The sequence below is a fragment of the Mesoplodon densirostris genome, chromosome 8 (assembly GCF_025265405.1).
Source record: "Mesoplodon densirostris isolate mMesDen1 chromosome 8, mMesDen1 primary haplotype, whole genome shotgun sequence".
NCBI lineage: Eukaryota > Metazoa > Chordata > Mammalia > Artiodactyla > Ziphiidae > Mesoplodon > Mesoplodon densirostris.
The window spans coordinates 49,857,047-49,929,135 of record NC_082668.1 but is presented as its reverse complement, the minus strand read 5'-3'; the positions used below and the strand labels follow the sequence as shown (position 1 = coordinate 49,929,135).

Genomic DNA, 72,089 nt, shown 5'->3' with positions numbered 1-72,089 from the left:
TGTATTTTGAAATGGACCTTGAATAATGGGCAAAGAAAAAAAGTTAAAGGAGTATTTTATGTAAAAAGAATGAAGAAAGCATGAAGAACAAAATATGATTGAAGAATTACAAAAAGTTTAGCAAGATAGATGTCATAAAGTTTAAAGAGAAAAGTCAGAGTTAGTTTGGAACATATTATAGAAGGCCTTGGAAGAGGATGTACTTAATTTGGTAGACAATGAAGGATTACAGAAAAAGATAATAACTTAGTAATTTGTCTGATTTGAGCTACGCTTTAACAAATGCTATCCAAAGTCATGTAGTTCTGTCTCCATTCTTAGTATATCATTGTGGCTACGAGCTGCCAAGTTAAGCATGGAGTCTTTCATTACAATCATCTTGGAATCCATGTATCCTTTTTACTTCATAATAACTGAAAACTAATTATGATACTGGACAGTACGTTTCCACATACTATCCCCTCTCCTGTATTGTTCCAATATAATGCTTATTCAGTCTGAAAGCACACCTGCCTACCTTATGTGAAGAGCTTTTCCTCCTCTTGCTATTCAGCTGCCCGTCTGGAACTCTGGTATTATTTTTCTGCTTGTATGAGAATCCTTGTACAGCTGCTTTAAAAAAATACCTATACCTAATGGAGAGACCATATTCTCAAACTTGATTATCAAAGATATTACCACCAAATTTGACTTGAAATACAGGATGCAGGTGTCCACAAATGTAACTTTCCAAGTTATAATAAAAGTTTTGCTTTTATCTTATGGCTGCCTCTCTATGAGAAATTCATTTATGCAATTTTTATACAGTTGATCCTCACAATAATTTGGTGAAATAGGCAGGCCAATATATGTATTAGGGATAAGGTACAGCCCTTCTCAAGTACTATAATTTTGGATGTAAAGTCTGGGATATATATCCATGTGAAACTGTACAAAGCACTCTGTACTTAGTCTTCTTAGCATCTATCATAGTTTGAAATTCAGTACTTATTTTGTTGTTGCTCCCAGGCACATCTACCCATGATGATACAACTACATGAAAATCTTCAACCAGAAGCATTACTGAGTATTGAGAGTAATACTACTGATACACAGCAAAATTTGTAAAAAGAAATCTGTGTGTCGTGACTACCCCCCTAAAAATTCGCTCAACAATGTAACTGCTCTAATGGCTTTTCTCATTCTTCCCTGCCTAGAACAGTCTGAATTCTACCTCCAACTAATCAGCTATCCTTCTCCTATCTTACCTTGATTATCCTGCAACCTCTTTATTACATATAGAAATCTAGTCTTCTGGCAGCACAAATAAAACATCTTCTGGGCTCCCCTGGTGGCACAGTGGTTGAGAGTCCGCCTGCTGATGCAGGGGACACGGGTTCATGCCCCGGTCCGGGAAGATCCCACATGCCGCGGAGTGGCTGGGCCCGTGAGCCATGGCCACTGAGCCTGCGCATCCGGAGCCTGTGCTCCACAACAGGAGAGGCCACAACAGTGAGAAGCCCGTGTACCACAAAAAAAAAAAAAAAAAAAAAAAAAAAAAAAAATCTTCTAAGAAGGATAGGCCCTAGGAAAGTGGGAAAACTTATAAACTCTGCGATAATTTTTAGCTTATAGCCTTTCCTACTTACTCAGCCCCCATCTTGCTTAGATCTTCTTTACATAAGTGAAGGAATGAATGAATGTTTGACAAAGGAAACTGGCAATGACTTTTTGGTTCAGTGAGAATATGCCAAGAAAGAAGAATGAGAATAATTAGAATGAAATATTTGTGCTACTTCATCATTTTCAAATTCTGTCCTTTCTTTTAGAGGTCTAAGGAATTATAAGTCCAGCATCTTCATTTAATTTTCCTTTAGTAGAGAGCTAAGAAGAGCATAACTGTGACATGTTATTTAATTACTTTCTGATTTGATGTGTCATTTTAATTAATTTGGGGTTAAGTTCTTTTACTGTAAGATAAAATGGTAAGGGTTCATGCTATCCCTTTAGTTTTCCCATTACTCTGGGGAGGAGATGGGAGAGTACTAAAGCTTTTAATATCAAATTTACAAGCTGATGAAAATTTAAGTTTAGCACAGACTTTGTGCTATTCATGTGAGACACACTAGCTGAAGAATATTTAGGCATCAAATATATTCATAGACTTTCTCAGAGATTTTTTTATCTTGACAAAATAATACTGTTTCTTGGGAAGCCACTGCAAGACTACCTTTGAGTCAGTTTCATGGTTATTTTTAAAAAGCCATCAGTACTTATCCTTTACTGAAATACTCTCTATTTAAATGAGCAGATGCTCTCTGACTCAATCTCAAAATGAGTACTGCTTATGCCAAGATTATCAGGTGGCTAAACTTTTCTATTTACCCACTACCACTTGTTAACACTTTCTTCTCCTCCAGCCAGGTGCCCAGTCACTGTTTCAGATTACTTCATACACCAAGCCTCAGAACTTAGCCCTGCAAACCCTCACCAACTGGGTTTTCTTAGCCCTTTCTCCTCTCTGGATCACTCGAGAACAACTCCCCGTTTATAAAAAGAGCTGCTACCCAATTGTTTAGGTTTTCAGCTCTTTATGCATAAATCCCCAGTAAGATACTCATAGATTTTTCTCTCCAAAATAATTTCTTATGAATTCCAAGCTCCAAGAGATAATGAAGAATTCTGGCTCATATTCACCCTCATTTTATAAGATACATTTATTTTTGCCATGAATCCATAAACTTGGGTAACTAATTATTCTAAACTAGAGGTTAGCAATTTTTTTCTAAAAGAGCTAATAAATATTTTTGGCATTATAAGCCATATGGTCTCTGTCATAATTACTCAACTCTACCACTACTTAACTCTGCCACTGTAGTAAAAGCAGCCATAGACAATCCATAAGTGAATGATTGTGGCTGTATAACAATAACTCTTTTTAAAAACTGGTGGTGTACAAGCTTTGACCCATGGAACATAGCTTGCTAACCCCTGTTATAAACTAACTAATAACACACAAGAATGTAGACTGGCATAGGGGAAGGAGTGTGGTTACTGAAATCAAACCAACATGTATTCAAATCCTGGCTCTGGCAATATATACAATTTGGGGTCAGTCATAATACTCCTTTGAGTCTGTTTTATCATATATTAAAAGGAGATTATACTTCCCACCTTGTGATGTTCTGTGAATATTAAATGAGATAAAGAATGTATGTAAAAAGTCTAAAGAGAAAAGTTTATAACAATAAAAATTATAAAAATGACATTTCTAATTTTGTGGATTATAACAATTATTATTTCCACTTCTATTAAACTTGCCTCAGACTCAGTTCCATGCCTGACCTAGGATGGTCTGTACTTATATAAACCCGATACTTTTAAGCTATGCTACTGGGCAAAACACAATAAAAAGGAGATTTAACTGTCTGAGCAGTGATCATCAATCAAAAAAGTTTCATTGAGTAACCTATCAAAGCCTTTATTCAGCAGACTTGTGGGTTATTAACCCAGACTTGTGGGTTATTACAGTTTTCATCTTGAAAACCCATCTTAATTAGTAAGATAGATGATATCTAATATAATTTTGCTACATTTCTATGATATAATTATTCATTGAGATGATCTCCATAGTGAAAATATTTAAATTATTTGTAAGTTATGTTTGATTTACATATACTTATAGTAATTTTTAAGTCTGTATTTGGTCATTCTGACTAAATATGAATATCATAGTCTTATCATATTGTCATTTCCAAATTTCCACTAGAAAGAAATAGAAGCTACTGTTAATGAAGTCTATCCTGTATATTAGCACCTAAGCCAAATAGGATGATTTTAAAAAGTTGCTTACATAAAGTTTTATGCAAACATATAATTTACATCACTTTCAAGGCATGCTTTTTTTCAGATAAAGTATAACAATTCCATATTAAAGAAACTGTATACATGTATAGAAGATAAGACATAAGAATACGGGGAAATATTTATAAGGGTTATGTAAGCCAAAAATTTTTTACTGTCTATTATGTTCAGGATGTTGAGAGATAATTCATGGCATTTCTACATTTCTAGTATCAGCTTTTGCTCCAGACTATGTTTTCAAGGACGTTTGTATAGCAAACAGCCTTGGAAGATAGAGATAGTGTCTCCCTCCAGGGAAGAGGGCAGATTTATTTCTTGACCATTATAATAACGACGATGTCTCCCTCTGGGATAGAGATTGAGCAGGTTTGCTAACAGTGCCTTATAAAATTGGGAGTTTCCTAAGCCCTGGGTGTTCCTCAGCTCTGACACAAACCCACTGTGTGTACAGCATCTACTTGGATCCACTTCTGCAATTCCTACTGCAATTCCCAATTCCTGTGGGACTTGGCAGGGTCAAGGAAAATAATGTGAACTTAAAGCTCATTGCAGCCTGCTGTGGCATGAGCAATAAAGTTTGTTCTCTCTGATCCAGGAGTATTGTGTCTTCTACTAACATCTATGAAACTGGAGCAAGCTAACTTGTTAGTTTGAAATCAGGGCAAAATCCGAGATCCTTTAATGTTTTTCATATTGGGCACATCACAATCTTTCCTTTTTGCATTGTCATTTTTTATCAAATCCTCTATATTGTGAGTATTATATTGTTCGGTGCTATGTTTTGATATTCCTTTAAAAGCTTTGTATTTGTTAGTTATCCAGTTAAGTCAGTTGAAATCTGTTGTATCTGGCTATCTTTTAAGTATTTTTATATTGGTTCTAGTGCAGCTTTAGCCTAGTACTAATTTACACCCCCCCCAACCCCACCCTGACCACCATCACAAAGGTAATACCCTTCAGAAGACTCTACCCAATATACATTACAAGATCTTCTTTTCTGGCTGGTAGAAACTTTACTTCCAGTCCTGTGTGAACTCTGGCAATTGTTCAAACTACTGCTTACCACTGGTTTTTTAGCTGGTCTCCGTGGTTTCCTCTAAAGCATGTGCAGATTATACTAATAGTAAACAGAAAAAGACTAAGGAGGATCCTTCCACATACCTCTAGAACCTCTCTGGTCAGATAACATCTTTCCTGTCCTCTGCCCATAAATTCTAACCACTTTCACATCCCCAAATTCCATTCTGTCTCTTCAATTCAAGGAGACCATCAGGCTGTTTTTGTTTCCTGCTCTATGACCTGGAAACTGCTTGCAGGTAATATGAAATTGGGACAATTGTAAGGCTCATTTCAACAAGAAAATTTCTTATTTTCTTTCTGTCAGGGACCATGGTCCTGGGCTGTTTGTTGTCCAATTTTTAAAAATCATTTTTTTTATAAATTTCTGTTCAGTTTTCTAGTTGCTTATTTGCAGTGGGAGAGTATATTGAGCCCCTGTTACACTATTATTGCTTACAGTGGAAGTACATTTGCATTTCTAATGTTTGCAAAATGGAAATAGCTTTAGAGATTAAAAAATTGAATTATATGTAAAAATGATAAATACCTGAAGACATTCTAAGGAAAAAGAGACCAATCTATGATTTTTTCCTACATATTAAGTGTCATTAAAATGGTACACGCTTTGTGGATGAATAGAGTTAATTATAGTATCAATAATATAAATAATAGTAACAAAGCCACATTATTTTATTACTAATTTTCTTATCATTATCATTATCTCCTAATAATTGTTGAGTAACTATTATGAGCAATACTTTTATTATGCATAGTGTCGCATTCAAAGGTGTGTCTCAGTTCATTACATTCCAAGTTCTACAAACTAGAACTTCAAATTTAGTCATGGAAACAAGAAAACTAAGACAACTTCTATCTGCTATTCATTATCTGTGTGTGTTTATGAAAATCACTTAACTTATCCAAGGTCAAATTCCTTCATCTATAAATGAAAAGCTTAACTAGATCATATTTAAAGTCATTCTTATCTCAGAAGAGTTATGGTTCACTTAGAAACTATTTAAAAAGCTTTATCTGTGTGCTCACTTCTATGTCAGGGAGAATTAGAAAAAAAAGTCTCAAATACATACCCTAAAAAGGTCCCCAAAATAACAGCATTTTTATGTAAACGAGAGTGTCAACCACAAAACTGTGAAGTATTAAAATATGCACTACTAATAATCAGTGTAACAATATTAATTGGTATGAGTTGGGATTCCTATTATTATGGCTGCCCAGATAACCAGAAGATAGAGCTAAGAGAATATAACTTGCTTATTATACTCTAGGCTTAATTTGGGAGTGACAAAAGAGAAATTCCTCTCTCTGAGCATAGTCTCAATAAGTAACACACTTTGTAACATTTTTAAGTGCAATAGTTTGAGATTAGTATTCTAAACACAATACTTTGAGATTAAAAAACTGTTAGAAGGGCAAATTCCAGTCAAGACGGCAGGGATTTCATGCTTTAAAGCATTTACTTCTCTACTATAAAAACAAAACAATGATAGGTAAAATATAAAAAGAGAAAAACTGTCCTGACTGGGCTCAAATACAAGACATATGGTTTTTTTTTGTTTTTTTTTTTTTATGCGGTATGCGGGCCTCTCACTGCTGTGGCCTCTCCCGTTGCGGAGCACAGGCTCCGGACGCGCAGGCTCAGCGGCCATAGCCCACGGGCCCAGCCGCTCCGCGGCATATGGGATCCTCCCGGACCGGGGCACGAACCCGTATCCCCTGCATCGGCAGGCAGACTCTCAACCACTGCGCCACCAGGGAGGCCCAAGACATATGTTTTTGAGAGCCAGAAACAAAACAATGCTTAACTGGCTAATGGGACCAAAGCAGCAGGTGTGCTACCCTGTGGATCCAGAGATAGGAAATGTCTAAAGTTTGGCTCTGATGTGCTAAAGAACATCAATATTTACTCCAAGAGGGACATGGATTGGAGTCAGGCTCATGACCTGATGCCAGGAGGTGGGTAGGTTTAGAATTGGGCCAGCATACTCTATAAAGAAGGCTAATCCAAACTGCTTCCAATCTGCTGAATGTAACTATGACAGACAGGAAACTATAGGCAAAAAAGACAAAACTAAACCACATGACTAGGAACAGACGTAAAAACACTCCCTGACCCAGATCATAAGATCAGGCTCTGAACCAGTTGCCAGAGTGTTGGATTAAGGCAACCACAAAACTAATTCCAGAAAAAAAAAAAAAAAAGGAAAAACTCATGCTAAGGAAGGAAGCAAACATCAATATCAAAATAGGTGTGCACTCCAGAAGAAATTTAACTTATTAGAACAATTTGGCAAACTTTAACATAAAGATTTTAAATACTCAGAGATAAATGGAAGCTTATAAACTATGAAAGGAAACAAGAAATTATGAAATAAAACAGGAAGAAATTAAACAAGAACTATGGAAAAAGAGAAGTGTTACAGTTGAAAAGTATAATCACTGAAATGAAAATCCCAATTTAAAAATAAAAAGAGACAGGACAAACAAAGAAACAATCTTCGAAGTGAAAACAGAATTGAAGAAATCACTCAAAATACAGCATAAAAGACATAAATGTCATAAAAGTAATTAAGAAATAAATGGATATCTAATAGGTGTTACAGAAAAAAATGTTACAAAAGGAGTGATGGGTAATAGTTGAGAATTTTGCACAAAGGTGAATGTGATTAACAGATAAAAAATATATTCTCAGTATTAAGCAGAATAAATAAATAAATACAAATCCATAGCTGGTCACATTATAGTGAAACTGCAGGTCATTAAGAATATACAATAAATCGTATAAAATGCCACAGGGAAAAGACAGATTATTTTTTAAAAACTTAGCAATCAGTATAACAGATGCTAAGTTTTAAAAACTTAGCATCTGTTATGGGGATGTCACTATTCAAAACAAACAAACAAACTTAGCATCTGTTATATTAGCAAGCAATATAAACAGATGACTTCATCTGTTATAAGAAGCCATAAATCTGTAAAATAATATCTTCAACTTGCCAAGAGAAAAACCTGTTAGTGTGAAATTTTATACCCAGATAATATATCATTTAAAAGCAGGAATAAAATAATGACAGCAATAGACTTTCAGGAAAAGAATGATTAAACATTAGATCCTGCTGTTCAGACAAGGGACCTCAGAAAATGTACTGGAATAAAGTTTTTATATCAATAGTAACAAAACCTTCTTAAAGTCTTTGCTTAGTGTCACCTACTCAAAGTGGCCTAACTTGATAAATACCAAATTGAAACTAGGGGACATGATGGGAAAAGGTATTGGAAAATGTTTATTGGGGGTTTTAACCATGTTTGTAATTTCTATTTCTTTTTAAAAAGTTTAAAAGAACCAAAACCAAAAAAAAAAAAAACGTTTTAACCAAACAAGAAGTCAGTGAAATGAAAACATTATTAGGTTCTGATAGAGATGGGTGTAAATACGTGATGGTTTATTATTCTTTTTTCTTTCTTGTATGCTTTTCAAAATATCTTACTCTGCAAAAAAATGAAAGTAGGAAAAGTATAAAATCAAGAGTTTGTATCTTCCAACACATCATTGAAATATTAGTGGTCAGTATTTGTACAGTGATCTGTAAAGAAGGTTTTCAGGGTGGTAAATGTTTTATGTTCTAATTTCTGCATCAAACAATAGCACATACCAAACCGAACCCTCCACCAAGGCCAATCCTTATTTCACTCTGTGTAATATTAGTCTCTGTCCGTCTGTCTAGGAAACAGATATGGCTTCTCAAACCTTGAGTTTTTGTAGTGATTTCCAAAGAGTGTTGACAAATTAAGGCTGCCATCCACCAGCCATCAGAGAATTAAGAATGATGCAGTGAGCAAGCAACGAGTGTGAATACCTCTATGCCCTTACATGGCTCCAGGTAACAATCCTTTAGTCTTTGGCACAGGTGAGAGACTAGAGTATAGTCACAGAAAAATGATAAGCTAAACAGTGACTTTAGGATGGAGGATTATTTGGGAACACTGTGAAGAAAACAGCTAAGCAGTAAGGCAGGTTCATTTGATGAAAAGCCTTGAATTTCATCTTGAGGATTTTAGACTTGTAAATTTTATTTGAGTAAATTAAGCTTACTATATGCATGCATAATATTGTTAAACAGCAAAGCTGAGGTAAATACAGCCATGATAGGATATTTAATGGCAACTCTAGAAGTATACCATAGGTCTGTGAAAAAAATGAGAAAAATAAAATAGTAGTTAACCAGTGAAATGAGTAAATGTTTTACATTAAGTGAGTTTTCTAATTAAAAATCTTATTTCTTGATTGAAGATAGATGGGGAGAAATAAAAGGATACAAATAATTTCATTTTTAAATCCATCCCCAGTACAATGAGATCCCTGTGTGTTTCCTAGCTATGCAGGGAATTTATTGGATAAGGGAGGAATGAGAGGGGAGAGATGACTAGCTTAAAAATTTCCTAGTTACTCTGCCTCTAAGTCATCCTTCTTGTGAATTTCTTTAGAGGACAGATCAAGGACTAGTTTTATTCCAAATAAGGCAAATGTTCTATTTCAAAATAAATGATGATATTGTAACAAAGTTTAAAAATTGCATATTAGGCAAAAGAGTTGACCCATTTAAACCAATGGTGCACTCTTACAATATTTTTAAAAATGCTAAAAACTAATGCCATCTAATAAGAATTTTACAATAATGTATCTCCCAAGAATATGCTCAGCTAGTTCCATAGTAAATATAACTAGGAAATAGGTACTTACTCAGGTGTTTCTCTGTGAAGCAAGATAACTAATCTTCAGTATTTAGCATTTAGATTAGCGATGCCCAACAGAACTTTCTGTGATGATGGAGATGTTCATTCTGAACCGTCCAATATTGTATCCACTAGTGACTATTGTGCATGTAAAATATGGCTAGCGTGACCGAGGAACTGAATGTTTCATTTTATTTCATTTAAATAATTAAAATGTAAATAGTTACATGTTGCTAGGGGCTAGTGTATTGGACAGCATAGACCTAGACAATTAGTATCCAATTCAACTTTGATTACAGTCAGAGATGAATGAAGACAAATGAAAAACATAAAAAGTAGCTGGTAGAAGTTAATTCCTAGTTATTCTAAAGACATGGAGAACTACACTGTCCATACCTTCTCAGGTCTTCTCATATGCTGACCTAATGACCATTCACTATATTTATATGGACTATCCCCATTAGTAGTCAAAACTGTACCTGTGAAACCTATACAATCAATTAACTGAAAATCTTTTCTTCCATCACACCCCTTGCAAGAGTTAAAAAGTGAATCTAGTCCCAGTAATGTGAAGAACCCAATGAAGACTCATAAAGCCATGTGTTTTACTGTGGTAATTCCCACATGTTACCATGAAAGGGCAATGACTCAGAAAACCAAGTCCTCTGGTGGAGTGTGGCCTTGCACTTACAGGAGGGCTATTCGGGCCAGAATTAAAATTCATATGGTAATGACAGCTCAAACGCTCACTTCTCCCATTCCCATTACATGTTCTCCTCATTTCTAAAACATTTTCTTCACAACTTTCTTTTCCCCTGGAAATAATTTCTTTGCTGGAGCCAAATTTCTAATTTCTCTGCATGTTTAACACATTACTCCATTTCAAAGTACTTTGAGAGAGTGAGAAGTTAAAGGCTAGAAATCAAGAGCAAAGTAGAAAATCCAAATTAAACAATCTGTTTAAGCCCAGTAGGTTTATATATCTTTCTTTCAAAGCTTTGTGGACTATTTCCTTTGAATAAAAAAGCTCTTCAAATACCCACAAACCTTGCCCAGACACTACTGCAATATCTGGATAGAAATAACTCTCATAACAAATCTGTGGACAAATTACTGCAATAAGTAGATTAAATATCAAATTAAATATTATGGTTTTACATGAGTTTTAATTGCTTATTGTTATCTCCATGAATCACATGAATTTTAAGTTAGAAGGTAAATATTTGCTCTTTGGTGTATTATTCTAACTGGAAAAAGAAAAAAAAGCCCTCATATTTATTTTTTTAGTTTTATAAACAGGCACACCTCAAGCATTGCCTAATATTATTAGAGGTCATGGGAAAATAATAACAATGACAAACAAAAAAAAAACAGTGTAAGTGACTTTTACATAAGATTTAGTTTCAACCCAAATGTTTGCCCCTTTAATTCAACCTGTGCTCTCAATTCTTTTATGCAAATAGTTTTCATTTGACTCCCTACAGCAAATCCAGAATTTGAAAATAATCGGATAGAATACTGTGCAACTTAAGGTCCTGACAACAAGTACAGAAATGTTGTTTTGTGCTTCAGGGAACTGTGCACAGACCATCTGCGTGTTGGTGAATCCCATGAAGCCTGTCAAAGCAGGCATGCATGAAGAAATAGACAGGGAAGGGGGGAGACGTTCTCCCAGCCACTGGAACAGGGATCTAGGAAACCACAACATCCACGCTGGCCATTATTCAGATTAATAATTAGGCCCATGTGTTATATTTTAGGTCCACCTATTAAACCCAAACCCTAGAGAAGAATGCCATTGGGAGTTTTTATTATGAAGTCACTGTGCACGTCATGCAGTTTGAATTAAGAGGATAATTGAACAGAATCTCAGGTTGCATTTGCATTTCATTGTGTGACACAGTGGATATAACATGGAAAAGGCAACTTATGCTCTTTTACCAAAGAGTCTGCAATGTGATGGGTCCATGCTACTTAGGAACTTATTCCCAAAGCAGCACAGGATTTCTCCTTGCCTGCTTACTCATAGAATAAAACTACTTATGCTTAGTAATGCCCCAAACACCCAGATTTTGACATTTAAGTAAAAAGCAAAACAGTGAGTAAGACAGATTCACATAGCGTATACATATAAAATTGGAGAAGCCCTAACTCGCCCCTCCCCCCCCAAATAGTAAACATTCTGAATTTCCAATCACATCTGTCCCCAAGGGTATCAAATAAGAGACTCTGGACTTGTACTAACTATGCAGGCTTTATAGTGAATTATTCCTGGAACTGGATATAAATAAAGGGAATAAATTATGCACAAGTTACCTAAGTGAGGAATCTGCTGCTAAAGGATGGCTTTTAAATGTGAGAGTCACACTTTCATTCCAGAGGGCAATCAATTTATTTTTGAGAGAATTATATTTCACATGTCCTGAAATTATGTATTTGAAAGTTATTCACCAGAGCCTATAACTAGAAATAATTCTTCTAAGGAAAATGGACCCCTACCCGTAACATACTAGGATAGACCTGTTAGAGTTAGCGCACCATCATAAGAGCATGTCATCCTTAAAGCTGCATATTTGGTTTGTACACATTAACTTATCTTTAAATAATAACCCAGGATATTGATCCTTATAGTATTCATCCTTGGATTCAACCATGAATTGAACACAACTGAGTGTTTGCAACAGCCTATTGGAGAACCTGATATTTAAGAGGGAGAGCCCGATTTAATAAATAGTTTGGCAGTAGGGCTGGAAAAACTCAATAAATTATGTTTTACAAGTAGACAGAATACACACAGATATTGTAACTACTGTAAATCACTGTACTTCAAGTCAAGGTACTGAACATATTTATACAAATGCACTGAATGTTTAATGAATACTGATTCGTGACACAATTTGGGAGGTGAAGTTAGGGAAGAATATTATTGTGGGGAGATTACAGCAAATTCAATGATAGGAGTTTATCACATTGCAATCTCTTCCTAGGCACATAGAAAAACCATATTTCCCCACTTCTCACCCCTGGAAGGTTGAGCCAGAGACAGTTCTAGCCAGTGGGATGTGATGGTGGATGTAAAGTAAGCCACTTCAAGACCTGGTGATGAAAAACCTCCTGAACAATCTTACAACTCCTCTTATCCTGCTATGTTGACTTTGGAGGTCATGTGTTCCAGATGGCCTGGCTGCAAGATAGAGAAGGGCCAACCAAACTTTATTAGACTTCACAGGAGTGAGATACAAATCTGTGTTTTACAAAGGCATCAGGGTTTGATCTTTTTTTTTTTTTTTTCCTGCAGCATAAGCAAACTTATTCTACGTAATTCAGAGAATTTCTCAAAATGCCTTAGAATATTTTTAACACCGTTGCAAGCCTCTACTGCAACAGTGATACTCTGGCTTCAGTTATGAGCAACTTACGAATTTCCAGGCTTTCTCATGTATACATAATGGCTCCCCATTTAATTCCTTGGGTACAAGGTAGTTATGTAAAGAATCTTATCATGGCCTTTGAGAGTTTACCTAATACCTTTTAAACAAATGACCAGGTTGAAATAATAATTCCTACCAGTTGACCAAAAGTGCTTTAAGAAGGAATTTTGGAGAACTAGCCAAGGAATTTTCCAGTTGTTCAAATTGCCCCTCCAGAGAAAAACAACATAAGTAATAGCTGCTAAGTGGATTTGCATGCCAATGCCCACCTAAACCACTTTATTTATACTTTATTGAGGACATAAAAGTCACAGATATAACTAGACTTATCACGATGATCATTTTGTAGTGTATAGAAATACTGAATCACTACTTGTGATTCAGGAACAAAAATAGGGTTGTAGGTCAATTAGACTTCAAACACAAACAGATAAACTCATAGAAAAAAAGATCAGGTTTGTGGTTACCAGAATTGGGGTTAGGAGAGTGGGGAATTGGATGAAGGTAGTCAAAAGGTACAAACTTCCAGTTACAAGTAAATAAGTACTAGGGATGTAGTATGCAACATGACAAATACAATGAACACTGCTGGATGTTACATATGAAAGTTGTTAAAAGAGAAAATCCTAAGAGCTCTCATCACAAGAAAAAAGTTTTTTCTTTTAGTTTGTATCTTAATGAGATGATGAATGTCCACTAAACTTATTGTGTACTTATTTCATGATGTATATAAGTCAAATCATTATGCTATGCACCTTAAACTTATAACAGTGCTGTATGTCAATTATATCTCAATAAAACTGGAAGGAAAAAACTCTTATCAAAAAGTCATACAGTTTTATTCATAACAAAAATAAGTTAAATATGAACATTTTCACGCTGTTTGTAAATATCGTTTGCTCATTTTTATCACAAAGCTGATCATGTCCAAGAATCACGAGATAATCTCAAATTAGTTGTTTTTTACTTCTACCATAATTATGTCATAGGGCCTTCACCATATAGAATCCATAGTGCATATGGACCAGTGCCATTGCCATGTAAATCATTTTCAAAGGCATTTCTAAAAGTATGATTTAAAACTATGAAATTATTAGAAGCAAGTTCTCAAGAAGTATCTAACATATATACATAGTTCTTTTCAGCTACAACCGAAAGATGAAAAGGGGTCACGCACTACTTAAATAACTACTATAGTAACTCTGCGGCAGCCTCAGATAAGCTTCTCTGCTCATTAAAGGGTTACATTAGCTAAGGGAGGTGATATGTTATGTATGCTAGATGGTTTTGTTGTATATAATAATGGGTTTTGTTTCTTTTAGTTCCTGTAGTTGACTATCAGAAGTACCTAGGATAGGATAAGCTCAGAGTTGTTCACCTTTTAACTTGCTTCTCATCTGCTTATTATTACCTGACTCAATTCATTCATGAGAAAGGCTCTAAGAAAGAATTTTAAAATTATGTTAATAGAGTAGTGTCCTTGCATGCAACAATCTCTGTCCATAATTCACTGTGCAAATTTAGAAAAGTCACCTATTCTACCTATTCAGTTACCTTGGGGATAAAATGGTTTATTTCAAACCTAAAATTTCTAACTATAGATTTTTGAGTAACTATGTTCTATTTTGTTAGGAGTAAAAAGGAAAGGGTTTCATCTCCAGCATGAAACAATTACGATTAAATTTACTGGAACACAGTGATTGGAATTGAGAAGCAGATTGTAAATGAAACTGAAATCTCACTTCTTGGATGATTTTTAAAGAAGCAGGAAACTCCTGTCTCTAGAATTGTTTAGGTGTGACCTTGCTAAAGTGAGAAGAATATTCAAGGTATCTTTCCATTCTGATTTTATAATTCCAACAAGCAATTTGATCTTTTTTCCTTTTCATGAACTGAATTTTAAAATCAACTGAGCCCCATTAGTACTAAACTGGAAGCTTTGGGTTTAGCCTTGGATTTTTACACCAATTGCCCTGTAACATGACCAAGACATTCCCCAAAGCCATTCCCCTCTCCCTTTGGTTCTCATTATCTTTATCTTATCTTTACCTTTAAAGTTAAGGAAGTTGACCAAGATGGCCTCAAATTTTCCCTCAGCTTGACTAAACTTTAGACAGCCTTCCTCCTGACTCTAAACTCCCTGGCCTGCCTCCAACCCCTGCCCTTATGTGCCCAGATGACCTAACCACAGGAGTCCCCTCTTCCTTCTTCTTAGAGCACTTATTATAGGAAACATGCAATTGTAAATTCTTTCTCAGTCCTTTGAGAAGTAAATCTTTAAAAACCCTCTTGCCAGTTTACAACCCAGAAATGTCTTTCTCAAGGACCTGGAAGACATCTCTTTGAAAAGGAATCATCAAGGAAGACAGTGTCTCTATTTCCCAGTCTCTGGGGAAGGGGAGGATCCTAATTCCAGGGGTGACTAATTCAAGATGTGAAACTACCTCTTATCATGAAGATATGAAAGTTTACTTTTCCTTTGGGTAAAGCCAATTAGAAAACATTAAAATTCTCCAACCCTTTGTTTCAGTGGATTTGAATTTAGACTACATTCTGGTCCCTCTCCTCTACTAAAACAGCCTTGAATAAACTCATCCTTGCCTGTTTAATAACATCCAATGCAGTTTTTGCTTTAACAGGTTTACTAGACAGTTTCCAGGGCCCTTTTGCCAATTTTGAAATTTTATATTTCTATGTAAAAGACCTTTTTGTTTGAGTTGAAATCAAAGCAAGTAGTACATATTTTACAGAATATAAAAAAGATGTGACAGGGCTTCAAATTTAGCAAAATTATAGGTTATCTGCCTACCTATATTCACAAGCACTCACCAGCAGACTACACAATCTCCCCCACTGATCTAATATTCTTCTAAATCCACTCCCAACATTTTGTAACACTACTACATCCCTATGAGATGAAAGCCAAAGTTTTGCTATCATCACTGGAACTATTATTTTCTTCTGTTATACTAATTTCAGAATCATTAATAGAGTTTGAATTCACAAATGTGAGCAATTTAAATTTATATAAAAATATAGCTCACAACCTAAGAATATAGCGAGGTAAGTAAATCAGCTGCTTTCCTATACTAATGGAAGAACAATTTTTCTTTAGTTAAGAAGAAATACAGTTGACTGCCATATCATTCATTGTATTTCCTTCCTTCAAAATTCACTGCTATGAGCCTGGCAGAGAGTAGTATTGGTTGACACTGAACTCTCATAGTATTACTCACAAAGTATTCATTAAATATTAGAGACCTCTCCTTCCCTTTATACACAGACAAATAGTGTGCACAGTAGCCGGATCAAAAGGTATGTTTGTCAATCTTCCAAACATAATTTAAATAGATATATTTTTGCCCTCTTGTTAAATAAAACTGTCAATTTTACCTAGAAGGATTATAAACAATGAAAGATGGTTTTAATAAAAATTAAAATCTTTCTGTCCCCATAAGTCCCTAATTTTACCTCCACAATTATGTAATACAAAATAAATACATGGGGCCTCCCTGGTGGCGCAGTGGTTAAGAGTCCGCCTGCTGATGCAGGGGATACGGGTTCGTGCCCCGGTCTGGGAGGATCCCATATGCCGCGGAGCGGCTGGGCCCGTGAGCCATGGCCGCTGGGCCTGCGCATCCGGAGCCTGTGCTCCGCAACGGGAGAGGCCACAACAGTGAGAGGCCCGCATACTGCAAAAAGAAAACAAAAACAACAACAAAAAAATACATGGTGTTATGGGCTGAATTACACCCCCCCATCCCCATCACATTTATTTGTTGAAGTCCCAACCCCTAGTATGTCAGAATGTAACCATATTTAGAAATAGGTATTTAAAGAGGTGATTAAGCTAAAATGAGTCCATTAGGGTGAGGCCCTAATCCATATGACTGTTGTCCTTATAAGAAGAGATATACCAGGAATGTATAAACAGAGAAAGAGTCTTATGAGGACACAGTAAGAAGGCAATCATCTGTGAGCCAAAGAGAGAGGTTTACAGAGAAACCAAACCTGCCAACACCTTCGTCTTGGACTTCCAGCTTCCAGAAATGTGAGAAAATAAATTTCTGTTGTTTAAGCAAAAAAAAAAAAAAAAAAAAATTCACTGCTATGACCCTATCAAGACTGTCTCAATTTTTAACATTACCACCATCATATACTGTAAATATTTACTGAACTAATATATGAGTGAATAGATGAATAAATGGAAAATTTTGTGGTCATTTTCTATTATGATATATCTTTCTGTGGTAATATATGCCAATATATTCTTAGTAAGTACACATTTTGCATTTTGTTTAGATTGTTATAGAGATGGTAGTTCATTATTTTTCATACTGCTGTGATCTAACATTTTGATGATATACCTTTCTTAAGTTTCATAGTCATCATATAATCTTATACATTTTTACATTAAAATATTCAAATCTAGAATATTAAACCTATAATCCTTAAAAATAAACAAACAAAAAGAAATCCTACATGAAAACATCAAATAGCAAATCTTCCCCATCATTAATCACTTCATACTTTCAATACTATTTAACAACATGTTTTACCTCACAAGGAGTGATATCCCTGAACAAGAAATCATTTTTGTGATTCCTAACAAGGAACCCTGCAGTTTTGTTCAGTGGTTATTCAGAGATTCGGAACTGCACTACATAACTTTGTGACACTGTAATATATGATTCACGACGGAAAACACAATACAGAGAGCTTTCAAGAAACATAATTGACTAGAACTGCAGGTGACTTACTCCAGTGTTTATCACAGTCCCCCAAAAGGCAGAGTCTTCTGCTGCCTGAATATTCACACTGCAGTGATGTAACTGTTATAAGGTGGGTTTTGGGTGCCAAATAATCGGAAGCTCTGCTTGTAGAGTACCTAGGCAAACATCAAGATGCTCCTAAGCCTGCCTTGGCTCCCTCATCTGTCTGGAACAGTTAGCACAGCAACCAAGGCAGGAAGGATAAGAGGGAGTGTGTCACGGGGAACAGAAGGCACTTGGTGCTCTCAGAGTTTACTCCTTCCAGCAAGCAGAAAAAGAAAGGAGCAGGCATTCTGTTGACTAGGAGGAAAGGAATCCTCATGTACGTAAAAGAGCTCCAAAGCAACTTACCAAGGAATTTTAAATATTCAAATTATATCAAAATGGCAACTGCTTTTTCCCCCCCAAAGTTTGTTTGTTCACCTAAATCACAATCTGAAAGCAAAACAAGGAATAAAGATCTGATCCTGGCAACAAACAGAAATGGGAATTCAAGAAAATGAATACATGAGATGAAAAGTGGAAAAGTTATACTAAGTTGTTTACACCCTCATCTACAGACTTTTGTTACTGGATTATTTCATTATTTTAATGGAAAATGATTTAATGAATGTGCAAAGACTCTGAATCTGTGGCCTCACAAACTGAAGTACTTTCCTATTACTATGAATTAACAGAAAGAAAAACTTTTCCTCAACCATTTGGAATCCTAAAGCAAGCCTCAGTTTATTTGCTGCTACAAGTCACTTAGAAAGTTTGCTGGCACAATTGAGCATGAACTGCTTCATAAAGTTTACTGCATGTGTGATCATATCTTTTTTACCTCACCAGATTAAGGTGAAAGCAGTTTGATTCCTCATATGCCAGATGAGCAAAAATTTGAGTAGCCTCTGTTTAAATGTTTTAACTCGCTATAAATTACCTTAGATTGAGTGGCTTGAGGAAGGGGTTTCCTATGACTTCGACCTTACTGTCTGCTGTTTCTTATTGCCAGAGGGGCTGTGATGTCTCTCCCACCATCCTAGGCTCCTGTATTAGGGATATAACCTAATCCCTAAGGCACTTTGCCAGGGCTCTATATTTCTCAAAACATCCTTGATACTCAAGGAAAATACTGAAAAGGCAACTTGAGGATATCAAACTCTGAAATACTACACTTAATTGCCAATACACAACATGGTGGACTAATCTCCATTTCTCACCCTGCTCTTGTGCCATAACTTGAAACTAAGATTCCACTGGAACATTAGAAATATCATGGGGATAACACCAGGTGGCCATGGAGGTAAGACATAGAATGAGTAGTGTCAGTGGGGAAGACCCTGGGCAAAAAAGCTATTTCATTCATTTACTTTATGCACTAAACTTTTGAATACTAATTTTAAATATGGTTTTCTACATTTTAAAAAATAGTTTGAAACATGTTCTGGGGTACATAGGAAAAAACATTAAATGAATTACTGACACCAGCCTTATTGACAATTTTGCTATAAACTGTACTTTATCCAAATGTCATCACAATATCCACTTAATTGCAACCCTGAATAACTTATCAGGAGCTCTAGCAAATCTTAAAAACTAGAGTTCAGGGCTTCCCTGGTGGCGCAGTGGTTGAGAGTCCGCCTGCCGATGCAGGGGACTACGGGTTTGTGTCCCGGTCCGGGAAGATCCCACATCCCGCGGAGCGGCTGGGCCCGTGTGCCATGGCCACTGAGCCTGCGCGTCCGGAGCCTGTGCTCCGCAACGGGAGAAGCCACATCAATGAGAGGCCCGCGTACCGCAAAAAAAAAAAAAAAAAAAACAACTAGAGTTCATATTAACAACGAGAATTCCATAATTACAAGAGATTGTTTCTCATGTTAAGTTTTAAATAAGCTAAGGACATGCTGCTGCAAGTATTTTTATACATAAATGAAAGAATACTTATTGATGTTATTAATGAAATATTTCTCTTGGAATAAAAACAATGGTACAGTAAAGCAAACAACCATTAAATAAAAGCTAAAAAAAAGAAAGTCTCAAGTATTCAGAGAAATATTTCATTAAGAAATACGCTATGCTGTAGATAAGAACAGGTGGCAAAAATTGGATTTCCCATCTGCAGATTGTAAAATCATCTACAGGTTGGCTTTCAAAAGTATTACAGCCAATATGTGGAAACCTGTCCATTTGCAAATTACGCCAGATGGACCCTGACCAAATTCAGAGAGCCATGTAGGACCAGTATTCTTTCCGATGTTTTTTAAAGTTTAAAGCAGATGACCATTCCATTTGCACAGCAAAATAGGAACTGTGAACAGTATGTGAGCAGAATTTATTTAGGGAGTCGAGAAAAGTCAGTTAACGACATCAGACCTCCTTTAAAGTCCAGATCCTAACAATCAAAATCCTCTGCAGATGTGGCCCATTCAGAGGTGATGATAAGATTGGCAATTACCTAGTTTTTAACTGAAGAGTCCAGTATTTCAACTTCTTCCCAGGAAATGGATTAAGAAATTTCCAGAGATGTATAATGAAGCATTATTACTATCACATTGTGACTTGGGTTTTTAGTTTTATCACTCTCTGTGTAGAACTGTGCCCTGTGCTAGTCTAGTAATTTTTATTTTGTTTGTGAGTTTTTATGCTTTAAAGCTGCTTCAAAGCAAAAGCTTTCTGCTCATCAGGAAAAGCATATCAACATTGTGTAGCTGCAGCATTTGTAATAGTGTGGTATACTGGCATCATTGTAGCGCAGCTGAGTATTTTCTTTTTATAATAACAAAACATGCAGTATTGCAGTCTTTGCCTAGCTTCCTTTTTCTCATACACTGAAGACAAGAAATAAAATAAGGAAAAGAAAGCAAAGAAACAGAAGGGAAGGGAAGGGAGGGGAGGGAATGGGAAGGAAGAGGAGGGAGGGAGGAAGACAGGAAGGAAGGAAGGAAGGAAGGAAGGGGGGGAGAGGAAACAGGCAGCTCATAAAAGAGATATAAATGTAATTTGCTCTAAAATCCCTTAAAAGAGGGTCATACAGTTTTGTTCATGAGGAAAGATACAGTAACACTGAAGAAGATGCAGGTTATGTACAAAATAAATGTATCTATAAGAAAATAAAACTGAATTAAAATGCCTTCAAATATCAGAATTAGTTTCCTTTAGAAAATTCTTCTTTCTGTTCCCAGAGCTTTGAGATTCCCTAATTGTGAGGAACCTTCTTCTGATGAATTAAAACTAGATGCTATCTCTGGGGAGAAAATAAATATAGAAGGTGGCAGAGCTCCTTCCAAATTCCTCTTTAGGAAAAAGCAATAATCTAGTTGCTCATTTATTTTAAGAGAATATTTTTTGATAAACTAGAAGCTTTATTCATCAAATAATCTAAATTTATTGAAAATATTCTAATTCCTATGTCATGTGACAGTATGGAAATAATCATTAAATTACACATAGTTTACACATAGTTTATGGATGAATGAAACAAATTAAATATTACACATAGCTTATGGATGAATGAAACAACAAATTAAATACTGAATCAATATGTGAATTTTGTGGAATTCTTTGTATCTTTCACTTGATTAGAATCAAAGTTAAGCTTAAATTTTTAAAAGTTCAATATAAAAAAATGAAATCTTATAATAATAAATTCCTTATGGGGAATCATTCATATTTTACAGCTGTATTAAGGTATAATGGAAGTATAATATAATAAACTAGATAGATATTCAATTTGAAAAGTTTTGATTTATCATTATACCTATGAAACCATCACTGCAAGTCAAGGTAATGAACATATCAATTGTCCCAAAAGTTTAAACCATCTCCACTCCCTTCCCCAGGCAACCACTCATCTGCTTTCTGTCACTACAGATTAATTTGTATATCCCAGAATTTTAAATAACTGTACATATATTTATGTTCCCTTTTTTCCTCTGGCTTGTTGTAAACAGCATAATTATTTTGAGATTCATCCTTGTTGCCTGAATCAATATTTTTTTAAATTATTGAGTAGTATTTCATTATATGGATATACTACAATTTGCTTATCCATTCATCTGTTAATAGATGTTTGGGTTGCTTACAGTTTGGGGTTACTAACAAATAAAGCATCACAAAAAACTGTGCACCAGTCTTTGTGTGGACATACATTTTATATCTCTTCCATATACAACAGGCAGGGGATGATTAGGTTATACAAAAATCGTATGTTTAAATGTTCAAGAAACTGTAAACCATTTTTCCAAAGTCATTATAATAGTTTACATTCCTTTTGGCAGTGTATGAGAGTTCAAGTTGCTCTGCGTGCTTACCAACACTTGGTATGGTCCAAACTTGATTTTTGGCAATTCTCCTAGTGATACAGTGGTGTCTCGCTGTGGTTTAATATGCATTTCTCTAATGACCAATGATCTTAAGCATCTTTTTATGTGCTTATTTACATCCATACATATTCTTTGCTGAAGTGTCTGTTCAAAACTTTTGTCCATTATTAATTGGGTTGTAGGTATTATTTTTATTGAGTTGTAAGTTTGCTGTACAATATATTTTAGAAAGAAGTCCTTTGTCAGATAAATGTTTGCAAATATCTTCTTCCAGTCAGTAACTTGTCTTTTCTTTTTTGTAACAGTGATTATTGAAGAGCATTTTTTAAATTTTTGATGAAATCCAATTTGGCAATTTTTCTTTTTGTACTTTGTGTCTTTTTGTACAGATATTTGTCAAATCCAGGCTCACTAAAATTTTCTCCTCTTTCTTTTAAAGGGTTTATCTATCACAATTAGATCTATTATTCATTTTGAGTTAATTTTTGAATATAGCGTGAAGTAAGGGTTGGGCTTTTATCTGTTTTTCTATGGCTATCTAACATCATTTGTTGTAAGTTTATCTTTTTTTTCCCACTCAGTTGCCTTGATACCTTTGTCAAAAAACAATTGATCATATATGTGTGGTCTATATGTCCATTTTTATATCAATACAAAGCTATCATGACTAATGCAGATTTTTCATGTGTTGAAATCAGATAGTGTGATGAGTAACTTTGGTATTTTTTCAAAATCATTTTAGCTACTGTATATTTGCATTTCTATGCAAGTTTTAGAATCCGCTTGTCAATTTCTGTAGTGAAGACTGCTGGAATCTTAAATAGGATTGCTGAAAACTTTAGAAAAATTCAGGAAGAATTGGTATCTTACAAGATTGAATTTTCCAATACATTAATATGATACATTCCTCTACTTAGGTCTTCTCTAATACCTCTCAGCAATGTTTTGTAGTTCTCAGTGTTTCATATGTTTTTCATATTTATCTCTATTTGATGCTTTTACAAATAGTATTTATTTTAATTTCAGTTTCCAATTTTTCAATGCTAGTATATAGAAACACATAGATTTTTTAGTTTTTTTTACAGGTTTATTGAAGTATAATTGATATTTTAAAACTGCACATATTTAATGTATATAATTTGATGACTTCAGAAATATGCATGCATACAACTGTGATATCATCACCACAAGGTAATAAACATCCATCACCTCCAAAAGTTTCCTTGTGTCCCTTTGGTGCGGGGGGTGCTTTTTGGTTTTTTGTGGTAAGAGCACTTAACATTAGATCTACTGTCTTAAATTTTTAAGTGCACCATATCGATTGTTAACTACAGGTACTATGTTGCACAGCAGATTTCTAGAGCTTATTCATCTTGTATAACTATAAATTAATATCTATTGAACAACAACTCCCCATTTCCCCCCTCCTCCCTTCCCTTGGCAACCACCATTCTATTTTCTGCTTCTATAATTTGACTATTTTAGATATCTCACATAAATGGTACCATGCAATATTTGTTCATCTTTGACTGACTTATTCAACGTAGCATAATGTCTTCCAGATCCATCTATACTGTTTCAAGTGACAGGATCTCCTTTTTTCTGACTGAATAATATTCCATTGTATGTGTATATCACATTTTCTTGTCCCATCATGGACACTGGGTTGTTGCCACATCTTGGTTATTGTGAATAATTCTGCAATGAACATTCTCATTCCTTTTCATAAATTTACATATCTTGGAGAGATTTTCATACATTTACATATCTTGGAACCTCACTACACTCATAAATTAGTTCTAGTAGGTTTTTCATAGCTTTCTTTGTATTTTCTACATAATTAGATATTCCACAAATAAAAAAGTTTTACCTCTTTCTTTCCAATCTGTATGTCTTATATTTCTTTTCCTTACTTTACTACAATAGTTAGGAATTCCAGCAAAAGAGTAAAAAGAAGTGAGGAGAAAGGATATCTTTGCCATTGTCTCCATGTTAGAGGTAAACAACCAGTTTTTACCCATTAAATATGGTGTTAGCTATTGCTTTTCTTAAAGCTCTTCATCATATTGGGGAACGTATATTCTATACCTAAATGACTTAGACTTTTATTCACAAATATAGGTTGGTTTATCTAACCTATATTTTTTTCTAACCTGTTAATATGATTATACTGATTGCTTTTTAGTATAAAACCAACCTTGCATTCTTTGCATAAAGTCCACTTGATCATGATGTGCTATCTTTTTTATATATTGTTGGATTCAACTGGGTAAAATTTTATTAAGAATTTTTGTGTATATGTTGATAACAGCTAATGATCTATATTTTTGTGTCTTGTAGAATTTATGCTGGCCTCAAAAAATGAGTTGGGACATGTCCCCTCCACTTCTATTGTCTGTATGTATAGTATTGGAGTTATTAATTCCTTAAATCTTTAGTAGAACTTACCATTTAAGGCACCTAGACCTAGAGTTTCTTTTGCATAAAGCTTTTTAACTACTTATTCATTTTCTCTAATTTATTTGGGGCTTTTCAGGCTGTTTCTTCCTGAGTGAGATTTGATAGTTTCTATCCTTCAAAACCTTTGTTCATTTCATACAAATTTTCAAATTTATTTATATAAAATAGTTCATAATTTCCCCCTTATTTTCCTTTTAAAAACTGAAGAATCCATAGTGATGCCCTCTCTCTTATGGTATGGGTAATTCTGTCTTATTTAGCTTTTTTTTTCATCAGTTGTAGCAAATGTTTATACATTCAATGATCTTTCCAAAGAAATGGATTTTTGTTTCTTCAGTTTTTTCTGTTGTTTTTGTTTTCTGTTTCATTGATATCCACTCTGATCTTTATTGTTTCCTGTCCTATGATTACTTTCCAGCCTAATGCATTTTTCTTTCTCTAATTTCTTAAAATCAAGTTTATATTATTGTCTTGAGATTTATATTTTAATCTAAATATTTAGTGGTATAAATTCCTATATAAGCACTCTTTAACTGCATTTCACAAATTTTTGTTTCATTCAGCTTAAAATACCTTAAAATTTCTGTTGTTTCTTTCTTTGCTGGTGGGTTTTTCAGAATTACAGACTTAAATTTCCAAATATGGGCAGATCGGAAGCCCAGCAAGCAATGAAGATGGCAGAGAGCAGTGGTCGCACTGGCAAGAGCAGCCGGAGTGGCTCCGGGAAGGGGGTTCATGTCAGCAGAGCAGGTAATTGCTGGTTTCAATCGCCTTCGGCAGGAACAGCAGGGCCTGGCCTCCAAAGCAGCTGAATTGGAGACGGAGTTGAATGAGCACCGTCTAGTGACTGATACTCTGAAGGAGGTAGATGAAACCTGCAAGTGCTACCGCATGGTTGGAGGGTGCTGGTAGAGCGAACTGTCAAAGAGGTGCTGCCTGCCCTGAAGAACAACCAGGAGCAGATACAGAAGATTACTGAGACACTAACACAGCGGTTTCTGGCAAAGGGAAAAGAACTAAATGAATTTCGGGAAAAGCACAACATTCGTCTCATGGGGGAAGACAAGACACCAGCAGCCAAAGAAAACTCAGAAGGGGCTGGGGCTGAGGCCAGCCCAGCTGCAGTATTGGTCTCCTAGAGAGCAAGGCCTTTGCATTTTTTCTACCCTGACTCCCACTTCTTATAATTTCTCTTTATTGTTATTATTTTCTCTGCCATTGTAATTTTTTGGTTAATTAAATGTTTTGGTCAGAAAAAAATTTTCCAAATATGTTGACAGTTTCTAGATTTTCTTTATATTTACTTCTAATTTAATTCCACTATGCTCACACAACATACTTTTTATGATGTGAATATTTTAACAATTATTGAGACATGGATTATGGCCCTGAATATTGTGTCTGTCTTAGTATTTGTTCCTTACATATTTATTCTACTGTCTAGGGATGGAGTATTTGTGAATGTTAGTTAATTAGTTGGCATCTCACTTAAATTTAGTCACATATCTAGGAAAAACTGTAATTTGAGGCCCATAATTAAGACCATTAACTTTTGTCAATTGGTGCATTTCGGCATATGTTAAAGTTAATTCAAAACCTATGTTGTAGGGCTTCCCTGGTGGCTCAGTGGTCAACAATCCTCCTGCCAAAGCAGGGGACATGGGTTCGAGCCCTGGTCCAGGAAGATCCCACATGCCGCAAAAGCACTAAGCTCCCGAGCCACAACTACTGAAGCCTGTGCACCTAGAGCCCGTGCTCCGCAACAAGAGAAGCCACAGCAATGAGAAACCTGTGCAGCTCAACAAAGAGTAGCCCCACTCGCCGCAACTAGAGAAAGTCCGTGCGCAGCAACAAAGACCCAACATGCCAAAAAAACAAAAAACAAAAACAAACAAAAAAAAACTATGTTGTAGATGCACAAATGCCAACCAGTGCCCTTTTATCTTTTTGTTGTAGGCATTATTTTAGAAATATTTGGTTTCCAATTGGGTCAAACTGTGAGCTTCTGTTTGAGTGTTGAGTTTCCTTCTCCTGTACCCAGGGTTTTGGGGGATTTTGTTGTTGTTATTGTTGTTTGAATTTTTTGCGGTAGTTAACGGATATACTTAAGGGAGAGAGTGTCCTCTCTATACTGCTAATATTTACAAGTTTCTTACTCCAGAGAGTCTCAAATAATTATTGTCTGAGTTAAAGGTGTTCCCATGGCTTTATTGGGCTTAGAATCACAGGCTTATGCTGGGTTTATCCTTGACTGCACCACAGTAATGTCTTGGGTGTGTTTTACCTATAACCCTGAGAATGAGGACCATTTTTGGAAACAGAGGCAAAGGCAGCAGCAGCAAAGGCATTTTAGAGGATTCTAGTTAGCCATCATCTTCTAAGAGTGTGGAAATCAGCATGCCACATGATGAGTCCTCTTCCTCCGCATAAGCAAAGAACCAGTGGGCCTATATATGGCAGGGTATTGGTCTTTCCATTCATAAGGGTGTACCAACATGATCACAGTTCAGTTTTTTTCCTTTAAAGTCATTCTTAAAATTTCACTGGCATATATTTTTACTTGAGCATCTGTAATTCAGTCTTCAAATCTGTTATGATTTTTCTCCGGTTATGATTTTTCTCCTATTTTTTTAGAATACAAAACTCTTGTTTAATTTTTTCCTCTTTTTGTCCATTTTTCTTCTTAGTAAAAACTAAGGTTAAATCCTGCTTGTTTTTATATCCTCAAATTTTTGTTTGAACATATTTAATTCATCTTGGTATTTTGTGTTAAAACAGCCTTTTGCTTCATAATTGTTTTTGTGCAGGGAAGGGAATTTTTATTAGGTAAAATATTTTTATTCTCTTCAGTTTTATTCTTGTAGTAGTTTTGTGTAGAGTTGTGAGAAGACTGCCCTGTTGCCGCATTTGATAAACAAAGTTGATGGCTTGGAGTAGCTCACAAGACTCTTATTTCAAGAGAAATCTCTTCTGTTAGTGTATAAAACTGCACTTTCTTTATTAGGTGGCCTTTTGAGGAGTGTATGTGTGTCCTTCCAATTTCTGTTGTTTTCTTTTGCCTTCCGCAAACTTTAAAATTTCCCCCAGATTTATTTTTCCTTGAAATGCAGTATCCATTTCACTTTTTTTAACCTTCCTCTCTCCAAAAACCATTATCTTTCCAAAACTGCCTCCTCAACTCCTATATGTACTTTTTACCTCCAGCTTTATTGATATATAATTGACACACAACATTGTGTAAGCTTAAGGGGTACAACACATTGATCTGATATACTTTTATTGCAAAATGGTGACCACAGTCATGTTAGCTAACACCTCGATCACCTCACATAATTACTAGTTCTTTAGTGGTGAGAACATTAAAGATTTACACTCTCAGCAACTTTCAGGTATATAATACAGTATTGTTAAATATAATTATCATGCTGTTACATTAGATCCTCAGAACTTATTCATCTTATAGCTGGAAGTTTGTACCCTTTGACCAATATCTCCCCACTTCCCCCAATTCCCAGCCCCAAGCAACCACCATTCTTCTCTTGGTTTCTATGAGTTTGGCTTTTCAGATTTCATATATAAGTGATATGATACAGTATTTGTCTTTCTTTCTCTGACTTCATTTTTCATAACGTCCTCAAGGTTCACCCATGTTGTCACAAATGGCAGGATTTCCTCGGCAGGATCTTTTTATCCATTCATCTATAGACAAACACTTAGGTGGTTTCCATATCTTGACTATTGTGAATAATGCTGCCATAAACATGGGAGTGTAGATATCTCTTCAAAATCCTGATTTCAATTCCTTTGGACATATTCCCAGAAGTGGTATTGCTGGATCATTTCCTTCAATTATGAAGGATAACTTTTCTGTATAGAATATTCTTGTTGGCAGTGTTGTTTTTTGTTTTTTGTTCTTTTTTCTTTTAGCACTTTACACATATCATCCAACTCTCTACTGGCCTGTAAGGTTTCTTATGAGAAATCCACTATTAGCCTAGTGGGGGTCCCTTTTATGTTATAAGCTCCTATTCTCTTGCTGGCTTTTAGATTTTCTCTTTGCCTTTGATTTTTGACTGTTTTAGTGTAACGTGTCTTGGAAAGGATCTCTTTGAGTTTGTTTGGTGAACTATGAGTTTCTTGAACTTGGATATCTAAATCTCTCCCTAGCTTTGGAAAGCTCTCAGCCATTCTTTCTTTCTTTTTTTTTTTTTTTAATTTATTTGGCTGCGTCGGGTCTTCGTCGCAGCATGTGGGATCTTCGTTGTGGCATGCAGGATCTTTTGTTGCGGCATGCAGGCTTCTCTCCAGTTGTGGTGCACGGGCTCAGTAGTTGTAGCACGTGGGCTCTGTGTGGCGCGCGGGCACTAGAGCATGCAGGTGTAGCTGCCCCACAGCATGTGGAATCTTAGTTCCCCAACCAGGGATCGAACCCACGTCCCCTGAATTTGAAGGCAGATTCTTAACCACTGGACCACCAGGGAAGTCCCGCCATTATTTCTTTACATAAGCTTTCTGCCCCCTGCTTCCTCTCTTCTCCTTCTGGAACCCCAACAATTTGCTATTTTTTTTGATGGTACTCCATAGATCACATAGCCTTTCTTCACTCTTTCATTCTTTTATCTTTGTTCTCCTTGATAATTTCAAAGTTCCTTTCATCTAACTCACAGATTCTTTCTTCTGCTGAAAACATTCTGGTGACGTTTTCATTTCCATTTTTCATTTCATTCGTCTTATTCTTCAACTCCAGAATTTCTATTTGGTTCTTTTTTATTATTTCTATCTTTTTGTTAAACTTCTAATTTTGTTGTGTATTGTTTTCCTGATTTTGTTGGACTACCTTTCTGTGTTTTCTTGGAGCTCATTGAGTTTCACTAAAACAGTTACTTTGAATTCTTTATTGAGTAAATCACAGATCTCCATAGCTTTAGGACTGACTACTGAAAGATCACTGTGATCCTTTGATGGTGTCATGTTTCCTTGATTTTTTATGTTCCTTTAAGTTTTGCACTGCTCTTTTCACATTTTAAGTACCAGTCACCTTCTCCAGTCTTTACTAACTGCCTCAGGAGAGAAATATCTTCCCTCATCCCTGTTAAGTATTCTGATGCTTTCTCAGACCTTCTGTGGATTCACCTGCTCCACAATTTTTGCTCCCTCATGTGGCAAAATTTGTAAGCAAGTATGACTCCTCTCAATCCAGCAACACACCTTTTTGTTTCCCCAAAGGTGGTGCCAAAGCTCATGTTTGTGGTCTCTCCTGGCCTGCAGATTTGAGCCAGCATTCTCTGTTTGCTCATTAGCTGTCTCTCAAAGCTTGCTCTCAACACCACCATTGGGAGTGCACACAGCAAGTCAGCTAGAGGATGGGAATGCATGTATGTGAGGCACACAGAGTGCTTGGGATGCTTGTGGGCCAGTTACTGGAAAATGCAGGTGAGGCATCCCTAAAGTCTCATTGATGGGATTCTTGATGGAGTTGTTGCCGTTACTTAATAGGACCTGTGCTTCTTTAATGCCCTTTGAGAGCCCTAGCTGCCACTCTCTCAGACTCGTCCCACTCCCTAGTAATATAGCTCATGAATCAGTACCCTGGATGGGATGAAAGAGAAGTGAGTCTCTTTGTCAGTGTTCCACATAGCTTGGGAAGCTGGGAGCTCACTCACACACTCTCACTTTTCCCCACGGAAGAAATCAAGGTCCAAGAAGATCTCTCCTGGACCTAAGTTGTGCCACCTTAGGGGAGGAATGATGCCAGTAAAATCAAACTGTTCCTCTTACCCTCTCCAATGAGTCCAAACTTGTATCTTTTTTGCTCCAACAGTGTGCTGGAACTTCTCCATGAAGACACCTCCTGACCCAGAATCAATTTCAGACCATTTTACATCAGTCCCCAAACCTATAAAAGCAAGCCACCAGTAATCAGGTAATCAATCATGTAATCAAACCCTCCTACTTTTTGATGTTTGCTAATCTCTTAAAGCCACACCCCCAAAATCCTCTATGAGGTTAGTTGTTGCTTTCTGGGGGGAAACTGAAACTTCCAAGTATAGCTTTCCATTGCTTATCAAGCAATGAATTCAGTACTTTTGTTTGAGGTATTAAGAGATGGTCTTTTCCATCTTCCCATTGTATTTGGTAAATCATAAAGTTTGAGTAACATTTAGAAATTTCTTAACATAAACACCAACCTCAAATTTCATTAATTATATAGACAAACGTGTATACAAAGCTCATTTCTATAGTCCATAATTGTTTATCTCTCCCTAGTCCAATTACTCAAATATATTCCCTAAGCTTGTTCCCACAGCCATTCTTCCTAATATTTTGTTAATATACTCTCTCTTTTTTTTTTTTTTTTTTGGCAGTACGTGGGGCTCTCACTGCTGTGGCCTCTCCCGTTGTGGAGCACAGGCTCCGGACGCGCAGGCCCAGTGGCCATGGCTCACAGGCTCAGCCACTCCATGGCATGTGGGATCCTCCCAGACCAGGGCACGAACCCATGTCCCCTGCATCGGCAGGCGGACTCTCAACCACTGCGCCACCAGGGAAGCCCCTATACTCTCTATTTTTAAGTTATTACCTCCACAGCTTCACCCTTCACTATCAGTAATTCTCAAAATCCAAAGGTCTGAAGTGTCAATTGACTACAACCTCAAATTCAGTTTTTATTCTGTAGATGCCTTAGATGTCTCAAGAGCACTAAAAACTCATATCTAAAACTACACTTATCTTTTCCATTAAACTTGCCATTAAACATTTAAGTTTCCATTGAACATTAGTCTTTCTGAAATCATATTTCTATTTAATTTCATTACAGTCCCACTCATAACTAGGCATAAAATTTTATTTATGGCTATCATTTTCCTCCATTTCTCCCACATTTATTCAGTTGCTAAGCAATAAAGATTGTACTTCTTCAAAGTCTCTCATAAACATTCCTTCCTTTATATTCCCACTTCCAAGGCCCTGGGTCAAATTCCAATTACTCTTAACCTGTTCTAATTTTTATTTCTAATTGATCTTTTATCTCCTCCACTCTATTTCTGCCTTCCTAAAGTTTCTAGAGTTATTTCCTTTAAATACAGATCAGATCAAGTCATTTTCTTACTCAGATCTTCAATTGTTCTTCAAAATAAAATTTTCAGCAGACTTTCAAGACACCTAAAAATATAAGTACAGTTACTCTTTTCCTGGAATTTGCCTTTCACACACACACACACACACACACACAAACCCTGCATATAACTTATCTTTTAGCTAAAGAAGGTTATCATTCTCTAAATTAGAACTTTAATATTATATTTCTGTGATTGCTCATGTAATTATCTTTGAAATATTATGACTTTTTATTACCACCTTTTAACACTATTAAAAACTATTTTTAAGGCCCAATTCAATTTTCCATTAATTCTTCCCCTATACAGAGGTTGTCTCTTGTTTTTCTTACTGTCTTATAGCAATTTTTTTTTCTTGAGGTACATTTGACATACAACATTATATTAGTTTCAAGTGTATAAAATAATAATTCCATATTTGTGTTTATTGCAAAATGATCACCACAATAATTCTAGTTAACATCTGCACCATCCATAGTTACAGAATTTTTTTGCTTGTAATGAAAACTTTTAAGATGTACTCTCTTAGCAACTTTCAAATATGCAATACAGCATTATTAACTGTAATCACCACACTGTACATTACATCCCCACGACTTATTTATCTTATAACTGGAAGTTTGTACCTTTTGACTCCCTTTACCCATTTTGCCCATGTCTGAATCTCCACCTCTGGCAACCACTGATCTGTTCTCTGTATCTATGAGCTTGGGTTTTGTTTTTGGCTTTGGTTTTAGATTCCACATGTGATATCATACAGTATTTGCATTTCTCTGTCTGACTTATCTCACTAAGCATAATGCACTCAGGGTCCATCTGTATTATCACAAATGGGAAGATTTCATTCTTTTATATGGCTGAATAATATTCCATTGCATATATATACCATATCTACCTTATCCATTTATCCATCAATGGGCACTTAGGTTGTTTCCATATCTTGGCTATTGTAAATAATGCTGCAATGAACATGGGGGTTCATATATCTTTTCAAGCTAGTGTTTTCATTTTCTATAGCAATTATTTTTGTCTCATATTCAGTTTTTGTTTAGGCATGACTTACATAAATGAAAGGCACATAGTAATATTACAGTATGACAATATATTTTTTTTAATGTGCCTCTCTTTCCACCCAAATCTGAACCAATTCAGACAAAGTAATCAGCTTACAGAAATTAAAATATCAACTGTATTAGCAATCAGCCAATATTGCAGGACATAATTCATACCCGTGGCTAAGTGAGCTCTCTGATACTGACCTCTACAATTACACAAATATCCATCTGGTCACATCTCTATGGTAGTAAAGGGGGCGTGGCCTTATAAATCCCATGACATAAAGGGACAAAGCAGATAATATGCTCTCTGCTGAAAGCCAGCTAACAAAGAGGAAGAAAAGAAAAAGGGCTTGGCTTACAGTTAATTATCTACCCTAAATCATCAATAAAATAAGGTGTTCTTCCTCCTTCCAGAGGAATGAGTGATGTTGTGGAGAGAAAACAGAAGGTTTATATAAGAGGAGCTCCCTTCACTTGGAAGGAAGCAGCAGTGCTGGAGGAATTCATTCTCTACATAGCAAGCAGGTGCTCTTTCTTATATATGTAAAAATTCAAAAGCATAAATAAATACAAAAATTATTAATACCATGTTAAAGGCCAGTTAGACACCAATGAAATACTGCAAGGCAGAAAAAAGAATTAATTTATTTTAATTCATAATATCATATTGAAAATCATTTTTCTCAATAGATAACCACGTATTAAAGACCTCCTTATTAAAAGTGCCTAAGAGTTAAAATTCCATAATTTATTCGTTTAAAAAGGAAAAGGAGGGGCTTCCCTGGTGGCGCAGTGGTCGAGAGTCCGCCTGCCAATGCGGGGGACACGGATTCGTGCCCCGGTCCGGGAGGATCCCACATGCCGCGGAGCGGCTGGGCCCGTCAGCCATGGCTGCTGAGCCTTGCGCGTCCGGAGCCTGTGCTCCGCAACGCGAGGGGCCACAGCAGTGAGAGGCCCGCGTACCGCAAAAAAAAAAAAAAAAAAAAAAAAAAGAAAGAAAAAAGGAAAAGGAAAACTATTTGCCTTTCACAGAAAACTAAATTGGAAACTATCAGTGCTTGAGATGTTAAAAGACCAGAACATCTGAAAGTAAATTTAAGATGCTCCCATAAGTTACAAATCAATTATAGAACTTTATAAGCAATAATAAAACTGACTAGAATACTAGAATCAGGTTTGATTTGCCATGATTAAAGAAATCATTGATGGGATTGGAATTTTACCACTACCATTATCTTTCTTTGGAAAATAATAATATAACTGGGTAAAGAGAAAAGCTCAAGAGCAGTTGGCTGTCCAAAATGGCCCTCTGAAGAGCAGCATGGCATCTAAGGGGCTCATTAGAAATGCAGAGTTTCAGGTCCCACTCCAACTAAATAAATTAGAATCTTCATTTTACTAAAATCCTAGGTGATTTTCTTGTACATCAACGTTTGAAAAGCACAAAAACTCCTACTTAGCAGAGGTGATGTCCTGTGAATGGCTTTTTCTGAAAGCCAAAAGCTAGAGTGGCCCGATATATTTTCACATTAAATGCTATCAGTTCTCTAAGAGAACCAAATCTGTAATTCAGGATGAATAGAGTTAAACATCAATAACTAAGAGCATAATTTATAAGGGAAAAACCCATAATTTTGGAGGTCCAAATTGTTGCTATCTTCGGTATCTTACTTCAAGCCCAACTAGGTTTTGTGTTCTAAAAGGGAGGAGAATGTGCCTTATTTATATTTTATTCTTTCACTAAGTTGGTGCTCAGTAAATATCTATTGAACATCTGTCATAAAGAAAGAAGAATTTTCCATAGTGAATAGGAAGTTGCACTAGAAGATCTCTGTCTTTCTAAATCTAAGACTTTATGACTCATTAAGTAATATTTATATTTATAACTTTATGTATGTGTAAACAGTGTTACATTCATATTTATATGATGGAAATAAGTGAGGAAAATTTAAACATCTTTTCTCTTGTCTATAGCTTGGCATCAGCATTTTCACTGGTAGGAATTACCTGAATTTTGGGGAATGTAATCAAATATAAATGAATCAGTCTCCCCAAGTGCATGTCTAACCAGTTAAACTCCCTCTCCCTGATTATAGCCCTGAGAAGCCCCTAGTCCACCTTTCCTCCCAGTGGTCAGGGTTCACAGGTTGGGGGAGGTGTTAAAATTCTCCCTCACAGATCTCCCTCCCATTGCCTTCTCCAGGCAGAGGAAAACTGTCTTCACTGCTTGCCAGTGAAGACAAGCAACTGTTTTACTAACATTTAGCCTTTGTCATAACCATTTGCTACATTATGGAAGTCTTATATTTTGTTCATTGAGATATACACCAAGCTACGGCATCCCAGGACTCCAACTTTCTCACACTAAAAGTTCAATAGCAAATACCTGCAGGAAGTTACCTAGTTCTGTAATGAAGGTCCATTCAGGTTTCTATCTTTGCTGTGATTTTAGATGGACTACTATATATATATATATATATATACACATATATATATATATATATATATACACATATATATATATATATACACATATATATATATATATATATTGGCTGTGTTGGGTCTTCATTGCTGTGTGTGGGCTTTCTCTAGTTGCGTGGAGCGGGGTCTGCTCTTCGTTGTGGTGTGCAGGCTTCTCATTGCTGTGGCTTCTCTTGTTGCAGAGCATGGGCTCTAGGCCTGCGGGCTTCAGTAGTTGTGGGTCGTGGGCTCTAGAGCACAGGCTCAGTAGCTGTAGCACACGGGCTTAGTTGCTCCCCAGCATGTGGGATCTTCCCAGATCAGGGCTCGAACCTGTGTCCCCTGCATTGGCAGGCAGATTCTTAACCACCGCGCCACCAGGGAAGCCCCTTTTTTTTATCAGTATCTCAAATTCCCTATGATGACTTCCCTGTGGGATGACATAAGAAAAGTAGATATGCTATTATGAAGAAAAAACTGGTGCTGTTGAATACACTTGTACTGGAACTAACAAGTTAACATTTTCCCTGCCACTGGGGAGTAATAGCTTTCATGGTTAGGAAGAAAAGGTAACCTTTAACATTAGTAGAGCAGAAAGAAACTTGAAAGTGAAGTGGTTGGGCTTTAAAATATTCTGGTTCAGCAGGTAGAACACTCATTTTATACAAGGATCACATCTGATGATCCATAAGGATGTTTAGATCTAAATTTCATTTAGTATTTCGAGGATCTCCCTTAAAATGCTTCTGTATTACAATGAAGAGATATTTAATACTCCCATTTATCTTTTTATTAGAACTGTCTAGACATTAGCTGGTAAATTAATAAAGACTGTCATTGTTTTTATATCAATAAAAAGCAGAAAAATGATTTTACCTATTTATAACCACACTGTAATACTTAATCTCTGTTATATAAACTGTTTTTCATAAAACAAAATGTTGAACTCAACAATAAATTACCACTCATGAGATTTGGCTTTCATTAAAAAAAGAAAAAAAAAGGTGGTATTTTGTTCCAATTTTGTTTAAAAAAACTCACGCATACCACAAAATAAATAAAGGGACAGAAACAAAAGTACAAAAGAGTAAAAAAATGAAAGGAAGATTTTACTTTATCTCTTGAATTCTAGATAACTTTAAGGCATTCAAGCATAAGGACATAGATGGATTACAGAGAAACAGAATCCCCATCGCTGTAGCATTCAGGGAATTGAGGGTGGAGAGGAAGCTGCTTTTGCAGGCACTTTGCAATTTGTTAGTTCTTTTGAGATATATAGGCTTTCTGTCAGACTTTTATAAGCTTTTCCGCATGCATAAAAATTTGGCAAAAAGTTTCTGTGTGTGCATGTGTGTGCATGCACATATGTGTGTGTAAGTTTCAAGAAGTGTTAGAAGCCAAAAAAACCCCAGCAATAAGAAAAAGACAAATTTCAGTATGAGTCAACATCATGAAAAAGAATCAACTGATTTAGTCAGTCCATTAGCTTCAATTATTTGTATGTGAGGTCAGAGGTAAGGCCAACTAACAGAGCTGGTGTTCTTGCAAGATCCCAATAACAGCTAGGGAAGGGGAGGCTGACAGGCCCATGGAAAGCACTCTCTACTTGTTATGAAAACAACAAAGAAGGCAACTTCTTAAGCTGTTCAATGACTAAGGCCATGTTCCTTATAGTCCCCTTGGCCATGAACAGAATTGGGCTGCTAGACCTAAACAGCAGACCTAAAAGGTAGAGTTCACATATGGGGATTAGTATGTTGAGGGGGCTAGAAGCCAAGTGGTTTATCATATTTACAAACACAAAACTATGTCTTGATTTCTTTACCTAAAATATATGAAAATTTGATAATGATTACCACAAAAATGTTTACATAATACAGAGTAAAGTGTAACCCCATCATTTTACAATAGGAAGGAACTATAGTCTATAGAGTATAGGTGTCACAGGTTGGATTCTCCCAAAACAGGTGCTAAAATGGAGTTTGGAGTGAAAGATGGTTTATTGCGGATTAATATCTACAAAAGGAAGGGAGAAAAAGAAGCACTGGGCAGAAGAAGAAGCTGAACTACAATGTAGATGCCACAAAGCCTCGGCCAACCCAGCTCCAGCCTGGAGAAAGTACTGGCATCTAAGATTCCCGTGATAGGCTGAAATGGCTGGGTGTTTTCTACCTCTGTCTTCCTCGATCAAGGGATGTGGGCTGCCCAGGAAGTGCAGCACCTCAGGTAGAATAAGGCAGCACTTGGCAGCACAGGCTGATCCTGAAAAAGTGACAGCCAGAAGCTGCTTCCTCACCCACATCTGAGCAGGAAGTCTTATTTTGAAGGGGATCTGGGCAGTGCACCCCCGTGTCTACCACAACAAGACCAGAAATCACTTCCCCAAAAGAATCCTTGTACTCTAACGTCTAGGTCTTTGTATTATGAAGCTAATTTATACTTATTTGCCTCCTTCATAAAAAAAAATGGAGAAAAATTCATTTTACATAATTCTCCCCCCAAAGGTGATCACAAGTAAAATGCACTAAATGAGCCATATAAAATTGACTCATTTGACAAAGACAAATCACATGGAGGAAAGTATCTACAAAATCAAGGAATACTTGTTTTATTGAAGATACCGAATTCTGAAAACATAGTGCAAGGAAAACCATTAAAGGAACAGAACATAATTTGAGTGTCTCACTGAATATTAATTGACATTGTAAAATATCTATTTGAACAACAATGAAAAGTGGTTTTAATGTCACAAAACTTTTCTTTTTTTTTTGCAAAAGGAAAACAGTCTATTAATAATCATACAAAGACATGAATCAGTCATTATCATAAGGTATGTAATGATATCTGCTTTGAAAGTAAAAAGAGCAAGCTCCTTATCTTCCTTTGGATCCATATCGCAAAGGGTCAGATTATGGCTCTATCATTTGTTATGTGTTATACTATCAGCAAGTAACTATCTCTCTGTGCCTTAGCATTTCTGAAAATTAGGAAATACTGAGTAAGTGTGAGGATTACAAGATAATATTTGTATAATGCATACAACAAACTCTGGAACAAAATAAGTCTTCCTTAAGCGTTAGTTATAGGATAGTTTTTCTTAGAATTAGACATAATATAATAATCATATTTCTTTTCTTTTTTTCTTTTTTTGACAGCTTTATTGAGGTATAATTCAAATATACAATAGACCTAAAGTGTGAAATTCATTGTTTTCATTATACTCATAGATGTGTGCAACCATACATACAGTCAATTTTAGGATATTTTCATCTCCCTAAAAAAGAAACTCTTTACCCATTAGCTATCAATCCTGTGTTTCCCAGCTCCACCCCCAACCCTAGACAACCATGAACCTACCTTCTATCCCTATTCTGGACTTCCATATCAGTGGAATCATATAGTATGTGGTCTTTTGTGTCTGGCTTCTTTCACTGGGAATAATTTTTTTAACAACTTTATTGGAGTATAACTGCTTTACAATGGTGTGTTAGTTTCTGCTGTATAACAAGTGAATCAGCTATATGTATATGTATATCCCCATATCCATTCCCTCTTGCGTCTCCCTCCCATTCCTTATCCCACCCCCCTAGGTGGTCACAAAGCACGGAGCTGATCTCCCTGTGCTATGCGGCTGCTTCACACTAGCTCCCTATTTTACATTTGGTAGTGTATATAAATGTCCATGCCACTCTCTCACTTTGTCCCAGCTTACCCTCCCCCCTCCCCGTGTCCTCACTCCATTCTCTACATCTGTGTCGTTATTCCTGTTGTGCCCCTAGGTTCTTCATAACCTTTTTCTTTTTTTTTTTTTTAGAGTCCATATATATGTGTTAGCATACGGTATTTGGTTTTCTTTTTCTGACTTACTTCACTCTGTATGACAGACTCTAGGTCCATCCACCTCACTACAAATAACTCACTTTTGTTTCTTTTTATGGCCTAGTAATATTCCATTGTATATACGTGTCACATCTTCTTTATCCATTCACCTGTCGATGGACACTTAGGTTGCTTCCATGTCCTGGCTACTATAAACAGAGCTTCAATGAACATTCTGGTACATGACTCTTTTTGAATTATGGTTTTCTCAGGGTATATGCCCAGTACTGGAATTGCTGGGTCATATGGTAGTTCATTTTTTAGTTTTCTAAGGAACCTCTATACTGTTCTCCATAGTGGCTATATCAATTTACATTCCCACCAACAGTGCAACAGGGTTCCCTTTTCTCCACACCTTCTCCACAATTTATTGTTTGTAGATTTTTTGATGATGGTCATTCTGACCAGTGTGAGGTGATACCTCATTGTATTTTTGATTTACATTTCCCTAGCGACTAGTGATGTTCAGCATCCTTTCATGTGTTTGTTGGCAATCTGTATAACTTCTTTGGAGAAATGTCTATTTAGGTCTTCTGCCCAGTTTTGGATTGGGTTGTTTGTTTTTTGGATATTGAGTTGCATGAGCTGCTTGTAAATTTTGGAGATTAATCCTTTGCCGGTTGCTTCATTTGCAAATATTTTCTCCCATTCTAAGGGTTGTCTTTTCATCTTGTTTCCTTTGCTGTGCAAAAGCTTTTAAGTTTCATTAGCTCCCATTTGTTTACCTTCATTTCTATTTCCATTTCTCTAGGAGGTGGGCCAAAAAGGATCTTGCTCTGATTTATGTCATAGAGTGTTCTGCCTATGTTTTACTCTAAGAGTTTTATAGTGTCTGGCCTTACATTTAGGTCTTTAATCCACTTTGAGTTAATTTTTGTGTATGGTGTTACGGAGTGTTCTAATTTCATTCTTTTACATGTAGTTGTCTGGTTTTCCCAGCACCACTTATTGAAGAGGCTGTCTTTCCCCCACTGTATAGTCTTGCCTCCTTTATCAAAGATAAGGTGAGAATATGTGCGTAAGTTTATATCTGGGCTTTATCCTGTTCCATTCATCTATATTGCTGTTTTCCTGCCAGTACCATACTGTCTTGATTACTGTAGCTTTGTAGTGTAGTCTGAAGCCAGGGAGACTGATTCCTCCAACTCCATGTCTCTTTCTCAAGATTGCTTTGGCTTATTGGGGTCTTTTATATTTCCATACAAATTGTGCAATTTTTTGTTCTAGTTCTGTGAAAAATGCCATTGGTAGTTTGATAGGGATTGTACTGAATCTTTAGATTGCTTTGGTTAGTATAGTCATTTTCACAATGTTGATTCTTCCAATCCAAGAACATGGTATATCTCTCCATCTATTTGTATCATCTTTAATTTCTTTCATCAGTGTCTTATAGTTTTCTGCATACAGGTCTTTTGTCTCCTTAGTTAGGTTTATTCCTAGGTATTTTATTCTTTGTGTTGCAATGGTAACTGGGAATGTTTTCATAATTTCTATTTCAGATTTTTCATCATTAGTGTATATGAATGCAAGAGATTTCTGTGCATTAATTTTGTATTCTGCTACTCTACCAAATTCATTGATTAGCTCTAGTAGTTTTCTGGTAGCATCTTTAGGATTCCCTATGTTTATTACCATATCATCTGCAAACAGCAACACTTTTACTTCTCTTTTTCCAGTTTCAATTCCTTTTATTTCTTTTTCTTCTGATTGCTGTGGCAAAAACTTCCAAAACTATGTTGAATAATAGTGGTGAGAGTGGACAACCTTGTCTTGTTCCTGATCTGAGAGGAAATGGCTTCAGTTTTTCACCATTGAGAATGATTTTGGCTGTCGGTTTGTCATATATGGTCTTTATCATGTTGAGGTAGGTTCCCTCTATGCCTACTTTCTGGAGAGTTTTTATCATAAATGGGTGTTGAATTTTGTCAAAAGGTTTTTCTGCATCTATTCAGATTACCATATGGTTTTTATCCTTTATTTTGTTAATATGGTGTATCACACTGATTGATTTGCATATATTGAAGAATCCTTGCATTCCTGGGATAAACTCCACTTGATCATGGTGTATGATCCTTTTAATGTGCTGTTGGATTCTGTTTGCTACTATTTTGTTGAGGATTTTTGCATCTATGTTCATCAGTGCTATTGGCCTGTAGTTTTCTTTTTTTGTGACATCTTTGTCTGGTTTTGGTATCAGGGTGATGGTGGCCTCATAGAATGAGTTTGGGAGTGTTCCTCCCTCTGCAATATTTTGGAAGAGTTTGAGAAGGATAGGTGTTATCTTTTCTCAAAATGTTTGATAGAATTCGCCTGTGAAGCCATATGGTCCTGGGCTTTTGTTTGTTGGAAGATTTTTAATCAGTGTCTCAATTTCAGTGCTTGTGCTTGGTCTGTTTATACTTTTTATTTCTTCCTGGTTCAGTCTTCGAAGGTTTTGCTTTTCTAAGAATTTGTCCATTTCTTCCAGGTCATCCATTTTATTGGAATATAGTTGCTTGTTCTAGTCTATCATGATCCTTCTATTTCTGCAGTGTCAGTTGTGAGTTCTCCTTTTCCATTTCTAATTCTATTGGTTTGAGTCTTCTCCCTTTTTTTTTTTTTTGATGAGTCTGGTTAATGGTTTATCAATTTTGTTTATCTTCTCAAAGAACCAGCTTTTAGTTTTATCGATCTTTGTTATCGTTTCCTTCATTTCTTTTTCATTTATTTCTGATCTGATCTCTATGATTTCTTTCCTTCTGCTAACTTTGGGGTTTTTTGTTCTTCTTTCTCTAATTGCTTTAGGTGTAAGGTTAGGTTATTTATTTGAGATGTTTCTTATTTCTTGAGGTAGGATTGTATTGCTATAAACTTCCCTCTTAGAACTGCTTTTGCTGCATCCCATAGGTTTTTTTTTTTTTTTTTTTTTTTTTGCTGTACGCGGGCCTCTCACTGCTGTGGCCTCTCCCGTTGCGGAGCACAGGCTCCGGACACACAGGCTCCGCGGCCATGGCTCGCGGGCCCAGCCGCTCCGCGGCATGTGGGATCTTCCGGGATCGGGGCACGAACCCGTGTCCCCTGCATCGGCAGGCGGACTCTCAACCACTGCGCCACCAGGGAAGCCCCATCCCATAGGTTTTGCATCATCATGTTTTCATTGTCATTTGTTTCTAGATATTTTTTGATTTCCTCTTTGATTTCTTCAGTGATATCTCGGTTATTTAGTAGTATATAGTTTAGCTTCTGTGTGTTTGTATTTTTTACAGATATTTTCCTGTAATTGATACCTAGTCTCATAGCATTGTGGTCGGAAAAGATACTTGATACAATTTCAATTTTCTTAAATTTACCAAGGCTTGATTTGTGACCCAAGATATGACCTATCCTGGAGAATGTTCCATGAGCACTTGAGAAGAAAGTGTATTCTGTTGTTTTTGGATGGAATGTCCTATAAATATCAATTAAGTCCATCTTGTTTAATGTATCATTTAAAGCTCATGTTTCCTTATTTATTTTCATTTTGGATGATCTGTCCATTGGTGAAAGTGGGGTGTTAATATCCACTAATATGATTGTGTTACTGTCGATGTCCACTTTTATGGCTGTTAGTATTTGCCTTATGTATTGAGGTGCTCCTATGCTGTGTGCATAGATATTTACAATTGTTATATCTTCTTCTTGGATTGATCCCTTTATCATTATGTAGTGTCCTTCTCTGTCTCTGGTAATAGTCTTTATTTTAAAGTCTATTTTGTTGGATATGAGAATTGCTACTCCAGCTTTCTTTTGATTTCCCTTTGCATGGAATATCTTTTTCCATCCCCTCACTTTCAATCTGTATGTGTCCCTAGGTCTGAAGTGGGTCTCTTGTAGACAGCATATGTATGGGTCTTGTTTTTGTATCCACTCAGCCAGTCTATGTCTTTTGGTTGCAGCATTTAATCCACTTACATTTAAGGTAGTTATCGATATGCACATTCCTATTACCATTTTCTTTATTGTTTTGGGTTTGTTATTGTAGATCTTTTCCTTCTCTTGTGTTTCCCACTTAGAGAAGTTCCTTCAGCATTTGCTGTAAAGCTGGTTTGGTGGTGGTGAATTCTCTTCCCTGTTGCTTGTCTATAAGGGTTTTAATTTCTCCATCGAATCTGAATGAGATCCTTGCTGGGTAGAGTAACGTTGGTTGTAGGTTTTTCCCTTTCATCACTTTAAATATGTCCTGTCACTGCCTTCTGGCTTGGAGAGTTTCTGCTAAAAGATCTGCTGTTAACCTTATGGGGATCCCCTTGTATGTTATTTGTTGTTTTTCCCTTGCTGCTTTTAATATTTTTTCTTTGTATTTAATTTTTGATAGTTTGATTAATATGTGTCTTGGCATGTTTCTCCTTGGATTTATCCTATATGGGACTCTCTGTGCTTCCTGGACTTGATTGACTATTTCCTTTCCCATGTTAGGGAAGTCTTCAACTATAATCTCTTCAAATATTTTCTCAGTCCCTTTCTTTTTCTCTTCTTCTTCTGGGACCCCTATAATTCAAATGTTGGTGTGTTTAATGTTGTCCCAGAGGTATCTGAGACTGTCATCAATTCTTTTCATTCTTTTTTCTTTATTCTGCTCTATGGTGTTATTTTCACTATTTTATCTTCCAGGTCACTTATCCATTCTTCTGCCTCAGTTATTCTGCTACTGATTCCTTCTAGAGAATTCTTAATTTCATTTATTGTGTTGTTCATCATTGTTTGTTTGCTCTTTAGCTTTTCTAGTTCCTTGTTAAACCTTTCTTGTATTTTCTCCAGTGAATTTCCAAGACTTGGGATCATCTTTACTATCATTATTTGAGTGCTTTTTCAGGTAGACTGCCTATTTCCTCTTCATTTGTTAGATCTGGTGGGTTTTTACCTTGCTCCTTTATCTGCTGTGTATTTCTCTGTCTTCTCATTTTGCTTAACTTACTGTGTTGGGGTCTCCTTTTTGCAGGCTGCATGTTCCTACTTCCCATTGTTTTTGGTGTCTGCCCCCAGTGGGTAAGTTTGGTTCAGTGGGTTGTGTAGGCTTCCTTGTGGAGGGGACTGGTGCCTGTGTTCTGGTGGATGAGGCTGGATATTGTCTTTCTGGTGGACAGGACCGTGTCCAGTGGTGTGTTTTGGGGGGTCTGTGACCTTATTATCATATTAGGCAGCCTCTCTGCTAATGGGTGGGGTTATGTTCCTGTCTTGCTAGTTGTTTGGCATAGGGTGTCCAGCACTATAGCTTGCTGGTCATTGAGTGGAGCTGGGTCTTAGCGTTGAGATGGAAAGCTCTGGGAGAGCTTTTGCTGTCTGATATTACATGGGGCCGGGAGGTCTCTGGTGGACCAATGTTCTGAACTCAGCTCTCCCACCTCAGAGGCTCAGGCCTGACACCCGGCCAGAGCACCAAGACCCTGTCAACCACATGGTTTATAGCACAGGGAACTCTTCTCGGGACTCCGTGGTGACCTGCTTATGTTGCTGGGTCTCCTCCAGAGGCATGGGGTGTCTGTGGTTCACCTCGGGGACAAGGACACTGAAAGCAGAAGTTCTGGGAAGTACTCCTTGTCATGAGCCCTCCCCAAGTCTGCCATTAGCCCCACCAAAGACCTTCTTTCTTTTTAACAATACAAGAACAGAAAAGTAAGTGATATCTATAGAATAATAATGCATGGCCTTGCCCTTCGGGAAGTCATAAGCTAATGCTGGAGAAAGACACATAAATAAGTGACAATAGAATGCAATAACTGCATCTGGAAATATGAGTGCTGAGGAATCATCTAGCCCAGACTGGAGCTGGAAGCAGTCTGGGGACATCAGGAAAGATGTTGAAGAAAAAATCTCTCCCAGCTCTCAGCATTCCCAGCATCAGTCATCTACCATCAGGCAAAGAACAGAGGCCTCATCTCTCAAGGAATACAGAAAATCATCTGAGGAACTCTAATGCTTCTAAGGAAAATATTGGCACCTCAAGATAGAGCTCTTCTCATTCTAGTATTTGGTGACCTACATCTGAAGGCAAAACCTGATGGTCCTCATGCCCCACTCAACTCACGTACATAGAGTTCATGGTCAAAATGCCAACTCAGGGAATAAAACTAATGTGATACCTATATGCAGAGTGCATATATGTGTACACACACACACGCACATGCACGCACACACACACACAGTATAAACCTACCTTCTTTCTTTTTAAAATATGAATGGGCAAGAAGTCACTAGTATATGAGGAGAATCAAGAGCATGCAAGACAAAGATGATGCAAAATGAAAACCTAATCCCAAGGGAAGGAGGGAGGGAGGAATAAAGAGAGAGGAGAAAGAGAAAGAGAGAGAATACAGTATAATAATATTCTCAGAGAAGAGTAAGGAAACATTATTTCTGTAAATGAAGAATGGGATACTAAAAGGAGGAAGCAATCATGACAAGAAAAAGTCTAAAGAAAGTAAGAGGATAGTACCTAAAATTTTAAATGATAGAAAGGGGCTAGAAGAAAAGCCAAGGAAATCTCTCAGAACATGAATCAAAAAGACAAAGAGGGCTTCCCTGGTGGCGCAGTGGTTGAGAGTCCACCTGCCGATGCAGGGGACATGGGTTCGTGCCCCAGTCTGGGAGGATCCCACATGCCACGGAGAGGCTGGGCCCGTGAGCCATGGCTGCTGAGCCTGCATGTCCGGAGCCTGTGCTCTGCAATGGGAGAGGCCACAACAGTGAGAGGCCCGCGTACCACAAAAAAAAAAAAAAAAAAAAAAAGACAAAGAGACAGAAAATATGAGGGAAATTACATAGAGAATTAATCCAGGGAGTTCAACATTCATCTTACAGGAATTCAAAACCAGAGAGAATGGATGGAATAAAGAAATAATAGAAGATTATTTCCAAGTGCTAAAGAAAAACAAGCCTTTAGACTAAAATGGGCTATAAAAAAGGAAGAAATCTTGATACTAGCCCATACAATTTGAGATCATACTAAAAATAAAAAAATATTTTTATAATTTCTACAAAAGAGTCAGAATGAGAATCAAATGGAAACCAGTATCTCACCAAAAATACTGTGTTAAGAAAATAATGGAGACAAAAGCTTCAAAATACAGAGGAAACTTAAAATGCAATGTTTAGTCAATACATCCATTAAGAGTGAAAGCATTTTCACATGTACAAAGGCTCAGTAAGTTAATTTTCCATGCATCTTTTCTTAAAAGTTCCTTAGGAAGCGTGGATATTACAGCAGCACTGAAGGTTGGGTCAGGGATCAACAGAAATAAACCACAGACTCAGACCACCTGTAAGTTTTTCATTTCTGTGGAAAAGGAAACAGAATTCAACAGAAATATCCACACAAAGAAGATGCAGCGTATCTTTGCGTGACTTTTTCCTGGACCCTGTATCCCTACAGAGCACACAGCTGCTGGTAAAACTCAAAATTCCTGCTAAGCCACTGTTCTTTTATACCATGATTTCAGTTCCATTTCAGATCTTAACCTCACCACCCATGTACTTCTGTTCAAGGAAGTCTTTAGAAAAACTAAGCTTTCCTAAATTTTAAACTTAATACTAGAAAGGTATTTTTTTCTCAGAGGCAAGCAGAGTCAGTGCCCAGGTGTTCCTCAAAAATATCGCTGCCTACTACTTTCCAGAGTCTCAGAAAACCAGTCATCTCACCATGTCACAGCCAAACAAAACAAAACAAAACAAAACCAGTGAAAGACCAAAGACATAAAGTACAGGAAGCAGTGGGTCCACTGAAGGAAAGCAGTAAAGGGAACGTCCTGGGGTAGCACATGTGTGGGGAACTGGGAGGCACTGGGTCCAGTTTTGAACAGGAGAATACACTGCTGTGGGAGGGAAAGTTCTAGGGAAAGAGCAACTCCATGCACATTTATAGATTTTCTTTTAGCCCTAACTTTTTTCGATTTCATTTTTTTTACTTGTCCAGTTGAGGGTACGTCTAGTTAAAATTGGAGGAAATGTTTTAGATTAAGAAAACAAGAGTTTGGACTTTGGACTGGTCTTATTATTATTTCTTTTACTTTGTGCTTCAGATTTAGGCATTATTACCATTTGGGATGTTTCAATCAGGTTCTCAATGGTGAAAAGATTTCATACTAAAAATGAGTTAACTCAAGAAGAGTTTACTGAAAAGAGGATAAATTATCAAAGTGTGATGGGATGCAGGGAACGGCAGGGGACAGCAGGGACCCGGGACTAGCAGAAGCAGAGCTCAGCCTCAGGAGATGAGGGGAGAAGTTACTGGAACCTGAAAGAAGAGAAATTCATGCAGAACAGGTGACCTGGAAAGGGTCAGGAATCTTTGTTTAAGGGATTTGACAAACCCCAGGGAGAGTGAATGCCTGAACCTCACTCTTCATCCTTCCCTATTTCCTGCAGACCGAACCCAGCTGGAAGAGAAGGCAGGGAAATCTGAGTGACAGTCATTCTCCTCAGGAAACAGCAAGGTGGGGGAGGGGGGATGATCTGGAAAGAAAATGAAGATATCTGGCCCATACACCACCCTGAATTTCCTTATCTTTTGAACAGATACGACGTCCTGTGCTCCTCTTGTCTTAAAATGTTTCATCCTTTCATAATCATATGTAGGATTTTAGTAATTGGGTTTTGAAGTAATCCATTGATTATGGAAATGAAGAAAGGCTCAGGAGACATCTTTGGTACCAAGGTAAACAGCTGTAGCTTCAAGTCACAAGAAACCAAAAAGCTCTGAAGAGTATAGGAAGAGACCGTTGAGTGCAAACCCTTCCGAACTTGAAGTAGAGAACTCAGAGGTAAGCTGACTTTATCTTGGAAAAAAAACCATAGTTGTCTTCATAATGGAAGGGTGATGTAACTGGGAGAGAATTATAAAATGTTGCAGTTAGTGAAGAAGCAGGAGTTTGGAGTTCAAGGGTCTCTGGTTATTATTTCTCTCCTTTTGCTTGTATGTTTCGGTCAAAATGAGCTAGGTAAGAGACATCCATAACTCACTTTTTGCAAACATAATCATAACATCACTGGCTCATAAGAGAACAAACCTGATGCAACATTTTATACATTGCCACAGTAACACAGGACTCTTTAGAAATGAATCTGGGGACTTTCTTGGTGGTCCAGTGGTTAAGACTCTGCACTCCTAATGCAGGGGGCCTGGGTTCAATCCCTGGTCAGGGAAATAGATCCCACATGTCGCAACTACAGAAAAAGATCCCACATGCTGCAACTAAAGATCTGGCATGATGCAACTAAAGATCCCGCATGCTGAAACTAAAAAAAGATCCCACATGACACAATTAAGATCTGGCGCAGCCAAATAAAATTAATAAATAATTTTTTTTTTAAAAAGAAATGAATCTGGGTGCTAGTAACAAGTTCATTCTAAAATTGCTCTGAAAATACTAATAGCTGTGTATGCAACTGTTTTTCTTAGTTGCTTTAAACATGTGATTAGACTTAATTGATAAGTCATGTAAAGTGAATGCAAGAATAATCATTTATGATTTTCAGAGATTTAAAAATTAAGCGAGATGGCTATCAGTGCCCCGACAGCTTCATATCACACACAGAAACATGAACTTCATTAGGTGAAACAGCTTTATGCCCTGGGATTCTTGTTGCTTTTGTTCTGCCTGACTGTTCACTACCTGCCCCTTGCAGGGGAGTAAACTACTCATTAATTTTGTATATTTGGTTTGTGACATTTTCCATTCTCAAAATCCTTGTGATGAATTACACAACACAATGGAAACAACTATAGAACAAAACAAAAACACACCACATGTGGTTTGCTAACCAGAATCCTGTCAAACAAAATTGGATACTGCATTCCCATGGTTTCCTTTCAATAGTAAAAAGAAAACGTATGCTCAGAAGCACCATTTCTGTAAATTGCTGAAAAATCTTCATATTAGTGTAGCCTAGAAAATATTTTGGTGGCAAAAAAAAGCTTCAGGGAAACCAAGTAATACATTCCTTTTTTCTAACACAAAAGAAGAATGTACTTTATAAGCACATGGGGCAGAAATGATAACAACAGGTCCATTTATCTCACTCAGTAATAAATCCCACTTAGGGAGAAGGTATTTTAACAAGTGTTTTATCCTACCTTGCTAAATAAAAATTTTAAAATATCACACATCACACATAGTAAGGAAAGAGATAGAGTGCATAGCAAAGAAAAAAGAACAGGACCTGGCCCTTTGAGAGTTAACCTCCCAAAACCAATACATAATGGATGAGATTAACCGTCTCTAGAAGCCTCCTAACAAGAAAGGAAGGGAGGGGATATGGGAACATATGTATATGTATAACTGATTAAATTTGTTATAAAGCAAAAAAAAAAAAAAGAAAGGATGTCGCCTAGGACAAAATTCGAAGACCAAAGCCTACAAATCTAATTATGCCTAATAGGACTTGAAAGACGGTGTCAATTTAATTCGTGGAAGGAAAAATATAGAAAAAAAAAAAAGAAAACAAAGTCATTTGTGACTAAGAGGATCCCACATAAAGTCTTAGAAAATGGATCCAGGAAGTATTTTGCCAGGGCTTATCCAGGATTCTCCAAAGCAGTGACAACCTGTATCTGGAGGTTTCTATTTAGAGAGAATCTTGATCATCAGGCGTTGCCACAGCCTGCAGAATGTATACCAAAGCTACTTTCTGATGACCCCTTCAGTAGTCCACATTCCCATACTCAGGGAAGGAAGCATTCTGATAGGCTACAAAGGAAGAAATATCTCCAATTATGAATTTAAAAACTGGAATTTAGAGATCCATGCCAGTTACTCACCTGTCCCCAACTAGTAGATCAACTTTGAGAGCACTCACAAAACTATTTCTGGGCCCCAACACTGGAGACCTGACCTCATTGTTGTTTTTTAAATTTACTTTATTGAAGTATAGTTGATTTACAATGTTGTGTTAATTTCTGCTGTATAGCAAAGTGATTCAGTTATACATATATATATATATATATACATTCTTTTTCATATTCTTTTCCATTATGGTTTATTATAGGCTATTGAATATAGTTCCCTAGGCTGTATAGTAGGACCTTGTTTATCCTTGTTAAAAAAGTTTTTCTTTAACCCTTGCACCATATTTACCTCACAAAAACCTTACTGTTTTTTCCTTAAAACACACTTCAATTATTCTTTTTATGATAAAAATAATACAATTCAGTGGCAAAAAACTGAAAAGAACAAAGGAAGATTTTTAAATAATCCAACACATCACCATTGATATTATGGTGTTATTATCTATCCAGTCTTTTTAAATTTTACTTAAATTCTTTCCTTTACATTCAAATACAAAATAAACTGAAAGAAAAAAGGTACATAAAACCTATTCCTAGTGTACCACTCCCAGATGTTGTGCATCCACCTTCCTCTACCATAGCCGTAATTACAATCCCAACTTTACTTTCATTCTTACTGTTTTCCAAATTAATACCAATTTTCAACAAAAGTCAGTATTGCAAATTTTTGCCAATCAATCGGTGTGCAATAAATATTCATGTGGCTTTTAAATAATGTTGACTTTAGACAACTGTGAAATCAGTCCACACAAGAAGGCCCTCACTTCTGACACCAGTGGCAAGTATGAGGGTTCTGGAAACCATCTCGAGTTTGATAAATCTCTAGAAAGACTCAGAACTAACTGAAAGCTGTTATACTCATGATCACGGTTTATTTCAGGGAAATGATACAGATTAAAATAAGCCAAAGGAAGAAGCACACAGGACAGAATCCAGGGAAAAACGCTCTCTTCACGGAGTCAGGGCAGTGTTACTTGCCCAGTACTAACTGATGTGTGGCAGTAGGCGTGGAATATTATTGCCAGCCAAGGAAGCTCACCCAAGCCTTGGTGTCTAGAGGCTTTACTGGAGCTCCATCACATAGGAATGGCAGACTTCCCACAAGCTGATCGCAGGCTCTACCGCTTCAGAGGTCAGGCTTCATGACCCAAAGCCCCACCCTAATCATACTGTGATCACCGGGCTTAGTCTGTGGTCTTTACTCTAAATCACACTGGTTTAGCCAGCTCCCACCCCAAATGACAATGTTAGACTATCCAACACAAGGCCCCTAGGCAAACAAAGACACTTCAATCAGGAATGACATTCCTAGAGCTTAAAGATTAACTCCCAGAAGCTGAGGGCAAAAGCCAGGCCTCCTTGAGGGAAAGGTTAACTCTTTACTACACACCTGATTCTGATTAAAGTTGAGTGTCTTTAACAAATTTATTGACCATTTGATTTTCCATCTCTTTGTAGTATCTCTTTCATATATTTTTAAATTTAGATAAACTGTATTTTTTCTTATTGAATTTTAGAAATTTAGAAGTGGATATGACTTCTTAGTTAAATATGTATGCCAAACATCTCTGGCTTGCCATGTCTTTTTCTTTCTCTTTATGGCATATTTTTTAAAACAGAAATTCTGAATATTAATGCAGTTGAAATTATCACGTTTTCATTTAAGTTTTCATTCTGTGTCTGAATTAAATCTTTCCCTGTCCCTAAGGTCATGACAATATTCCCTCTGTTATCTTCTAAAATGTTTATAGTTTTGTTTTTCATATTTAGATTAATAATACACCTGCAACTGGTTTATTTCTGTACAATGTGAGCTATGGATCCATGTTTTGCTCATACAGGTAACCAATTTTGCCAGAACCATATATTGTAAAAATCTACCTGCCTTCATCTGTTACAGATATAACCAAATAAGTCTCTATTTATGTCTGTTTTCAAGCTTTCCATTCTGTCCTATGGGTGTATTTATCTATTCTTGTGCCAATATCATACCATTTTAATTACAACTGTAGCTTTATAATGAATCTGGATATCTGCTACAGAAAATCCTACCACATTGTTCTTCCAATTCAAGAGAGTTCCTCTGCACTTTTATTTAAACCTTAGAATCAGCTTACCAAATACTATCACCCCCCCCCAAAAAAAAAAAAATCAATATTTTGAGTGGATTTTAATGATTCTCTGGCTCAGGGGGAGTGAAATGGATACCAATACAATATTATGTCTCCCTATCCATGGATAATATTTTTACAATCCATTTATTAATATTTTCACTTTTTGTAGCTAATTTGTATTAAGTTTTTAAAATTTTCTTCTTAAAAAGAAAAAGTGTTAACGCTTTCTCCTTTTAACCTCACAGATATTGTTATGTTGCTTTTTGGAGTTGATGTTTCTTCAGATTTATCCACAGATTTACCATTTTACTTGCTGTTCATATACGTTTGGAAACTCAATTTCTATCAAGTATCACTAACTTCTGTCTATATATACATTAGCTTCAGAATTTTTATTTTTGAAGGTCTGTTGGTAACAAACTGTTTTTATATTTGTCTTTATTTTGCTCACATTCTTGAAGGATATTTTTTCTTGGCACATAATTGTAGGTTGGCACGTATTTTCATTCAGCACATAAAAGATATAAAGAAAATATTTGTTCCTTGTGAAAATTTAAAAGCATAGAGATGAAAATTTTTAAAAGGCCCCAAATCAAACTTCCCAGAGATCATTACTATTAACATTTTAGGGTTTATCTACCCAAACTTTTCAGGCATAGACAGGTAATTCATTTACAAAAGTTAGATCTTAGTTTTTGAAAACTGATTTTTTTTACTTGACAGTATATTGTTACTTTTCTTTGCATAGTGTAATTTTTAAGAGTCTAGGTTTTGGAGTCAGCCACCTAGGTTCAAATCTGACTCAACTACATACTAATTGTTTAACCTTGGCACTTACTTAGCCTCAGTGCCTGAGTTTCTTCGTAGGTAATCCAGCTGAGACTTCTGTTGTCTACTTGCACAACTCAAAGTGTATCATCCTAGCCAAGCTAAAATCACTTTCACACCTTATATGACTTCTCCTCTACCTCAAATACAACTCAGACACAAATACTAAATAAGTAATAAAAGTTGACTACATTATTTCCCTAATCTCTCTGATTTGCCCTATCATTTGGATCAATGCTAAATTCCTATTCACATGCCTAAGCATCTTTATAAACTTTACAAATGCTCATCAGTATTTTCAGTTCTCCTCTCCCTTCCTGACACACAGATTGATAGAGGTGCTGGGAGGGTCTTGAACACATCTAATCAGTTTTTTCTAGTAACAGTGGTCCCAATATTTAAAGAGGCCTCTTAGATTCTGCCTTAGTCTTTGCTACTCCTGGCTAAATATCTCTAGTTTCTTTACTTATTTCACAAGAGAAGTAATTCCCCATTACTTTGCACATTGGTTGTTACCTTATGACCATTTAATTTTGTTTACAACCCTTTTAAAGTATAGCACTAAGTGCTGACTGCAGTACTCTAAGTATTTATAAACTGTGGGTCTGAGGGAGAAATATAAGAAAGTATTTATTAGAAGGATGGTCCAAAATATATAAAAGTGAAACAAACTATAGCAATAATTTTTTATTGTGAGCAAAGATTCTAGTGTTGTGGGAAAAAGAAAGCAAAGTTTAACAAAACTCTGTATAGCTTTATAAATAAGGAACAAAAAAATCAAATATAAAGGGAGTGATCAGATATTAATTAGAAGGTCTGCCATGGGGACGGGCATTTTGGGGATGGAGGGGAGTAATACTCCAGAGAGCTAAACTCCACCCAGTGGAGTTTAGATGATGCTCCGGAGAGCTAAACTCTGCCCAATGGGTGAAATTTAAAAGGAAGTCTATAATAGCTTAATATTTAGACCAAACAATTTTAACTGATGCTTCTCATCAGTGTAAATAGCTGTCTCTGAGGAGATAAAGTAACTGTTAGCTTTATTATGAAGTCTTTCATAACCTTTCAATAAAAATAAGGCACTCATCTTCTCTGGCTTCCCCTGGGTCTTCATTCACACCTTGATTATTCTATTGTCTCTCTGTGATGGATTGCATAAAATCTGCTCATCTAAGGATAGAAACCTGTGGCGTTTTTAAATCTTGGTATCATCCCTGGTGTCTGACACACTGCTTGACACAAGACAGGCCCTCTGTGACTCTTTGTTGAGTGAATGAGTGAATGAATGCTTTAGAAAATATTCATTTATTTGAAAGAAGGCATAAAGCAAATCATCTCCCAGTTTCTTTACAACTCCAAAAAGCCAGGCATCCATAAAGTTATGTTCAGTTTTCAAAGCTACAAAGAGTTTGGAAAGGACTGATGGCAGATGGTCTTTTCAAGAATGTCGAAGTATCAGTAAGTAAACTTTATCTGAAAAAGAATTTAGGCGTATAAAAAAAAAAAAAAAAGAGCCGCGGCGAGTGTCTTTGATATATCAGGATTATACATTTGAATGTAAAAAAAAAATCTTTGGGGTACAAAATCATGGGCTTCAAAATCAGGAAATATTCCTTTCTCTCATGGGTAAGATAATTATGTAAGGGAACATCGTGATTTGAATATATTTAAATATAGCCAATATCTTTGATTTTCTCATTTATAAAATATATATATATACATATAAGCATAGAGAGTTCTATATACACATAAATTCGTATAGAAATAGATTTGCTTGAGAAAAATTTAATCACACAATATGAATACATAATAAAATCTGAAGAAGTATAAATAATTTCAAACCCACCACATACATATGTATGCATTTATTTTTTGGAAACAACTCTTCTTACAGATAATTAGCTAAACTTTTCTAACCAGAGATTCACGGATTGGTTTTTAATACAAAGCCACGGCTAGATAGCCCTTCAAGTCCTGGCCCCTGTGTACCCTTCAGATCTCCTCTTCTACACATTGTTTCCATCTCACTACACTCTATCCACACTGACCTTCTTTTCCTCCCTCAAACTGCCGGGCTTGTGTGTCTCTCTGTACCTCTTGTCTGGAAAGCTTTCAACCCACATCTTTGCTTGGCTGTGCTCTGTTGACAGACAATTCTCCATGGGTTTCTCACAGTTATGTACATTCATGACTATTTTTTCAAGGATATTTATAAACTGTCTCCCTCCAGGGCAAAGAACAGGTTTATTTACTGTCCAGTATACTAAAGATAATGTCTCCCCCTGGGGAGTTTGGGCAGGCTGGGTTGCAGTCCATGTAAAAGACTGAAGTGGTCTAAGCTGTGGTTCCTCAGCTGAAACGTAAGCTCACAGACTGTGTAGCACCCACTGGAGCCCCTCTGCTTCCCCAGCAGGACTCAGGAGTCAAAGAGGACAGACACAAACATGCAATTTATGCTGCTTGTTCTGGTACGAGTAATAAGGTCCTTGTCTCTGACCCATGAGAGTTCCCTTCCTGCACCACGTACTATAAAATTGTGACTTCCCTGAAAAAAACAAGCTACTTGGTGTTCCAGAAAGCTATTTCCAACTCATAACAGGTAATCCATTTATTTGACAACATTCATTGAGCATCTTCATGAATGAGGTATACTATACCATACTGGTAGAAAACAGTAAATTGGAACACAATCCTAGCCTCAAGGTGAAGAGACAGGCAAGCAAAAAAATTACTAAGCAGTGTGATGCACACATTTATAGAGTTATGAACAAGATAGTGAGGACCACAGAGAAGCAGATTAGGTTAAATTTAAGCAAATCAAAGTGGAGCTGGCTACCCAGGAATGGAAAGATAAGCATTCCAGCAGAGACAGACAGTAGCAAAAAATTTTGAGAGGGCATGGAGAGTTTGGCAAATGGTGTGACTGAATTAGAGGGTGCTTTAGGTATGGAATTAGAGCTTGATCAGGACTGCACTTTTCTCATGTTGAAAATGATGAATTATGCCATGTCTCTCCCTCAGAAATCTATTATTTGGGAGGGAAAATTTGATTTAGTTTCATAACACTGCTAGAAAATCCTGGAGAAAAAAAATAGTGGCATATTTGGATGTTTATACATTAAACTCTCTCTTTCAACTCATGAATTTGGCAGAGTTCACATTTTCTTTTGACTATTTATTTATTTTAATTTTTGAATTTTATTTATTTTTTTATACAGCAGGTTCTCATTAGTCATCAATTTTATACACATCAGTGTATACATGTCAATCCCAATCACCCAATTCATCACGCCACCACCACCAACACCCCGCTGCTTTCCCCACTTGGTGTCCATACGTTTGTTCTCTACATCTGTGTCTCATCTTCTGCCCTGAAAACCTGTTCATCTGTACCATTTTTCTAGGTTCCACATATATGTGTTAATATATGATATCTGTTTATGTCTTTCTGACTTACTTCACTCTGTATGACAGTCTCCAGATCCATCCACATCCCTACAAATGACCCAATTTCATTCCTTTTTGTGGCTGAGTAATATTCCATTGTATATATGTACCACATCTTCTTTCTTCATTTGTCTGTCAATGGACATTTAGGTTGCTTCCATGACCTGGCTATTGTAAACAGTGCTGCAATGAACATTGGGGTGCATGTTTGACTCTTTATTACCTCTTAGGCATTCATTAAACTATAGTAACTACTGTGGATTGAATCACGTCTCCCCAGAATTCATATGTTGAAAACCTAAACCCCAATGTGATTTTAGAGATAGGTCCTTTAAGGAGGTTATTAAAAGACTGAATGAGGTCATAAGGGTGTGGCACTAATCCAATAGGACTGGTGTCCTGAATAAGAAGAGGAAGCGTACATAGAGAAGAGGCAACGTGAGGACACAGCAAGAAGGCAGCCGTATGTAAGCTAAGGAGAGAGGAAGACTTCAGGAAAAACTAAACCTACCAACAACTTGATCTTGGATGTCCAATTTCCGAACTGTGAGAAATTCACTTCTCATTAAGACATCCAATCTGTAGTATTTTGTTATGACAGCTCTAGCAAACTAACACAGTAACCCATATAATGAAGACTAAGTTGCTTTTTAAATATAATACAATTTTGGTCAGAGAATGTATATCAGGAAGTGAAAATGGATTTTCATTTATATGAAATTTAATTCAACAGTTATTAAGCACCTGGTTCCAGGAATTATGTTAGAACTTGAAACAACTGCCAATTTTAAAATAATTTATAGTTTACAATATAGTATTTCTGTAACTATCTTCTCACAATTATCTGTAAAGAATTATAGCTTCACATTAAAGATTTTTTTAATTTAAGTCTTAGAGAAGTTAAAGAATGTAGCAAGATCATTAATTTTGGTATGGAAAAGCCAGACCCAAATTCTGGCCCTCTTTAAAAAAACAACCAATCAAACACAAACTCTTACCACCATTCTTGAGTTCAGTCTACCTCACACCAATTAAGGATTTTGTTTTCAAAGCAAAGAGCTAGATTTTAGTCTAGCTCTAGTTTCAGGCTCTAGTCCAAATGTTTATAAGATCAAGCATGTAATATAAATAAGTGGAATACTCAATGGTGAAAAGCTGAAAGCTTTTCCTCTAAAATCAGAAACAAGACAAGGATGCCCATTCCTGTCACTTTTATTCAACATAGTATTGGAAGTCCTAGCCACAGCAATCAGACAAGAAAAAGAAATAAAAGGCATCCAAAAAGATGTAAAACAATCACTATTTGCAGATGATATGATATTATATATAGAAAAATCCTAAAGTCTCCACCAAAAAGACTATTAGGATAAATGAATTCAGTAAAGTTGCAGGATACAAGATTAATATATAGAAATCTCTTGCTTTTCTACACACTAATAATGAACTTTCAGAAAGACAATTCAAGAAGACAAGCCTATTTACAACTGCATCAAAAAGAATAAAACATCTAGGAATAAATTTAATTAAGAAAGTGAAAGACCTATACTCTGAAAACTATAAGACACTGATAAAGAAAACTAAAGACAATACAAATAAATGGAAAGATATCCCATGTTCATGGATTGAAAAAAATATTTGTAAATATCCATACTACCCAAAGCAATCTACAGACTCAATGCAAGCCTAATCAAAATAGTCATGACATTTTCCACAAATCTACAACAAATAATTCTCAAATTTATATGGAACCACAAAAGACCCCTAATAGCCAGAACAATCTTGAGGAAAAAAGAACAAAGCTGGAGGTATAACCCTTCCAGACTTCAAACTATACTACAAAGTTATAGTAATCAAAACAGTATGATACTGGCACAAAAAGAGACACAAAGATCAATGGAAGAAATAGAGAGCCCAGAAATAAACCCACACACCTATGTCCAATTAATCTATGACAAAGGAGGCAAGAATTTACAATGGAGAAAAGACAGTCTCTTCCATAAATGCTGCTGGGAAAACTGGGCAGCTACATGTAAAAGAATGAAATTAAGAACTTTTTCTCTCACCATATACAAAAATAAGCCCCAAATGGATTAAAGACCTAAATGTAAGACCAGAAACCATAAAACCCACAGAAGAAAACATAGGCAGAACACTCTTTTACATAAAGCAATATTTTGGTGGGTCTGTCTCCTAAGGCAAAGGAAGCAAAAGCATAATTAAATGAAGGAGACCTAATTAAACTTAAAATCTTTTGCACAGCAAAGGAAACCATTGACAAAACAAAAAAAATCCTAGTGAATGGGAGAAGATATTTACAAATAATATGACCACTAAGGGGTTAATATCCAATATATATAAACAGCCCACACAACTTAATATCAAAAAACAAACAATCCAATTTAAAAGTGGGCAGAAGACCTGAATAGACATTTTTCCAAAGAAGATATACAGATGACCAAAAGGTACATGGAAATATGTTCAACATCACTAATCATCAGAGAAATGCAAATCAAAACCACAATGAGATATCATTTCACACCTGTCAGAATGGCTATCATCAAAAAGTCTACAAATAACAAATATTGGTGAGCATGTAGAGAAAAGGTTGATGGGATTGTAAATTTGTGCAACCACTATGGAAAACAGTATGGAGGTTCTTCAAAAAACTAAAACAGAACTACCATATGATCCAGCAATTCCACTCCTGGGTATATACCAAAAAAAACCAAAAACACTAATTTGAAAAGATATATGCACCTCAATGCTCACAGCAGCATTATTTACAATAGCCAGGAAATAGAAGCAACCTAAATGTCATCCATCAACAGATGAATGGAAAAGGAAAATGTGGTATATATATAATGAAATTACTCAGCCACAAAAAAGAATGAAATTTTGCCATTTGCAACAACATGGATGGACCTATAGGGTATTATGCTTAGTGAAATGTCAGACAGAGAAAGACAAATACTGTACATTATCACTTATATGCAGAATATAAAAAATAAAACAAACCAATATAACAAAACAGAAACCGACTCAGATGTAGAGAACAAACTAGTGGTTACAAGTGAGGAGAGGGAAGGGGAGAGGAGTAAGATAGGGGCAGGGGAGTAAGAGGCACAAACTACAATGTACAAAATAAATAAGCTGCAAGGATATGTTGTACAGCCCTGGGAATGTAGCCAATATCTTATAGTAACTTTAAATGAAGTATAATCTATAAAAGTTTTGAATTATTATGTTGTACACTGGACACAAATATAATATTGTAAATCAACTATACTTCAATTTTTTAAAATGAGTGGAAAAGTCTAGATGTAACATAACAGGAGGTTATGTAATCTGTGGCTGAACTGGAGGCTACATGCACAGTCAGAATGCCTTCTTTACAAACTGGGTTTTAAACATTGTGCCAGCAAACAAATCATAACCTGAAGGTAAATTCAGGTCTCAAGATGACAATTTGTGCATCTTTCAATAGGGTTAAAGTCAAAGATCATTTTCTTGCTATTCTGTTTTATAATGACAAAGCTAAACTTTTATAAATTGATTCTATTTTGTGAAATAGGCAAACAGAACATATGTTTTATTTATTTGTTTCCGTGATTTTATTTATTGTTTGCTTAATACACTCCTGCACTTCTCTGCATGTGAGAAATCACAAGGTTTTCAGATAACTAATCTAAAATCTGGAAAGAAACCTAGATTTATTGCCATGCACTCTAGTCTTCTCCTGTAATAAAATATTATTTCCTCCTAAAAACACCATGACAGATATTTTTGAGGAAAAGTTCAACTATATCTCAATTTCAAAACATTTCTTGTGTGGTCTTTATTTGCTGTCCACTGGTCTTGACCCATCTCTATTCCCCCCCAACTTATTAGAGTTCATCAGTGTTTTAGCACTGTTTTACATTTGCACTTATATTTACAGTTTCTTTATGAAACAGACTGTTAAAAATGAAATGAAGAGCAAAGCAGAAGAATAAGTTTACTAACAAAATTTTAGAGGATTTTTAACCTTACACCTAATTTAATTCTTTAAAACATGTTACAAAATTTGATCAAAATATGTGGAGGTAAGTTAAACTAGGTGAGTTCTGAAATAACCTTAATCACTCATTCATTTAAAAAAATTTTTAGTGCTTTGTGGAAGCACACTAGCCCTGGAGGTAAATGTAAGATAAACATGACTCTTACCCTTAAATATCTGGTCTATCAATTATTACGTATCTCTTGGTAAATGCTAGGAATGTACTGGAAACAGACAGGAGGGGTATGTAAATTATAATGGGAGGTCAAAGAAAGCATACCAGAAGCGATATATGAACTGAGCTTCGAAGAGTGAACAGACATTAGCTAGTTAACAAGGAAAAGACATTCCAAGTAGAGAAAATAACATATTAGAATGGGGGAAGGAAATGTGAAGTGGCATTATACATTCAGGGATTCCTTAGGACTCAGTATGTCTGGGGGAGAATGTATGTGACAATAAAAAACTGAAGGTAACGTTACAGACATGCACAGGAATCACATCATCAAAGACTATGCCTGAACTTTATCTTGGAAGCAATGGGACTCTTTGGAGGTTCTAATCATGCTGTGATTTCTTTTCATCAAATTTCATCAGATTTTAGAAGCTTCTCTGTGAAGTAGGGTAGAGGCTAGGTTAGACTCAGTTTTGACAGTGCAGAGAGATGCCAACTACTTAGCTAGTTAAGAGCTTGGACACTGATGCATTTACTGATCCAACATGAAATCCTGGGTTTGCCATTTACTTGACAAACTTACTTGTGTGATCTTGGACCAAGTACATAACTTCTCTGAGGCTCAGCTTTTTTATTTTGGACAACAGAAATACTAATAGTACCTACATCATAAGGTTATCATGAAACTTAAAGGAAATAATACATGTAAAGTTTTCCAAATACAGTTCTTGTTCACTAAATATCATTGTTATTATGAGAGTGTTATTAATAATGTGAGCAGCAGGAAGGCAGTGGCAGTGGGAATGGAATGAGATTAAGAATGTAGAATCAAAATGGCTTGGTGACCCTCTGGATTTGGTTGAATGGGGTTCAGGATTACCATCAGTGTTCTCCCTTGGGTAGTTGGTACATCTCCACGTCATTCACCAAGACAGGGAATACAAAGAGATGAGCAAGTTTAGAAGAAGATAATAAGTTCAGTTTGGGATATGAGAAATTTGAGACACCAGAGGGATGATCACATGTAGATATTCAGAAAGCAGCTGGGTGGAGGTCTGCTGTTCTAGATTGCAGACATAAATATAGGACTCAGCATCAAGTAGCAAGTCATTAGGAGCATGAGTATTCCAAATGAGGCCACACAGGAAGAGTACATGGATTCAAAGGAGCATAATGCCAGGGACAGAGGCCACAAGAATACAGACACTTAAAAGGATGATTTTTGTAAAAGATACAAAGAATACTAAAAAGGAATTATGAGACAAGTATTATTTTAAAAAACAGTTACACAAAAGCTGAGGGGCAAGAGAGTTTCAATGAGTTAGTAGTAAAATTTGCCAGCTGTCACAGAATGATCTGGTAAGAAAAGGATGAACACAAATGCACTGCCTTTGGCAGTGTGGAGGTGACTGATGATCTCCTTAGTGGGAAATAAATTGGTTTACAATATCCATTCTCACATTTCCTCCTCTATAAATTGAAAATTAAAAGTCCTATCTTACAAGTATTTTCCAAGGATTAGAATTTAACAATATATAAATCTGAACTCCTGAGAGACAGTTATTATACAAACAAAATAAATAAATGTATATTTACATCATTCAACAGCATTATTTATTTACTTCTAATTCACAGCCACCTTCCCAAAGGCATTATAAATATGCCCCCATATTTTTCAAGGTGCAATTAAGCTTTAGCTTAGAGATAGTTCTTTTAAAATTAGGAATGAGAGAAGCTTATATTTAGTCCATAAATCAAGATCACTGGTAATGAAAATCATGTAAATGCACTAATTTGACTCAACACAAAAAAGGCATCTTAACACAATACCATATTTTAAGCACAGTCTGTGAAGAATTGTGGGAAATTGACTATTGATGACTTCATGTGTGGAACTGGAAAATCTCCCACTGTATCACCAGTAAACACATGCAGATTGATTTCCATTATCCCACTATTCAGCATGTACAAAAAGGATACACAGAAAATAAAAAGAGTAAGACTTCAGTTACAAATAAGATTTTTAAGCTTTTCTCTGTATCCTACCCACATATGTATACCTCTTTTAAATATTCCTCATGACTAAGTAGGAAGTATGTATAGGGCACTTCTACTACACACCAAGGCATAATGTTGGCCTTAAGAAAAAGTACTTGTGTGACTGTTTGAGTTGTGAACTGAATTATTGTTCTTTTCATGGAACAAATAGTAACAAGAGTTATTCTGACTTCAGTATCTGGCAGACATCTTCTCAAAAGTGAACCAAGTAAACCTTCACTTCAAGAAAAACAACAGTATCAGGACTTCCCTGGTGGTCCAGGGGTTAACACTCCACGTTCTCAATGCAGGGGGACTGGGTTAAATCCCTGGTCAGGGAACTAGATTCCACATGCTGCAACTAAGAGCCCGCACACAGCAACGAAGATCCCGCATGCTGCAACTAAGACCAGGCACAGCCAAGAAAAACAACAGTATTTGTTACCAATAATAAAATACAGGATTTCAAGCGAAAGTTAGATTCCTAATAATCTGACAAGATTAGTAGTGATAGTAATAAATCAATTTTGGACATCTTATAATTAATAGATCAACATTTGGGAGACCCACATTTTTCAGGTCTCCGTGTACCAATATTTTGCAAGTGATCAATAAATTATGTCACAAAATCATGCACTGGGCAAAAGACCAATTCTAAGTGCAAGATAAATCAATGAATTTTAGTAAAATAGAGTACAAAATGTTCTTTAATATGGTTTCATATTTCACAAAACAACTGATCTTTAAGAAACTACACTGTCAAGTTTTGGTACAGTATTAAAAGTAATATCAAAAATTATCTGAGGGCTTTCCCTGGTGGCGCAGTGGTTGAGAGTCCGCCTGCCAATGCAGGGGACACGGGTTCGTGCCCCGGTCTGGGAGGATCCCACATGCCGCGGAGCGGCTGGTCCCATGAGCCATGGCCACTGAGCCTGCGCGTCCGGAGCCTGTGCTCCGCAACGGGAGAGGCCACAACAGTGAGAGGCCCGCGTACCGCAAAAAAAAAAAAAAAAAAAAAAAAAAAAAATTATCTGAAAATACTATGCAAATACACCACCCTTTTGCAACTACATATCTGTGTGAAGCCAGACTTTCTTCAGATGCTTCAACTAAACTGATATAAGGCAAAATATTGAATACAAAATGAACAAAGAATCCAGCTGTCTTTTATTAAGCCAAATATTAAATTAATTTGCAAAAATATAAAACAATGCTACTGTCAATAATTTTTATTTGTCTGTTCTGAAAATATAGTTGCTTTTCATTAAAATGCTAACATATAATTTATTTTTAAATGAACTAATAAATAATTTTTTAAATTCCCATTTAAATTTCTAATATGGTAAGTACATATAAATAAAATAGAAACCACATAAACAAAAACTTTTTGGAGCCTTGAATATTTTTTAGAATGTAAAGCAATTGTGAGACCAAAGATTTGAGAACCACTGCTATAAATAAATTTAAGAGCCAGCTTAGAACTTGAAAAAAGATATTTGTAATATCTAAAACTGACAAGAATTTACTGTTTAGAACAAACAAAGAATGCCTATAAATTGGAATTAACAGAAAACCCAACTAGAAAAAGTAGGTCAAATATACAAACTGGAAACTCACAGAAGAAAGGATTCAAAAAGTTAAGCAGACTATGAAAAGATAGTAACTAGGTATCAAAAAATGCAAATTAAAATGACAAAAGACATATTATACCCAACAACAAAAAAATTCAGTGGGAATCTTATGCTCATTTAGACTTCTTTTTTTAAAGAAATGTAGTGGAATGTATTGAAGTTAAGCAATTTATTCACTGCAATTCCCAGATACACAGAGAAACCTTCACACAGATCCATTAAAGTGAGGAGTCGAGCAGTGACTCCCACTCTTATGCTAACTCTTCAAGTGCAGTGGTTAAAATTCCACCTTCACATGCCTGCTGTGCCACATGCAAAATGTCTCTTCCTGGGCAATTCCCGTCTATTTCCTCATTTGTAAAAAGAATAATCACAGTAGCTACCTCAGATACATATGTTAAGATTAAGCCAAATAATTTGTACTAAGTACTTAGTGCAAGGTATGGTTCACTGAAAGTATCAATAGGAAATCCCAATTAATGTTCTAACTCCAATAAACAAAACGTAAATATTTGAAAGTAAGAAACAAGGTGGTCATTATTTGTATTTGAAACATAAATGAAAAACAACTAGGGTGAATAAGAAAACTGATACATACTCAACACACAAAAACTGATAGCTGCCTTCTATTCCATGAATAATACGCAATTAGAAAGGATCATGGGAAAAGCATTCCATGGCCAACCTCAATCAAAACTAAAGAATAACTAGGAAACCTGGTTAGAATTGTATAAGATCTACATAAATAAATCTATAAAACTTTACTTACGGTCAAAAAAGAAGGCCTCAGTAAATAAAGCAGTAGTATATTTATTGAATGGGAAAACTTTTAATTGTGAAGCTGTCAATTACTGTAACTGAATTTATCAATTCAATGTAATGTAATCAAAATTTCATCTTTCTTTTAGGTGAACATATGGTTGCCTGATATAAGAATATATATCCTGGGCTCCCCTGGTGGCGCAGTGGTTGAGAGTCCGCCTGCTGATGCAGGGGACACGGGTTCGTGCCCTGGTCCAGGAAGATCCCACATGCTACGGAGCAGCTAGGCCTGTGAGCCATGGCCGCTGGGCCTGTGTGTCCGGAGCCTGTGCTCCGCAACAGGAGAGGCCATGACAGTGAGAGGCCCGCGTACAGCAAAAAAAAAAAAAAAAGAATTTATAGCCTTCCATTCTTCTGAAAATTAATCAAATCGATTCCAAAATTTATGAAAAGAATATTCACAAGTGTAGCCAAAGACATATTGAGAAAGAATATTATGTGAATTTTATCCTACCAGATACCAAAAAACAAAAAAACAAAAAAACAAAAAACCATGCTGTAAGTATAAAGGATCTTAAACAGTATCAGATTTGGGAAGACATTTACAGAATTATGAATGTAACAGTATAGGAAGTTCAGAAACTACACCATGTATATACACAGTGGAGTTCAGTATAATAAAACAATTTTTTGTTTTGCTTTGTTTTGTTTTTAGTCATTACACACAGGCTAGAGTGTCAGCTTAGGTTTGACTGTAAGTGACAAAACCCAAAACAACAGTGGCTTTCATAAGATAAAATCTAATTTTTCTTACACATAAAAGGAACTTAGAGGCAGACAGTCAGAAACTTATACAAGATCTTATCAAATCAGGAGAGACCCGGGCTTTTGTATCTTGCTGCTCTGGTGTGCTCAGCACATGCTTCTCACCTATGGCCCAAGACAGATACTAAAGCTCCAAAAACACATGCACATTTCTGCCAGCACAAAAGAGGAATGGACGAAGAAGGGTGCATGCCTACTACTTTAAGTAAAAGTCTAAAGAATTTTAATCCAAAGACTGAGAAATGTAGTCTTACTCTAAGCAGCTATATATTCAACTAAAAATAACGCTCCTACTACTAAAGAAAAAAAGTGATAAAGAAATTAGAAAACAACTTGAAATGTCCACAAAAGACGGCTCTTCATTATAAGGTGTTGAGTCAATTGGCTCTCTACAGAAAAGAAAAGTTAAAATCACAACACTGAAAATTTGGTTTAAAGAGCTAAATGTAAATACAAAATTATAAAAGTGAGATTTGACTTTCAGTTATGGAAAGATGGAGTAGATTTTCAGACAACCCACATTATTTGTCAGTCCTCTATTTATGAATAGGCTTACTCTCTAAAATTTATTTGTAACCCCAAAATCAATATTCATGGTACTCTTGCAGTCATTTGCAGACATGTGCAGAGCAGCCAAAAATTTGGGCCACCCAGTGTGCACGTTCCCAGCTGAGATCAAACAAGACGATGCTCTGCCTTCTTGTCTCAGCTCTCATACTATAAACAAATGCCTTTCTCACGACTATTTAGTGACACTCTTTTTGCATTTTTATGCTTTTTGTTGATTATTTCACTACTTAAAATGGCCACCAGGTATAGTGCTGGTACTATCTAGTGCTCCTAAGTTCAAGGAAGCCATGATGTACCCATTATAGAGAAAACACATGTGTTAGATAAGCTCTATTCAGACCTGAGTTATAGTGCTGTTGGCCCTGAGCTGAATATTAAGAATCAATAATATATATTAAGTAATCTGACTTTAAACATCTAACTAGTTTGTGTATAGATCACTTGATGAAAATAATGAGACCAGAGGCTCACAGGATCCTAACCCTGAATTTCCTGTAGGTACAGTGGTTGAGTATTTTCTATTTCAGTGTTCATGGTGACTTAATAGAAATAACCACCACAAATAACAAGAAACAACTGTACTTTGTTCTATTCCTCCCACTACTACCAGCTATATCCCCTGGACATAATGTATAAAACAAACATGAGATGAGGAAAGGTGAAAAGACAGATGGGTTAGGGGCCTCAGGACCCAAAAAGAGGCATGGCAGTGACTTTCCTGGGTTTTGTTCTCTTTTGTGTCTCATATATCCCAGACTGAGGAACCTGGAAACAGCAGCAGGCATAGATCAAAAGAGCCCCAGAAAAGCCACTCTCTCTTGCTGAAGGCCAGGAAAGGGGCAGCTAAGCAAGATAGAAAAAGTTTAGCCGATACCCACTCTATAATGTTGGCCTCAATAAGAATATACAATGGGAAAAAGTCCCTTCAGCAAGTGGTGTTGGGAAAGTTAGACAGCCACGTGTAAATCAATGAAGTTAGAACACACCCTCATACCATACACAAAAATAAACTCAAAATGGCTTAAAGACTTAAACATAAGACATGACACCATAAAACTCCTAGAAGAGAACACAGGCAAAACATTCTCTGACATAAATCGTACCAATGTTTTCTTAGGTCAGTCTCCAAGGGAATAGAAATAAAAAAATTTAAAAATGGGACCTAATCAAACTTACAACCTTTTGCACAGCAAAGGAAACCATAAACAAAATGAAAAGACAACACGCAGAATGGGAGAAAATATTTACAAATGATGCAACCGACAAGGGCTTAATTTCTAAAATATACAAACAGCTCATACAACTCAACAACCAAAAAATAAACAACCCAATCCAAAAATGGGCAGAAGACCTAAATAGACATTTCTCCAAAGAAGACATACAGATGGCCAATAGGCATATGAAAAGATGCTCAACATTGCTAATTGTAAGAGAAATGCAAATCAAAACTACAAGGAGGTATCACCTTGCACTGGTCAGAAGGGCCATCATTAAAAAGTCTACAAATAAGGAATGCTGGAGAGGGTGTGAAGAAAAGGGAACCCTCCTACACTGTTGGTGGGAATGTAAGTTCGTGCAGCCACTCTGGAGAACAGTATGGAGGTTCCTCAGAAAACTAAAAATAGAATTACCATATCAACCAGCAATCCCACTCCTGGCATATATCCAGATAAAACTATAATTCAAAAAGATACATGCACCCCTATGTAAATAGAAGCTCTATTCACAATATCCAAGACATGGAAACAACCTGAGTGTTCATCAACAGATGAATGGATAAAGAAGATGTGGTACATTGGTACAACGGAATACTACTCAGACATAAAAAAGAATGAAATAATGCCATTGCAGCACCATGCATGCAATTAGAGATTATCATACTAAGTGAAGTAAGTCAGAAAGAGAAAGGCAAACACCATATGATATCACTTATATGTGGAATCTAAAATATGACACAAATGAACCTATCTATGAAACAGAAACAGAATCATGTACATAGAGAACAGACTGAGAGTTGCCAAGGGGGAGGGGGTTGGGGGAGGGATGGAGTGGGAGGTTGGGGTTAGCACATGTAAGCGTTTATATATAAAATGGATGAACAACCAGGTCCTACTATATAGCACAGGGAACTATATTCAATATCCTATAATAAACCATAATGGAAAAGAATATAAAAAAAGAATATATATATATATATATATATATATATACATACACAAAATATATATGTATAACTGAATCACTTTGCTGTATAGCAGTAATTAATACAACACTGTAAATCAACTATACTTCAATAAACAATAATATAATGTTGGCCTCAAGAAAAAGTACTTGTGTGACTGAGCTGTGAGCTGAATTATTGTTCTTTTCATGGAACAAACAGTAACTATAGTTATTCTGACTTCAGAGAACAAGAATGCTCATCTTTTCATTTGAAAATGCTGCTTTTAACAATTATGCATAAGAACACACCTTCAAGCCAAGGTGGGTGGGTGGGGATTGTGACAATATTTCATTTCATTTAGGAAGATTTTCAAGTGCATCCCCCCCAAAAAAAACTACCTAAGGTCAATCACAATTACTAAAAAAGATTGAAATTTGTGCCAAATATCTGTGATGTAACAAAAGACAGAGGAAGATGGTCCAAAATTACTTCAAAACCCCAGATACTTTGAGGTATGAACTATCGGTGATATATGACTTAGGTTAACTAAGGATTTTACTAAAATTTTAATAGCTATGAGCTATATATGTTTCAAGGGACTGAAACAGGTGATGTATACCTCTTCTTTTCTAAGGGACTGAGAAAGTTAAAAGGTGAGCAGTTGATGAAAGGTAGGCTATGACAACACTTTTGAAATTAGAGATCCGTTTGCTTTAACTTCAATATCTTTCCTGATATTGGAACAAATCCCCCAGCAAGCAATTTGCAAAGCTCTAGGAAATACAGGAGGCAGGGTAATAACCAACATGACTTGGTGGACAACAAATCATGTCAGTCCAATTGAATTCCCTTTTACCCAGTGACAGCCTTATAAATGTGGGGGAACAAATGAAGTCATATATCTTGGTTTCACAAGGCTTTGGACTGTAACGCTCAGAAGATACTCAGGGTAGTAAACTACAGTTTAGAGCATAATCTTGGAGGAGTAATTAGTTATTGCTCATTTTTCAGAGATCACTCTTTGCAGTGATGTATATCAAGGAAATTACCCAGGTATATCCCTAGGAAATATTTTTATTAATGACTTAAATATTAAAATACATGGCATTTTCATAAAATTCACATGTTAAAAAGCAGCATAAAGAAAAATTCAAGTTATTACATTTAGAATACTTGTAAGAAGTCATTTCTATTTGGTGCCCCTTAGAGCCTATTTCTGAATCATTCGCATGGGATATAATATTCATAGAATGTGCAGGTTTTCCCATTTTCCATTCTATCTATCTCCATTGCAGTTATACTACCTAGTGAAATTTAAGATAAAGGCACTGTTCTTGGATCAGTGGGAAGCTGTGGAATTGCCTTCTGGGAAAGATCATTTTCCCTTTGTTTTTACATTTCCCTTTTGTGTTATGTCTTCAAGTGCCATGCTTTTATTATGAATCGACCATAGCTCCTGTTAAGAAGGGCACAGCTCAAAATCAAGGTGGATTACATTTCAGAAATGTAAGCAGATGATCTTAAAACTGGAAATCTATTTAATACAGAATAATAAGAAAATAAAATAAGACTGACATAACCTAGATAGAGGAGAGAAAGTGTAACATTTGGTACTGGCAATTAATTTAAATGTAAAGTTGAACATAATTTGAAAATATTTCATTTAGGACAATTGTGGCTACATTCATAAAAGTCTATCATTGTTATATGATATCAGCTTTGGACAGCAGGATATGGTAACATAACATAAATCAAGTGGCTTTGTGAATGCATTATCTGTTTCTATAATAACTCACTAATAAAATCATCTGATTCCAGAGTCTTTTTGGAAGTAATATTTTAGTAACTTCAAATTTCACAATTATTAGTCTAAGTTTTCCTTTCCTCTTTTTTTTTTTTTTTTTTTGCGGTATGTGGGCCTCTCACTGTTGTGGCCTCTCCCGTTGCAAAGCACAGGCTCCAGATGCGCAGGCTCAGCAGCCATGGCTCACGGGCCCAGCCACTCTGCTGCATGTGGGATCTTCCCAGACCGGGGCACGAACCCATGTCCCCTGCATCGGCAGGCGGACTCTCAACCACTGCACCACCAGGGAAGCCCTCCTTTCCTCTTGAATTGATTTTGGCAATATAAATAATCCAAGAACATTTCTCAATTCACCATGAATTTCAGAGTATTTTTGTTAAATTACACATAATAAAATATGGGTTCTGTTGCCATGACATATAAGTAACTACACTTCTTTTTGCCTCATAATCTTCATTATTCAAATGAGCATTAAAATGGTGCTTACTTTATAGTGTTTTTTTAAAAGGCTAAAAGAGTTAAAACACACAAAACTCTTAGAACAGCAAGCACAGTATGTACTTAAACTTTGTTATTATTATTATTGCTATTATTATCCTTTCCTAAGATAAAAATGCCTCTGCATTTATCATATCACCTTTCTTATTATTTTTCTCATTTTTTGTTGATCCATTGATTTACATTATGGTTGGTTAGTTGGTTGGTTGATTGATTGATCGGTTGATTTTCCCTTAAGTAGCCACAACTATGCCCAACCTTTTATTTCATCCTTTTTGGGTCATTTTTTAAAGCTGTGTCTATCTATTAGAATGCTTTCTCGGGGCTTCCCTGGTGGCACAGTGGTTGAGAATCTGCCTGCTGATGCAGGGGACACCAGTTCGAGCCCTGGTCTGGCAAGATCCCACATGCCGTGGAGCAACTAGGCCCGTGAGCCACACCTACTGAGCCTGCGCATCTGGAGCTTGTGCTCCACAACAAGAGAGGCCGCGACAGTGAGAGGCCTGCGCACCGTGATGAAGAGTGGCCCCCGCTCGCCGCAACTAGAGAAAGCCCTCGCACAGAAACGAAGACCCAACACGGCCAAAACTGAATAAATAAATTAATTTAAACAAAAAAAAAAGAATGCTTTCTCTTGCAAGTGTCAGAAAATCTAACCCACACGAGTTTAAACAAGTGAGTGGGTTTAGTGGCTCATTTTTGTTCCTGAAATGTTTAGAGATAGAGGAGATTCAGGCAATGTTTGATCAGGGTTCCAGCTTCATTTCTCTGTAGTTCCTTCAGCTCTACACTTGTCTCTCGGTTGGCTCCCTACTTAGACTGGCTTCCCTAGTGACTGTGAGATGTTTAGGATCACCAAACAAAGGCTCCAAAGAAAGGTATAGCAGATTGTTTCCTACAACAATCAAATAAGAGTATTCCAAGTCACTTTTATTAACCCATCCCTCAACTAGTCACCATGATCAATGGGGAAGCCATGAACTAACTGGCTCAGGCTTAAACCAATCACTGGCAAGGGAGAAAGGCCCTCCTATGAAGCCAGGAGTGGGATCAAGCCACCAAATTCGTAGAATTACTATACAGGCAGGGAGAAAGTAGTTAGCATCGATTGCCAAGCATGTGAGTGAACCATCTTCAATGTTCAAGCCCAGTCAAGCCCCTAGATGGAGTCAGCCCCAGACAACACACAGGGTGCAGAGTCTAGTCAACAATAGATCACAAGAAATAATAAAATCGTGTTTTTTTAAGTTACTAAGCTTTGGGA

General features: G+C 36.3%; 1 non-coding gene and 1 pseudogene across 1 annotated transcript; both read left to right on the top strand.

The window, feature by feature from the left end:
• Positions 1-25,295: 25,295 nt before the first annotated feature.
• LOC132495431 (prefoldin subunit 2-like) lies at positions 25,296-25,760 on the top strand (annotated as a pseudogene).
• A 22,460-nt stretch (positions 25,761-48,220) lies between these two features.
• Positions 48,221-48,293, top strand: TRNAR-CCU (transfer RNA arginine (anticodon CCU)). The gene has a single exon. It is a non-coding gene; the product is annotated as a tRNA-Arg (tRNA).
• The last annotated feature ends 23,796 nt before the right edge of the window (positions 48,294-72,089 follow it).